At 36.0% G+C, this 72,089-nt stretch overlaps 2 long non-coding RNA genes across 17 annotated transcripts; both read left to right on the plus strand.

Annotated features, from left to right (window-relative positions):
* The first annotated feature begins 12,058 nt into the window (after positions 1-12,058).
* LOC107813625 (uncharacterized) lies at positions 12,059-23,543 on the plus strand. Of its 4 annotated transcripts, none has more exons than XR_012694710.1 (6): positions 12,059-12,278; positions 14,635-14,703; positions 16,781-18,765; positions 19,810-19,937; positions 22,939-23,108; positions 23,191-23,543. It is a non-coding gene; the product is annotated as an uncharacterized LOC107813625 (long non-coding RNA). The 4 variants fall into 4 exon arrangements; XR_012694711.1 differs by having other exon boundaries at positions 12,063-12,298; positions 22,939-23,065; XR_012694709.1 differs by having other exon boundaries at positions 12,160-12,298.
* Positions 23,544-60,606: 37,063 nt separating this feature from the next.
* Positions 60,607-71,875, plus strand: LOC107767123 (uncharacterized). Of its 13 annotated transcripts, none has more exons than XR_001643842.2 (4): positions 60,607-69,721; positions 70,326-70,392; positions 71,063-71,257; positions 71,345-71,467. It is a non-coding gene; the product is annotated as an uncharacterized LOC107767123 (long non-coding RNA). The 13 variants fall into 13 exon arrangements; XR_001643844.2 differs by having other exon boundaries at positions 70,326-70,379; XR_001643841.2 differs by lacking the exon at positions 71,063-71,257 and having other exon boundaries at positions 71,345-71,875.
* Positions 71,876-72,089: the final 214 nt, after the last annotated feature.

The following is a 72,089-nucleotide window of genomic DNA, read 5'->3' on the forward strand; positions in this document are numbered from 1 at the left end:
TAAAGACTGAAATGTATTCCTCTGTTATATGGGCGGGCTCCCAACTTCAACGCTTGAAATGTAAAGACTGAAATGTATTCCTCTGTTATATGGGCGGGCTCCCAACTTCAACGCTTGAAATGTAAAGACTGAAATGTATTCCTCTGTTATATGGGCGGGCTCCCAACTTCAACGCTTGAAATGTAAAGACTGAAATGTATTCCTCTGTTATATGGGCGGGCTCCCAACTTCAATACTTGAAATGTAATACTAAAATGTATTCCTCTGTTATATGGGCGGGCTCCCAACTTCAACGCTTGAAATGTAAAGACTGAAATGTATTCCTCTGTTCTTTGGGCGGGCTCCCAACTTCAATACTTGAAATGTAAATACTGAAATGTATTCCTCTGTTATATGGGCGGGCTCCCAACTTCAACACTCCTTAAAGTATAACATTCTGTTGGCGTTATTCTTTCCTGCCTCCTTAGTCATTTTTCCTCTTACTTGAATCATCTCCCTTCAGAACTTCTTTCCTCAAAATTAGTGTTTCATTCCTCCGAAAATTGCTGGGGATATCACTTTATCCAGACCTGCGTTGTCTTCCTTCCTTCCCCAAGTGGGTACCTGATTTTTGAGAAAATTTTCGCAATGAGAAAATTTTCTGCCCCGGTTTGATGATCTTCTTTATGGCCTGTCTTTCTGCTATCTGTAACATTTCTTTTCCCTGCTTCAAATCAAAGAAAGATTTTGTTAGTTTAAAAAAAACATGGTGAGTGGTCGTGCCACTCCTGCTGGGGATGGTTTTTTCCTTTCTCCCTTCCCTGCTCGGTGTTCCATTACACTATCAGAACTTGCTGGGGATGATACTATTTATTGGGGATGATATTACTGTTGGGGATCACATTCCTGCTGGTGATCACATTCCCGCTGGGGGTGGTTTTCCCTCTCTTCTTTCCTCGCTCCGTGTTGTCCGACTCTTTTGGAACTTGGTCAATGATCGGCCAAGGATGCTCTTGCATCTCGATGATCTGCTGTGGATTTTCATGGAACTTCATCCTCAGTTTTCTCAATTGTTGCTTTTCATTTTTTTATTTTTATTTTTTTTTATCATTATACCCCCTTAACATTTAGACCAACTCATCATTTGGTCTTGCAACAAACGTCTTTTCCGTTTTATTGCCTTATCTTTGGCATGTCCTGCTCGCCTTTTGCTTCGCACCATTTTGGCAATTAGTAGTTGTCGCACCTCCTTTTTACCGCGCCCGCAGGGCGCGTGGGGAGTTTTCTCCAATTTAAGGATAGTCGAAACAGGATTTATTTAATTATTTCAGAGTCGCCACCTGGGAATTTTAAGGCGTCCCAAGTCACCTGTTTTAATCCCTGAATCGAGGAGATTATGACTCTGTTTGTTATTCTGCGAACCAGAAATCCTGAGTAAGAAATTATGTTAATCCGGAAGAAGGTGTTAGGCATTTCCAAATTCCGTGGTTCTAGCACGGTCGCTTAACTGCTTTTATTCTCGGCTTAATTATCTTGATTTTACTAAACACGTTTTTATTGCATGATTTTATTATTGCTTTTATTGTTTACAATTATATAAACGAATTACGCGTACGTATATTCGTATTATATACCTTTTATAATTACCGGGAATCGTGTCACGCGTACGTGTACACAATAAAATTTGACCATATCATTTCCTTTATTACAAATTCATATGTGCGTGATTTAAAACAAAATTATGAACGTCATCACCCTTATATTTAGACAATGAACTGCACGTCTCGGGTTATATGAAACTATTTTGACATCCTCGAAGAAATCCCTTGTATTAAATATTCGCTCGAAATTGCGCGTACGCATAATTCGAATTGCTTTTATCGGTATAATCAGGTTACGCGAACGTATCCCTAATTACACCAAATCTTCTTAATGGTATTATGAATTTTCACAAATTATTTGTTGTATCTACACATTTTATATGAGAATACTGAGAAATTCATATTTAAGGGATGTCTTTGAATTCTTTTAAAAAAAATTCACAATTTATTAAATATAGATAGTCGATTATATTTTTCCGCGTATAAATTGTATTCATCCAGACTATTCAAATTCAAAGTAAAGAATAGGAACATGATTAATACTATTCTTCACAAATACATTATATACATATACCGAAGGATGAATTGCATATGAAACTCATAAAAATGATTTATGAAGGGAAGAAGTATTTTTGAACAATTTTATTTATTTATTTAGTGCAAATTCTATCTCTAATTGCCATTGATATAAAGTGTTGCAATTTGTGCTTGTACATCTCATCTTATTCTCATATATTTACTTTTAATCTAACAGGCCTAATTATTTTATTGATTCTGCTTATGGTTAAATGTAAGATATATATAATCAATCCGATTGGATTCTCAATTTATGAGAACCCTTGTTGCTAACTTTCATATTATAACATTCCTATGCCATTTTAAGAAAGAGAACAAATCTACCTAATTGACTTAATAAGTAATATTGCATACAACATTATTCGCCCTATTTTGACGTTTGCAAACATAGCGGAGGATACTAATGCAACTTCCAACTATTGATGTTAACCATAATCATTATTACACCATATATAAATAAAAATGCAACCAATCATTAACTAGCTTTGAACAAGAACTAATTAACTAACATAATAAACTAATAGTATATTTCCTTGATATTTCCATATCATGCTATACCTAGCTAACAATACCATAAAGTTTAAATAATGGCCAACTTTACGCCAAGTTTCCTATCTTAACTATTCAATCATAACTATACTTTAATGAAAATTTAGAAATTTAACCTTGTTACAACACTTATACAGACTGCAATAAAGGACATTTAGCTTACAGTCATCCTGTCAACATATACTACTTATTTGATCAAGAAACAAAACTGAATTTTTTAGCTAAAGAGCTCAAATGAATAGAAAGTAATATTACAACTCAAACTTTATTTATTGTCATGTTGAAACCCATCACAACATAAGTTTAAAAGATGTGTACCTGGCAATGAAGGAAGAAGGAGTTAAAATTTTAGCAGTAGCAGCAGTAACAAATTCAGCAGAATAGCAGTAGTTCCACAGATTTGAGCAATAATACGACCCGAGGAAACCAGATGCACAGTACAGTATTTTTTAAAGACACTTCAGATTTTAACTGAACAGTGGAATCAAATAAATTTGAACAGATTCAACGAAAGAATAATATTTCAGATTTCAGTTTCTTTTCAGTTTCAAATTCCCATTTTTCTGATTTTCTGTTTCTGCTGTTGTATCTGTGTGTGTGTGTGTGACTGTTCTCTTTTGTTTCTTTTCTGTTTCTTTTTCCTCTTCAGATTTTCATTTTTGATTTTCTGCTTGACTTTCCATATTCAAATCTGACTTTTCACTCTCTTAAAATCTGCTAAATCATATTTTCTTTTGAACTCCTGATTTTCTTCTTAAAATCTGCTAAAATCTGCCTGAAAGCTCTCTTTTTTCCTTGTTTTTCTTTCTGAAAGAGCTCCCTTAAATCAGTCCCAATCCCCCTCTATTTATACAGGGTTGTCCTATACCCTTCTAGTGCTGCCAGGACCCTTTTCTCCTTTTAAAAAATCAGAAAGTTTTCCATTAAACTGCTTTTGAATATTTTAAATCTAAGTGCCCTTATCCTGATTTTCAGCAGCCCATTACCCTTTGTTTCCCATTAGTATCTTAAATTATAGCCAACCAACATTCCACTTTCAGTCCACTTATTCTATCACATTACCCTCACTATTCTGTCCCAAAAAATGTCCCAGATTTCCTACTGTAATTACTGTTATTACTGCCTTAAATTCAGAATCTAACAATACAGATTTTAAAATCTGTTTAAGCAGCTATAACCAATCCTAAAGTTTTGGACTGAATCCTAACTAAGGATGTAACTTTCTAATACAATTACATTTAATCAACACTTGTAAAATCACACTGAATTCAAAACTAACAACATAACAACATATCACTGAAATCATTATAACAATTCAGACTGGACTTAAACATTGAATCAAGATCAAACATACACAGGAGCATTGTCAATATACTGACAATGCCCTGTTCAGAAAACAATATATACACATCATACATTTGAATTTACTGATTTGCAAACAAACATGATTTAATTGACGAGTATTAATCAGTTGACTATTTACAACATTTGTCCATAATCAGTTTAAAACAATAGAAGCAGACTGTTTCAATCAGCATTATCATAAATGAGAATTCATAATATAACTAATCGACGAACTTAATCGAGTCGATTACTTACATTGTGAATAATCACAACCAACAGAAACAATTTACATTTAGAATCAAGTAGACGGGTAGGAGACAGTATAACAGAATGAACTAGAAAAGTATAAAAATTTAAACAAACTAATGAAATGAACATAGAATACATGTAGAATACACATAAGAAACAGAAAATTACCTCTGAACCTTCAAATTCAACCGGACTCAACTCAACTTGGATTTGGACTTTGTTTGAAATCAAACAGACGACTCAACTCAACTTGGATTTGGACTTTGTTTGAAATCAAACAGACCTTAGTCGAAGTATTTTCTACTGAAAATACTTTGACTAAGGTCGATTAAACCTCAATCTTTCGTCTGAAGTGAAAAAGATGCCAAGGTTGGAAAATTTAGGGTTTCAGACTTTGGCTTTTAAATCCGAACACTTCTGGGTAGATTCGAGGGAAACCAAAGATGGCACAAGGGTGAGGGAAGCCTAAAGGTCATTTGGTGTTAATTTGGGAGGAATCTGAGTTTGTTCTTGTTTGGTTCGAATCTTCAAAAGAAGATTCGAGGAGCTCGGAAATGATTCGAGCCAAACAAACTTCAGATCCATAACGAGGCATGCTAGGGGGTACTATGGTGTTATTTTGGAAGCCATTGGAAAGGTTTGAGTTTTCAGACCCACCTTCGATTTAATATTCGAAGAGTTGGGGTCTGATTCGAAGGAAACTAAGGTTAGATCTGTGTAGAGGAAGTGGTGAGGAGTCTAGGGTGTTATTTTGGTGACCGGCGGCGTTGATGCCGCCGGGTTTCAGGCGGTGGGATTCTAGGGCGGCTAGGGTTAGGGGTGTGTTTGGGAAGACGATGAACAGTGAGAGGAGGGGGGGTGTTAAGTTAGGGGCCGGGGTAGGGGTTTGATCCTTAAATAGGGGTGGGGTGGATTGATCTCATCTGTTGGATCAATTAAGATTCACGATTGAGATCAATCCACTTAACCAAACGTTGTCGTTTGGCCTAAGTTCAGGGTCAGCCTGGATCGGGTCATTGGGTCGGGTAAAGGCTATGGGTTAAGGTTAATGGGATCTCAGCCGTTGGTTGGCTTTGATCCAACGGCCTTTGATGAGGGCGACCAAACACTGTCGTTGGCTTGTGTAAATTGGACCGGACAGGCTATTTGGATTGGGCTGTTGGGGGAGGGGTAATTTGATTTGGGCCTGGATTTTAATCCAGGTCCAATTTTTTATTTACAACTTATTTTATTTTATTTTATTTTATTATTTATCATTAAAAAAATCCTAATAAAAATTATAAAACAAATTTTAACCTTGCACAAAAATATTAATTACTTTATAACAACTATTTATCACATAGTCAAAACATTAATCACACAGTAACATATTAAAAAATAGAACGAATGCATATTTTTGTGATTTTATTTAAATTATCTTTCAAATGCATAATTAAATCCTATATGCATGCAACATGTATTTTATTTTAATTTTCATTTTATTATGACAAATTAAACATTTACGGACATAAAACAAATATTTAACACCACACAAATTCAAAAATTACACAGTAAAAGAAATTTATTTTATTTTTTGATTTATTTTGGAGTAGTTTTCGTAATGCAAAAATCACGTGCTCACAGTAGTAAGCTCTAGAAAAAAAATCCTTCTAAAAATAAACTACTGGAGAAAAACACTTTAAACCAAGAAATGAAAAGTGATGACTTCAAAAAGATAAAAGAAAAAGTCTTTCTGAACAAATGTTGGGGAAAGAAAAAGAAAAGAACTTATCTGAATGGTATAATCAATCCCAGTGATCATGTCATGCATTTCCGGATTAACCAACCCAGTCTATTTATATCAATCAATTTTTCTGACGGCCTTACTTTGCTGGGGATGCGCAGAAGCCTAACTCTCGCCGGATGCGGATCATTTTTGCCAATCTTATCTTGCTAGCCCCTTTTATATCCTTGTCGCCTCATAGTGCCCTTCGAGGGGTTTTCACTGATGAGGCTCTCTCATTTCTCTCAACTCTCGTTGCCTTATGGTGCCTGTGAAGGTTTTCACCGACAAGACTCTTCTCACTTTATTTTTCTAAGCTGGAGATTGGAGTGTTACTGATATGACTCTTTGCTAGGGATTCTTTAGGTTATCAATTCGTTGCCGACTTTTCTCTGCTTTCATTTGCCCGACTTGGCACTCCTTGGATTCTGATCGGGAGGTCTTTTTTGGACATCAACATGGGTTTTTGTTTATGGCTAAAAGAAAAGGGGGCATCAAAAGGGTTCAAAATAATTTTGATGGGTAAAAACTATTACAACTCTTGGAATCGAACTTCTTTCCCAACATTACAAACATAACTTCTGCCCCAGTTTCTCGCTTGGGGATTCTTATTTTTTGGTTACACTATGACCGAGCCGTGAGGCGCCTACGTATCCTTCTTTGAGGAATCAAGTCAAACGTAGTTCACATGACTCCTTTGTTTTTGTTATTATTTTCCTTTTTTATTCTTTTTTTTTCATTAACAAGAGAGGGGTATGAAGGAATAAGTAAGGCTCAAAGGGGTAAAGCAAAGGTTAAAAGTGTTTGGATAGAAGAAAGAATTGCCTCCGTCATTTCATTCTCCGATAAATGCCAAGTATAAACAAACAAACAACAATTACAATTAATAGCCATGTCGATGCATCTTCCCTCGACATTTGTCTGACATAAAGCGCAACTGGATAACATCTTGGTCACAATAGACGGCCCTTGCCAATTCGGGACAAATTTGCCATTTTGCTTTGGCTTGATGTGGGAGGATCCGTTTCAACACTTGTTGTCCCTCTTCAAATTTCCTGATATCGTCTGCATCCCATAAATTGATGGCTTCTGTGTCATTTAAGTTGGGCTTGGATTTCTCTTCCAACTAGCTTAGCTCTCTGTTTGTCTCTTCATCATCACTGTATTCCGATTCGTCATCATGATTGACCTTTTGTACAATTAATTTGGAATCAAATTGATTTTTTAGACTAAGTTGAAGATCCGTTGTGCATGCCATGTCATTGGAATCAGCATAAAGAGCATTGTTTAGAAAGAGAAAAAGAAGAAAACAAACTTAAAACAAAATAAGAAGAGAAAAACTTTCACTTTTAAAAAAATACGGGATAAGAGAGTTTCACACTTTTCAAAACAAAACTGGATTACAACTCTGCAATAATCCAAAACAAGAAAGAAAAATCAGAGCCCACTACCAAGACTCCTTTCAGATAAGAAGAGGAGTAGTCGTCCAATTGTTGATTTTTGCTTTCAGCCCTACAAACTATACATCTGCCTTGCTGGACCCTTTCCCCATCACCATGACCGACTTGTCATCTACACACTGCACCCTGCTTTTCCCTGGTTGATTTTCTTTCGAACTATTTTCACCGGCACAGATCATCATTACCGTTTGTGAGGGATTCTTAAGCTCCTTGTGCCCTAGTTCGATCATGTGGGTCTCAATGGTGCGCTAGTAGCGGACTCTAATTAATGTTTAGCGCCTCTGGAACCTGAACCTCGATCCTATTTGTGTCAATAAGCTCTTGCACGGCATTCTTCAACTTCCAACATCTCTCAGTATCGTGTCCGGGAGCCCCCGAACAATATTCACAACTTGCTGAAGGGTCAAGATTTCCAGGAAGGGGATTTGGCAATTTGGGCTCAATAGGATTCAATAGGCCTAACTGCCTCAATTTGTGGAACAGGGTAGTATAGGATTCTCCCAGCGGAGTATATTTCTGCTTCTTCTCATTCTTAAAAACTTGATTCCCACGGAAACCTGACTCTGGAGGATTTCTATAGGCCCTCGGAAGTGGATATATATTTGGTGGAGGTGGGTATGTATTTTGGGGAGCCGGCGCACGCCATTGTACATAAATGAAAAGATTCAACAACAATAACAAGCAAGTTTTATTCAAATTCGAATTAAACTCGAATTAAGCTTAAACAAAACAAATAAACATATTCAAATCACTAAACTTCAAATAATCAATTGATCTTTTTAAATTAGATCCAACAAAATTATAACAAAAATACATTGAATAAAAAAATTAAAAACCAAAACATAACTTCACATTAAATCACTGAATTAAAAACGAACTTTAAACAAAATGAACACGAATTAAATCTATATTAAACAACAAACAACGGATTCAAGCGATTTAAACTAACACTCTTCTACATTAAAATTAAATCCTTTTAAATTAATAAAACAAACTGAAAAATAGTTAATTGAATCTTCAACTTAAATCTAGCAACATTATAATTAAGCTAATCAATTTCTATCAAAAAATAAATAAGAAAAAATGAAACAAACTGAAGAAATAATCAAAGTGAAAATAACGAACAAGAAAAGAATCAAACTTATACTAATTTTAAATCTGAAAATATTAAACAAAAATACGGAAGAAATAAAACTTAGAACAACTAACCGTAATGACCAACGACGAACTCGAACGAACTTAAACGAAACCAACGAAACCTTGACATAAACGGACTTGAAGAAGGAAATCAGCGGACAACAGCAGTCGAGGTGAAGGATGAAGAAGACACAACAACAGTCGAGGTGAAACAGAAACAACAACAGCTGGAGGTAGCTGAAGAAGACGCATCAACGAGATGGGGAAGCCATGGCTAACCGGGAGGCAGTGAAGTAGAAGAAGCAACAGCGACGAGCTTGCAACTCGTCCATGGTCAGCAACGATGGGCTGGAAATTCAGGTGGTCGTCCGACATGGTCATGGTGGACGCGAGGACTGTGGTTGTTTGGGTTTGCTGGAGGGGTCGTTTGAGAAGGCGAAGCAGCAGCGATGGCTTCTTGAGACGCGGCGACGATGTTCGTCGACGATGGCTGGAGCTCGACAGATGGTGGTGCGATGAAGACGACACAGCATGGGCGGTGGGGCAGCCATGGCAGCTGGAGTTATCGTGGTCGATGAGGGTGGTGAAGGGGTGGTCGTGGTGGTTGTCGAGCAGCAGCGGCGTTTGGGTGGCTGCAGTTGTTGGTCGGAGCAGAAGAAGAAGCAGCAATGTAGCGGGGAGGGGGGGGGGGAAGCCATGGGCGCCTGGGTTTGGAAGGAGAAAAAGAAAGAGAGGGGGGCAGGTAGTTTTAGGGTTTCTTATGTTTGGGTTTCAACAAGAAATGAAAAATGGGAGGGGGTTGGGCGGATAGTTTAGTTATGGGGCGGACCGGGTCGACCCATGTTGAAATGGACCGGGTCATGGGGAAGGTTGGGTATTTTTTGGGCCTGTGGTTTGAAATTTGGAGAAGAGGTCCAATTCCGATTTTCTTATATTTTTTGCTTTATTTTCTTCTATTTTCTAATTAATAAAACTAAAATTCTAAATTAAGTTATAAACTAAATTAAATTATCAAAAATACTAAATAATTCCCAATAACTATTATCGCATATTTAAATAGCAATTAACGATAAAATCGCACAATTTAGACGTTAAATGCTAAAATGCAACATACATTATTTTTTATGATTTTCTCATTTTTTTGTAAAACAAACTTAAATACTAAATGAAAATGCGACATATTTTATATTTTTATTAATTTAAACAAATAAACATGCACAGACAAAAATACAAATAATTATACAAAAATACCACAAAAATAAAAAATTGCACACCAAGGAAAAATTATTTTATTTTTGAATTTTTTGGGAGTAATTCTTTCATAAGGCAAAAATCACGTGCTTACACATGTTATTTTTGTTATACACAGATAAAAACTATCTATACCATATATAATTATTATACGAGTCTTCAACATATTCACCTGTCGCATCTTGTGCACTAGCTATTAACATTGTTCCTCTGTGTGATGATTTGAGGAATGTCCCATCAACCACTACAATAGGGTAACAGTATTTCCATCCTATGATTGATGCATTTAGTGCGACAAAAACATGCATGAAGGGCCCGTCCTCTGATTTATGTAATCTTGTGATAGAACCAGGATTTGTCATATTTATCATATACAAGTAACCCGACAGTTTTCTATAAGATTCGCGTGGTATCCCTCTTAGTAGTTCAAGCATCTTTTCTTTTATTCTATAAGCTTTTACATAACTCATATTAATCCCATATTGTCGTTTCATGTCGCTCATGATGTCTGCCGGAGTGTATATTGTTTTTGGATTGGTATATTTGTCACAAATCATTTTTGCGATGGCTGACGAAGTAGCATGACGTTGTGAAAACAGTCTACTCATCTTTAGGCAAGTGTGAACATCATTGAACCATCTAACCTTGAAGACATTTGATTTGTGTAGACTTGAGATCTAAGATTCCATTTGCAACTTTTATCCACGCATGTAAGACAATACCTATTTAAAATATAGTGTTATGATAATGCATTTCTTCAGATTTTTACACTTGTGTCTCAAATAAACAAGCAGTATACATATGCAATCTCACTATACAATAATTACACATTTTTTATACAGATCTATATATAAAAAATTACAGAGAAGTGCAATCTTACTATACAATAATTATACATTTTTTTATACAGATCTATATACAAAAAATTACAGAGAAGTGCAACTCCACTATACATTAATTATACATTTTTTATACAGATCTGTATAAAAGAAATTACAGAGAAGTGCAATCTCATAAGTAGAAATCATAACTTGTTGTAGATGATCTATTCACTATAAATTGACATTTTTTTCGTATTGCGTAGTGTATCTTTGTCCCAATACGACTGACATTCTGCAATTTCTTCATGTTGTGGATTGTTTATTATACAACTTCCCTTCAATATCTCAAGTTTGTCTTCCTTTACATGACTATCCATCATCTCAACAATATTAGTTCCATGTACTTCTTCTACGTTCTGATATTGTAAGCCAACTGAAATTGTTGCGAGTAAGTTGCCACCCAAGTATGAACTTGAATATGAGCATTTAGTACTTAAATACACAGTTTTCAATGTTATGCATAATGGATATTCAGTGATATCCAGTTTTTTCCTTTTCATCTCCATATACAAGCGCACACTCATATCATTGTATATTGGAATTGCTATATAGCCATCCTTCACTGTATATTTTATCTCCATTGCACTCGTAATTGAATCTCTACCCAATTGCTTGTATATCTCATCAACAAAATAATCATAGCTACAGTCCGAATTGATCAACACGCCATTAGCAAGGAAATTAACAAATTTACTCTCACTTACCCATTCACCACTGTGTTGAAGTAAAATCGGAATCAAAGTTGGAACGGTAGTTCCAACATTCACAATCTCCATAGACATTAGTTGATTTTGTATCAATTTCACAATTTAAGAACGAAATCTCAACTCTATTAAGTGAAAATAGTATATGAAATTTAGAGTTGTGTTTGGACATGAATATAATTTTGGGTTATTTTTGAAGTTTTGTGAGTGATTTGAATTGAAAATTTTGAAAAATAACTTTTTGAAGTTTTTTCCAAAATTCTTCAAGTGAAAATTTTATAAACAAATCTGATTTCCAAAAGAAAAATGAACATATTTTTGGAAAAAAGGAAAAAAATCCTTATGTCCAATCGGGCTTAAAAGTTTTGCAAAACAAGCGAAAAAATTCTTATGGCCAAGCGGGGCTTAAACAACAAAAAAAGCTCAAAAGGCCCAAATCTTTCGAGTAATAAGATTGAGTGTAGAAAGACTAAATTGCCCTACTAGCATTCTAGTGAACGGAGGATACAACAGGCTACAACAACGACAACCCACCTTATTTAGGTGTAGAGACCGTTTACAAATAGGAAGGCGGCATCCTTTTCAACAACCCACCTTGCTCTTCGCACACTCCTTTTCAACAACTTCCCACCTTTGCTCTTCCGACACTCCAACTCACATACTCGATTGGAAATGGGGAGCAACCCTATAATCAGGATACAACAGGCTACTGGAGTAAAATTTAAGCTGGGAAAGAGAGTATTTTGGCACTCAACTCTGGACGGAAAGAACGAGGAAGCAGAGAGGTAGTTGGGAGTCTCTAATGGTGGTTGCCCTCTCTCTGTTCCCTATGATTTCCTTTTCCATTTTGCTGTACTAATAAACCACCATTGTTAGAAAATGGTCATAGATTGTCCCTTAAACTTCCCAATTTTACAGTTTAGGGTTTACTATCTAAACCCATAATCTGCTTCTGCTTCTTCACTTCTTTTCCTCCCTTTTCCTATGGCTAGCTTTTAATCTGACGGATGATGAGGCTGTGATGATTAAAGGTGTCTAGAGTTGGATCGGGTAAATGGAGCGACCCGTATCTTGGCTGGGCAACCCGGAAGTCATCTTCGTGGTTGCAACCGGGTCTGCAGCCATGGCGGTTGCATTTTCTCCATTGACTGATTTTTATCACTGGTCTGAGCCTCAAAATTTAAAGTGAGCTTGTTTGGCTTAGCTGAATTTGAAGTAGCTTTCCGAGTGCTGAAAAGCACTATTTAAAAGGTCCATATCTTGGCGGGGCGTCTCGGAAGACATATCTATGGTTGCAACCGAGGTCCGCAGACATGGCGGTTGCATTGTCTCTGCTGATTTAACACAGATCTGAGCCTTAAAATTGAAGGTTATATTTGGCCTTTGCCCTTTCAGAAATGGATGGAGACCGAAATTGTAAAGTTTTTGCAAACGACCATCATAAATCTACCCTCAAAGATAAGGGATCGGGCAGCCCGATGCACTAAGCTCGGGTCTGGACTACAAAGGTCTATTGTATGCAGCCTTATCCTGCATTTCTGCAAGAGCTTCGAACTCGTGACATCTAGGTCATATGACAACAACTTTACCTGTTACGCCCTAATCCCCTCCCTCAAAGATAAGGAATCATTTTTGTAATTTTCTCCTGAAAAGTGTACACTTTTACATACTATTTGATCATTTTCCCGAAAACCTGCTGTATTATATTATGTATTAGATTAGCCCAGAAATGGTGAGAATGAGGCAACAGAGATAGTATGGGATTTTCTTTAAAGGGTGGTTATCCCTCTCTGTTTCCCCTATGATTTACCATTTCTTTTAACAAACCAACAGCCCTTAAAAAAGCAAGAGAGAAAGAGAGATGATTAACACTTTAATTTTTGGGTTTCTTTGCATTTTTGCATTCCCTAACATATACTCAAAACCCAATACCATCAACTATACTAACAACTTGTTTGGATGGTTGTTCCTCATTGTCGTATTGTTTTGTTATCCCAAAACAATGTTTGTTTTGATTGTTTCATTAAAATTGGTTGTATTGTATTGTTAAATCCATTGTTCCTGAACAATGAAAAGTCCCATTTTTTGAAACAATCGATTTGTTGTGGTGGGATTGATTCCTATTTTTCTTTCCAATGATGCCCTAACTTATTACTCCACAATTCTATTTTACCCTTTATCTTTTTTTCTATTTTAACTCCAAATCTCCAACTTATAACCTACTTTATTTTTTTCCAGACCAATGCTAAAGGTGTTTTGCCGCCTTCTGTTTTATTTTTTCTCCTAATTTGCTTTTAACTCAATTCTAATTAGTTGTGCTCCTTTGTTTTGCCTTCTTCTATCTCGCTCCTTTGTTCTGTTTTCTTAAGGTGTTTTGCCTTCTTCTATTTTGTTTTTCAAAATTATTTTTATACATAATTTTTGATAAATTTAATATTTAAACAACCGAGAGTATTTTAGTAAACTTATCAGTTACAGTACAATACAGTCAAACCAAACAACAAAATATTATTTAACACTAACAAACAATACAATCTATCCAAACATTGTATTCATTAAACGGTACGGTAAAATACGATACAACACAACAATACATTATAAAACGATGGGGAACAATGATCCAAACAGAGTGTAAAGATGCAGTGATGATAATTATTTTTACTATATTTGGGCTAAACTAATTGGGGCATAGAGATTACCCGACCCGTATCTTGGCATGGCACTCGGTATGGCTTGTGGTTGAGACTCTTCTCTCTGACATGCAACCGGTGTTTTGCAGTCATGGCGTGGTTGTGGCTTCTATTTTGCCTTATCGTTACACATAAAAGGGACAACTCAGTGCACAAAGCATCCTGCATTCACGCAGGATGCGGGGAAGGGCCGACCCCAATGTGTGTGATGTAGATAGCCTATCCTAATGCAAGCATTAGTTGCTACTTCCACATCTCGAACCCGTGACCTATAGGTTACACAAAGACAACTTTACAGGTTGTCCAAGGCTCCCCTTATCATGACACATCTGGGCCTCAATTTGCTAGAGACAATATTATCTTTTCGATCTGGGAGATATAGAACTCACACCCTTCTGATTACAATTTGTAATGTTTTTGCACTCTTAATGCGTCGCCAATTTTTTTCCAGTGACAGCTCATGAATGAAGCATTAGAGTGAAAATCTGGGATTTTGCACTGTAGTTGCCCTCCTTATCTGGTAAGACCTTGATTAAGCACTTGTTTTTTTTTTTTTATCTTTTTCAAATGCCAGCTACCATTTTCATATTTATTTCCATATAATTTTGAATATGCAAAAGGATGTATCCTTCCGATGTGATAATAGTTGGATTTTGTGATGGTATACTAGTTAGTCTTAAACAGTATTATCAACTTTCTGGAAATGTAACTTATTAATTACCAAGAAAAACCTGTTTAGTCTTGTAATGGGAGGCTAGTGTTGACTGAAGGTATGTTAGAAGAACCCAAAATTTTCATCAAAATAAAGAGAGGAGAGAATGAGGTAAAAGACAGAAGGCAATTTCTATCAGAGGTGGTTACCTAGCTCTACTTTACCAACCTTTATCTAGAACAAGCAAAAAATTAAATTCAGTTTCCTGTGGTTCTGTTTGTGACTTTGTTTATGTTTACTGATCCAAATATTCGTTATTCGTATCTATTGGGTTCTTGTTCTTTGTTGCCTTGGCTTTGAGATTCTTCTTTAGAAGCTATTGGGGAATGCGGCTGCAACAACAACTACAACGACGACGACGCAGTGCAACCCCACTAGTGGGGTCTGGGGAGGGTAGTGTGTACGCAGACCTTACCCTACCCGAGGGGTAGAGAGGCCGTTTCCGATAGACCCTCGGCTCAAGAAGACGAAGAGAGACAATATATCAGTACCATCAATAAAACCATAGAAAGAAATAACAGCATCACAAGAACATAGATGAAAAGCAAAAGAATAACCTATTGGGGAATGCGGCTGATGCCTAGAAAAATGTAATTACAAACTTAGTTATCTTAAATGACATAATAAGAAAAAGCAGAATTATATCATGAAAAGTATCATAAGAAGTGACCTTATCAAAAAAGAAGTATATGATAAGAAATAGTTAATTCTAGAATAACCTGGGAAAGAGAGTATTTTGCCACTCAACTCTAAGACGGAAAGAATGAGGGAGCAGAGAGGCAGTGGGGAGTCTAATGGTGGTTGCCCTCTCTCTGTTTTCTTCCCGTAATTTCCTTTTCCATTTTTCCAAAAAAAACCGTAACAATAAACCAACATTCTTCTTAAGGGGTCGTTTGGTTCTGGGCCTTGATCTGAACTTTCGACAATAATCGGAAGTACATATATATAAGGGGTCGTGTATGTATTCAGCCTATTATTTCCATTATTCTTATTGCTATTGTGATGGATGAGGCTGTGATGATTAAGATTGTCTAGAGTTCGTGTCGGGGCAATGGAGCAGCCCGTATCTTGGCGGGATGACCCGGATATTTTTACAGTGCAACCGAGGTTTGCAGCCATGGCGGTTGCTTTGTCTTCTTTGCCCCGATTTTATCACAGATTTGAACCTCAAAATTAACCCCCCCCCCCCCCCCCCATGTTGCGCGGACTCTCCAAAATGATGTCGTACCCGATAACTTTTCGAGGATCCGACACGCACCCGACGATATTTTTGGAGAGTCCGAGTAACATAGCCCCCCCCCCCCCCCCCCCCAATAAAAATAAAAATATAATAAAATTCCTTTAGTTATGTTCTAATTTGCTTTTCATTTTAGTTTGCTGAATCTTTTGTTTAGAAATTTCTGTAAAGATAGTGATTGAAGTCATTATATTACAATTTACATACGTACGGTGCCTTTTTTCCAGTCACGTAGATGATTACATATTAAACAGTTTTATCTTTTTTAAATAAAGGTGAATAGATTTGTTTCAAGGAAGTTTTTGTTCTAAGTTAAAATTCTCTGATATTTTGGACTAAAATGGTGAAAGGATGGACATTTGTGTTGAAAGATATTCTCACGAACTCTAGACTGAAAGAATGAGGCGGTGGGGAGTCTTTAATGGCGGTTGCCCTCTCTCTGTTTTCTGCCTATGATTTCCTTTTCCGTTTTGCTGTACTAATGAACCACCATTGTTGAAAATGGACATAGGTTGCCCCTTAAACTTGCAACTGTAAAAATCCCAATTTTACAGTGTAGGGTTTACTGTCTGACCCCATAATCTGCTTATGCTTCTTCAGTTCTTTCCTCCTTTTCCTCTTCCTCATGGCAGGCTTTTACTGTGACAGATGATGAAGCTGTGATGATAAAAGGTGTTTAGAGCTGGATCGGGCATTGGAATGACCCGTATCTTGGCGGGGCGACCCGGAAGGCATCTTCATGGTTGCAACCGAGGTATGCAGCCATGGCGGTTGCATTGTCTCTGCTGATCTTATCACAGATCTGAGCCTCAAAATTGAGGGGTTTATTTGGCCCTTTTCCCTTTTAAAAATGGATGGAGACCAAAATTGTTAGATTTTTTATGTATATTAAAGGACCATCATAAACCTCCTCAAAGATGACGGATCATTTTTCTCAAGAGAAGTGTATGCTTTTTACGTACTGTATGGACTATTTGATCATTTTCTGGAAAACCTGCTATATTACCCTCCATTTGAATTGGATTAGCCCAGAAATGGAGAGAATGAGGCAACAGAGTGTATGGGATTTTTTTTACAAGGGTGGTTGCCCGTCTCTGCTTTGCCTATGATTCTCCAACTTTTAAAACAAACCAACAGCCCTTAAAATAGAAAAAGAGAAAGAGAGTTGATAGCACTTCAGTTTTCTGGGTTTCTTTGCATTTTTGCACCCTAAATGCATACTCAAAACCCAATACATACAACTATACTGCAACAACTATGCTACCTTCAGATCTTAAAGAGGCAGTGATGATGATGTTTCTTATATCTGGGCTAACTGATTTGGCTTAGAGATGACCCAATCCGTATCTTGGCGTGGCAAGTCAGTATGGCCTGTGATTGAGAGTTGAGACTCTTCCATCTCACATGCAATTGGTGTTGCAGCCATGGCGTGGTTGGCTTCTCTTTTGCCTTATCATAACAACAAATCTGAGCCTCAATTTGTTGAAGAAAAATATTGGGTGTGTTTGGTATGAAGGAAAATGTTTTCTGAAAAACACTTATTTTGGTGTTTAGGAATAAGCAGAACATATTGCCTAAAGAGCATTTAATGTGACGGATGAAGAGGCTGTGATGATTAAAGGTGTCTAGGGTTGTGTTGGGCATTGGAACGACCCGTATCTTGGCAGGGCAACCCCGAAGGTCTGTTTGATAGAGGTCTGCAGCCATGGCGGTTGCTTTGTTTCTGTTGCCTGATTTTATTCTCAGATCTGAGCCTCAAAATTGAGCAATTACTGCATTTGTTACCCAGTTAAGTTTAACTGGAGTGTTGAAGAAAACTGTTGTGAATTAAAAGTTTAGTTGTAAATCTGGCTATTTTTGAATTTCTCCCTAAATAGTAGTCCAACCTGTATACACTAAGAACTATTTTGATCATTTTCTCGAAAACCTGCTATATTAGTATTGAGACGGCGAGAATGAGGCAACAGAGAGTACGGGATTTTTTACAAGGGTGGTTGCCCCTCTCTGCTTTGCCTATGATTATCCTTTTTTAAACAAACCAACAGCCCTTAAAAAGAAAGAAGAAAGAGAGAGAGTACTATACCACACTACAACTATGCTACTTTCAGATCTTAAAAGAGGCAGTGATGATGATGATTCTTTTCTATTTCTGGGCTAACTAATTCGGGCATGGAGATTACCTGACCCGTATCTTGGCGTGGCAACCCGGCATGGCCTGTGAATGAGACTCTTCTCTCACACATGCAACTGATGTTCAATGTTTTGCAGCCATGGCATGGTTGGCTTCCCTTTTGCCTTCCATGACACAAATCTGAGCCTCAATTTGAAAAAAAGTTATCGTTTTGCATTATCTTCTGGGGGATGAGGCTGTGATGAAATGTCGAAAGGTGTCCAGAGTTGGTCCGGCATTGGAGCAGCCCGTATCCTGGCTGGGCGTCCGGGAGGCATGGTTGCAACCAGGTCCAGATGGTGGTTGCATTTTCTACATTGACTGATTTTATCACAGATCTGAGCATCAAACTTGAAGTAAAAGCATGAGGCTGTGATGAAATGTCGAAAGGTGTCCAGAGTTGGTCCGGCATTGGAGCAGCCCGTATCCTGGCTGGGCGTCCGGGAGGCATGGTTGCAACCAGGTCCGGATGGTGGTTGCATTTTCTACATTGACTGATTTTATCACAGATCTGAGCATCAAACTTGAAGTAAAAGCATGTTTGGCTTAGCTGAATTAAGTAGCTTTTAAGCGCATTTTTTAAGAGGATGTTTGGATTTTGGATGGGCTTAAAAAAAAGCTTGTTTCGGTGTTTGGCTTTGTAGACTTTGTTGTGGTCTACAAAGAAACAGCTGGGCTACTGGTGAATGATTCTGTTTTTCGCACGTGTTATATGGTTTTGTACTGGTTAAAACTCAACATTTCTAATTTGTTTCCTCTGTATATAACAGTCCCTTACAGTAGAACTCTAACCTGGTATACTGGGAACATCATTGACGGAATTCACGTTTTTCATCAAATGATATCTCTTTTTATTTTTCCTGCTGAATTCTTTGTTCAAGGTTTTTAAGCTTATAGCATTACCAACTAACTGCAACCTCCTTATGTTTGTAAATTTTCTGTGTTATTGGGTGTAAAACCCACTTTGATTTAGCTTTATCTTGTGTGTTATTCTGCTTCTTATAGTGTGCATAGTTTGAGGGGTCTCATTTTTTCATGAAAGATGCTTTCTAGTGTTTGTTTGATATGAAAGGGTTTGTGGTGATACTTCTACTTCTTTCTTTTCTGTGCTTAATCAATGTGCACGAAAACTACCTATCCATATTTTGACTTGGCATCCCAATATGGCCTGAGATTGAGAATCTTCTCTCTTGCAAACAAACTTTGTTTTGCAGCCATGGCATGGCTTTCGTTTCTTTGCCTGATGATAACATGATGATAACATAGAACTGATCCTCAATGTTAAGAATATATAATATTAAATAATAAGACATAACCGGATTATATTTAAAATGTCTATGATAAGAAATAACCTTATTAAAAAAGTACTATATGATAACAAATAATCAATTCTTAGGAACGGTAATGTACTCACTTAGTTGTTAGGTGACATTTGAGATTTTGCCTTCATAGCCGCACCTTTCATCTTCTCTGATCCTTTTTTTTCTTTTTTCTATTTTGTTGACAGGTGCTCTGCTCTTATTTCTACACCATAAACAGAAACTGGAATACTCAACTCAAGAACAGAATGGGGCTGCATATGGATGGAAAGTTTCTAAGGGTGTTGCCTTCCATCAGCATGCCTGTGATATCTCTGTATTCTGCTACTGACAAAGCAGCACCCCTTCTTTCATGCTTAGCTAGCGCTCTAATGGTTATTCACTATCTGCCATATTTCTCACACTATGTGCTTCTTCTTTCTTGGTCCATATCTTTTCTTTTTCACAAATCTCAATCACTATGAGCAATATTGCTGTTTCTTATCTGTAGGCCGTGATGATAAAGTTTCTTGACTTCATTGGGTTTGGGTCTGCTGGATTCATATCTGGCGGGGTAAACCAGGATATTGTAAGCAGAGTCTTTTCCTTTCTAGCATGCCATCCTTGTTTGCAGCCATGCGGTGTCCCTTTCTTTCACCTGAATTTATGACAGATCTGAGCCTGCTTATGTACTCATGAGTGTCACTTCTAGATAGATATCTAAAAATAGATGGAAATAACTGTTAGATATGCCTGGAGAAAGAGGACAATGGTGAAAAAAAGTGAAAACTACTTTCCCTTTTGATGAAATAGGAATTGTTAGATTCTTAATGCAGACTTACACGGGCTTTCAGTTAAAAGTTCTCTGGTTGGATTAGCCCAGAAAATGGCGAGAATGAGGCAACAGAGAATATGGGATTTCTTTCAAGGGTGGTTGCCCCTCTCTGCTTTGTCTATGATTCTTCCCCTTCTCAACTAACCAACAGCCCTTAAGAGAAAGAAAGAGAAACATAGCACTTCAGTTTCTGGTTTTCTCGATGACTATTTGTGAAATTTCCCCAATATACAAGTATATCACGATAATTCAACAGCCTTCAGATCTTCAGTCTTTCTGCTCATGGTCCTTTGCATGTTTCTTTCAGTTTAATCTCGCTGTCTCATTGTTAATGGAAACTTGAAACTGTTCCATTATAATGCGTTTTACTACAGAAATGTACTGTGATGATGCTTATGAATCTTTCTATTTTTGGGCTCATTATTGACCATTGAGATGACCCGACCCGTATCTTGGCGTGGCACCCGGTATGGCCAGTGATTGGAAACAACTCTCTCTCTCTCTCTCTCTCTCTCTCTCTCTCTCATGCAACCGGTGTTGCAGCCATGTCGTCGCTGTCTTCTCTCTTGCCTTGTCATTATATGCGTCTGAGCCTCAATTTGCTGAAGAACATCAGTAGGCGTTTGGACAAATATTAAGTTGAAGTTGAGATATTCTTTTAAATGCAGACTTGTGAGGTCTCTTCGGTTAATAGCTCTCATCTGAATGAACTATGTTTATTAGATTAGCCCAGGAATGGCGAGAATGAGGCAGCAGAGAGTATGCGATGTTTTACAGGGTGGTTGCCCCTCTCTGCTTTGCCTATGATCCTCCCTTTTTCAACAAACCAACAACCCGTTAAAAGAAAGAGAGGCATATAATAGCACTTCAGTATTTCGGTTTCTTTGCATTTTGCACCCTTTTAATGTATACTCTCACGACTATACAACAACTACACAGCCTTCAGATCTTTTAAAGAGGCAGTGATGATTTTCAATATCTGGGTAACTAATCCGGGAATGGAGATAACCCGACCCTTATCTTGGCGTGGCAACCCGGTATGGCATGTGATTGAGACTCTTCTCTCTCACACACATGCAACCGGTGTTTTGCAGCCATGGCGTGGTTGGCCTCTCTTTTGTCTTTGACATTACAACACATCTGAGCCTCAATTTGCTAAAGAAATTATTATCTTTTCCATATTGATATGGAAATCCCCCAGACCCCACTTGTTGGTTTGTTGTTGTATATTGATGTGGAAATATTATTACCCACGCCTTTTTGTTAAAAGTTTTAATGCTTTTAGGTTATAAATCCAATTTTTTTATCACTACTTTTTGATATACTTGTATACGGGAGTTTTTTCTCCCTTTTGATTAATACAATTTACCTTGTCAAAAAGAAAAAAACCCAATTTTTTATCAGTAATTGGAATTCACTCTATGATCCTCCATCTAAGCTAATTCCCTTACCCCAGAAATGGCAAGAATGAGGCAACACGGAATTTCTTTCAAGGGTGGTTGACCCTCTCTGCTTTGTCTATGATTCTCCATGTTTAACAAACCAATTTAAAAAAGAAAGAAAGAAAGAGAGCACACTTCAGTTTCTGGGTTTCGTTGCGTTTTTGCACCCTTTATGTGTACGCAAAACCCAAACACACCTCCAGATCATCAGTCTGTCTCATGGCTTTGAAAGCTCGTAAAAGAGGCAGTGATGATAATTTTTTTTGTATCTGGGCTATTTAATTCGGGCATGGAGATTACCCGCTCCATATCTTGGCGTGGCAACCCTGTATGGCCTATGATTGAGACTCTTCTCACTCGTGTAACTGGTGTTTTGCAGCCATGGCATGGCTAGCTTCTGTTTTTCCTTATCATAACACATATAAGCGCAAAGCTGATCTAGGATTTGAACTTTGTGGGTTCGAGTTCAAGATTTTACAACTCATTTGATATACTGTGTTGAAAATCAAGTATTTGTACTTGTTTAGTAAACTTTTTAACACATGTAGAGGGTTTGAGTCAAAGCTACTGTTCAAAGGAACCCATGCCTAAACCTCTCTTTCCGCCCTGACTCAGCCTCAACATGCTTTTTTCCCCCTTCCTGAAATGGCATTGGCCAGTTATTTAAGTTGTTTTCTCTTTCGCAGGCAAATGATGTTTTTGCAGCCATGGCATGGTTAACTTTTCTTTGCCTGATCTTTTCTGCAGATCTGAGCCTCACATTTTTGTGTCAGCTGCATTTTCTTATTCAAATACACATATTGCACCAGATTTTTTTTTAATCTTCAGATGTTGAATAAAAGAATAGGCAATATAGGTGTCAAAATGAGTATATTTCTTTAGAGAGGTTGTTCGTGTTTATTTATTTTTTAAAAATCTTTTCCATGTGATATAGCTTTAATTTAAAAGAATCAATTTTAGTCCTGCAGAGTTGTAACTGTGTTTTTCTCTGTCTTTGATGGCCTTTGTGTGTATCTTCTATGTTGTTATTCTGTGTTCCCTTGACTTTTGAGTTCGAACAGCTTTTGCTTGGAGTACACGTAAATGGGGCTGTGATGATACTTCAAGTACCTTCTTTTCTGGGTTAATCAATTTGCATGGAGACGACCAGACCTGTTGGTTTGGCAACTCAATGTGGTTTGTGTTAAGGTTTCTCTCTCTCATGCAACCTTTGTTTTGCAGCCATGATGTGGTGGGCTTCTCTTTTCCTTGTTCTAAGATAGATTTGAGCCTCAATTTGCTTAAAAACAAACCTTTTCCTTGGTTCAATGCAGGGTTATGATCTAGCATGTGGCCTTCAGGTTATAAAGTTCCAAGAGAAAGCATTTTGTTGTAGTGTTGCACCATGCTGGTGTTGAATTGTCCGTTCGTGTCTGTGTTTTCAATAAGCATCAAAACCATGAGTTTCAAGCAATCATGCCTCAATCTTGAAAACAGACCCGGGTCTCTCTCTGTCTTGAGTACATATCTGACCGCAGCTTTCTTCAATATTTCTAGTTTTGTTTACCTTTTAGTTTTCAGAACTACAGCTAGTGAAAGAAAAATTGAAAAAAGTTAAGCAAAAGATTAAGTCTTTTAAAGTTCATTTCAAAAGTTTTGGGTAGAAATACTCCATTCGTATCTAAAAGATGCTATTTTATTCTATATAGCAATTACCAGAGAATGGAAATGCAGTATTTTGAGTGTTATAGCTGGCCCCCTAAATCCTAAATAGTAAGACAAAAAGGGGAACACCCAAAACTGACCAAAGTTTTTATTTTTGTGACACGAATTGAAAAGGGGATTTTTGTTCTCCTTTTTGACTTTTGACATGAATTTAGTCATAATTAATATACAGGGGGTTTGCCCTTTTTATTCAATCTACTGGATCTTAGATCTCACTAATTAACAGCCACTTCATGAGCGAATTTCAGTTGGAACCTCGTAAACTTAGTGTATGATTGACTCTATCAGTTCTGCAGTAATGAGGTTCCAAAGCCCTACTCGTAACTTCAAGATTATTGAAGCTCCATTTCTTACTGCTGATATTACATGAAAAATGTTGAAAGGGCTTTGGTCTAGTGGCAAGGATACAACACGTGATGTATGAGTTAGCCACAGGTCAGTAAGTTCATTAGAAAGAAAGGAGGAGAGGAAGTTCGGGATTATTAAAAGACCTGGACTGGCTTAGACTTATTATAGGGTTAATACGACCTATGATGGGCAAGCAAGCGAGCTAACTATGCATCGGAAAGCAAGCCTTCGACGTCACTATAGGCCAAGCCCTATACCTCATGGGTTTGAATCTTGCCACAGACAATAACCTGACATATAAGTGGAGAAAGGTAGATAGGTGGGTTCATTATCCATCCAGTTTTGAGCTGTGCGCCACTAGGTCTTGAGGATTTCTCGATCATAAAAAAAATGTTTAATTGATCACATCTTTCTTTAGTTATTTCATCTTTCTTGATTCAGAAATATACATGACCTACTAGCTTGGATCGTAATCCTGTGTTTTCATCTTTTTTGTTATATCTCCTATATGTCCCTAGTTTACTTTTTTTTTTTAAAAAAATGAAAAGGTGCCCAAAGTCTGTTCACTTGCTTAGCAATTTTGAATTTCTTTTTCTAATCATCCTTGTACTATAGCAGAATTTAAACAAATTATTCAATTTGAAAAACAGTGGTGCATATTACGTGTTCCAACTTTTCAAATCCAAATCCTTGAGCCATTGACCATTCACTTGTTTTACTTATTGTGGCAAGTACCCTTTAACTTTTACCTTACATTATGTTTGGATTATTGTTACCCATCGTTTTATAATGGATTGTACTGTACTATATTATATTGTAATGTATTATTTTATGGATACAAAGGTTAGATAAATTATATTATTTGCTGTTGTTAAATAATATTTTTGTTGTTTTGTTTGACTGTATCGTACTATACTGTAACTGATAAGTTTATTAAAATACTCTCAATTGTTTTAAATAAAATTTATCAAGAATGACGTATAAAAATAATTTAAGAAACCTCTTTCTACTAATTTATCACCAATTCTGTCGCTTGGAAATAAGAGCAAAAACTTGAAGAAAAAAATTAATTATCATTAGCAATTTTTTTTTATCTAATATGATGGAAAGAGATAAAGAAACGAATAGAGGTTTGGATGAAAAGAACGACACGAACCAACTCTAGAAAAAATGAACGTAGATAAAGTAGGTCAATAAGTTGAAAATTTGGAGTTAATAAAAAATAAAGGATAAAATAAAATTATGGAGTAATAAATAAGGATATAATTGGAAAAGAAAATACGAAACAATCCTACTGCACCAAATCGGTTGTTTCCAAAAATGGGGCTTTTGGTTGTTCCGAAACAATGGATTTAACCATATAATATAAATAATTTTAAATAAATAATCAAAACAAATATTATTTTGGGATAACAATACAACACGATACAATATATAACAATCATCCAAACAAGCTGTTAGATAGGCTAGTGTAACCTGATGTAGAGACTAGGAATCATTTATTAGGAGATAGTTAAATTGCTTGCAATGTGTGAAATTATTTTAATAATGCATGTGGTGTACCTTTTTGCCAAAGGTAAATCTGAGATATACTTTGATACAATGGTGGTTGAGCAAAAGAAACAAAATGGTGCAAGATTTGGAGGAACGCTGCTACTGCTGCAAAAATTATTAATCAGGTGTGTTATTTGATGAAGTTATTAAAATTTCTTCATTCCCCTCTCTTACCTTTTATGACTATTGGATAGAAGTCTATAATATGGGGTGTTCATAAAAATCCGAAAAATAGAACCAAATCGAAAACCAAATCAAATCGATCAAAAGACCCGATATTTTTTGATTTGGTTTGATTTTGAATTTTAAAAACCGATCAAATTTGATTTGGTTTTGATTTTAATCAGAAAAAAAAACCGAACCAAGCCGACTATAGGAGTAGCTATTTCAAAGTTATTATTACACACATATATATATATATATATATATATGTATATTTTAATACAATTCAAAAATTTAAATTGGCCCTCCGAACACATTCGTATATAATCGAGACAGAGGAAGTAATTAAAAATCTAATAAAATAGTTACTCCCTCCGTTCACTTTTACTTGTCCACTAGTGACCTTGCACACCCATTAAGAAATAATAAATAAAGTGTATAATTTATCATGATATCTATATTAATTGGTGTATAGTCTTAATGATTTTGGAAAATGATTTGGAGTGAGTAATATATGCTAAAGGCAAAACAGAAAAAATAAATTATTTTTATCTTGATATGCAAAATTGACAAGTAAATATAAAATTTATTTTTAAAATACTTGACAATTAAAAGTGGACAAAGGACGCACTTATTAGTATTACTTAGGAGTATTAAATTTTTACTGATAGTATAAAAGAATATTTAAATATAACTTAAATTTATAGATAAATTACCACTTAACCCGTTCTAGACTCTTCCAATCAAGAGTGTATTTATCAACTATTTATAACAAGAGAACACCAAAGGTGAAAGGTGGAAAATCATTTGGTTAAAACCAAAGGATTTCCCAAGCAAAGAAAAGTTAGCCCAGAAAAGGAAAGAAAAAATGAGGCAAAAACAGAGAGTTTGGGATTTTTTTTCAAAGGGTGGTTGACCCTCTCTGTTTAGCCAATGATTTTTCCTCTTCCATTTATATATAACAACCCTTGGACTGATGAACATAGAAAGCATATAATCAATTCTTCAGTTTTTTCATCAACAACAACTCTATTTCTCTGTTTCTGCATTTGTTGGTCATTGTTTCTCCGTTTTGATCCGTAAAATCGAGGCAGTGATGATTATTTATTCGGATTCTGGGCTAACTGGGTCGGGTATGGAGACTATTTGACCCGTATCTTGGCTCGGCAAATCACCGGCCGGCCGACGATTTTGCAGCCATGGCGTCGTCACCTCTCTTTTGCCCGATTTCTCTTTGCAGATCTGAGCCTCTTAAGTCCTTTGGAAATTGACCTAAAACTTTTTCTGCTTACTTTTTGCTTATGATTTCGAGAAATCATTAGTATTTTTTCACTCTGATTGTGGCCGACTGATGTGTTTGATATCCTTAGTAAACAAATTTTACATGAGAAATATTTTTTTTTAAAAATTATTTGTTTGTTTGATTGGTCAGTGAAAAATATTTCTTGTAAAAATAGTAAGTAGTATATATTTTAGTGATTAGTAATGATATTAGAAAATCAGATATTAATTTTTGAGTATTAGATACTAATAATAATATTAATTGTTGTTTAGAGTAAATAATACTCCTATGAACTTAAAAATTAAAATAACCGTCAAGAATAGCCTCCTCTAGTGGTCAAACAACAAAAATATTTTTTTAAATGAAGAAAAACTTTCATTGTGTATACACTCGTCTGCATTCTTTATTGCGTGTAAATGCAAAACCATATTGGCCAAAATGACTACACAAATAAACAAATAGATGGCCTTATGGGAACCTAAGGTAGTTTGGTAGGATGCATTGGAGAAGATGATGCATGCATAAACTTTTGGTATTATTAATCTTTTTTTTGATATATATTTTTAATTTACGTATTACTAATGTAAGTATTAGCTATATAATTTATTTGGTATTATTCTATGTATAATTAATACATAGTAAACTATGGTATTGGCAATACCAATGCTATTAATACATGTATAAACGGATTTTTATTCTCCGAGCTATATATCCCGAACTCGACCCACTGTACTTATATTCCCGTTGTCTCAAATTATCTGTCATGATTTTTAAAATAGTTGTCTCAAATTATTTGTTATTTTAGAAGTTCAAAAGTAAATTAATTTTTTTTTATTTATTTTATTCTTAATATTAATTGTTCTTGAAGACAACAACTATCTTAGTTATGAGTAAATATTAAATAAATAGAGATTATATTTTAAGATATAAATACGGATAAATTATTTTTAAAAAAGAATTATTTAAATTTTTTGTTAAAGGGCGTGTAAAAAAAATCATGAATAATTTGAGACTGTAGGAAAGTAGATACCAAAAAAGTATGTGACCTACGGTTAAACAACTATGACCAAACTGTTTTAGAAAATTATAGTTCTTGCCACATACATTACCAATTATACACATTTTAAAATTAAAATACAAATATAAATAATATATCACGTACCCCAAGTAGGGGTGTCAATGGTTCGATTTGGTTGGTTATTTTGCAAAATTTGTACCATATCAATTTTTCAGTTATTCTATTATATATAACCAAAATTAGACTTTTCGAAACCATCATAGTCATATAGGTTTCTTTTGGTATCGGTATGATTCAGTTAATTTTCGGTATTTTTTTTAAATACCATATAAAAGTCACTAATAGAAATATAATATAATAACATACATACTTTTATATGACTTAACAAGATTCTCTAGACATTTTTACATTTTAAAGGGTGATGAATTAAGAAAATATGAAATATGGCTAGAGTATAGGTCTATCAACAATTTTATAACAGCGTAAAAGAAACTAAGCAAATTAATATAAAAATATAAATTGCACGAGTGGAAAGATATTAACCAAGCTGGGATTCAAAAAGATAAATTTAAATCATACGAAAAGAAACATATTTAATACAGAGTAGTTTGCTACTCATAATCGCTACAATACCTTGTGTCTTGCTAGTGAATATATTGAAAATAATTTAGTTTCAATAGGAATAGCATAATAGGTTTGAGAATTAGGATTTTAAGTTTAATTACTTACTGGCTTGTAACTGTTTTCATAATTCAAGACCAAATTTAATGCTTTATTATTTTTAAACTTAATATATAAATATATTTTTCACAGGTAAATTTATTAGGTAGGATTCAGTATGTTTTCGGTTTATTTTTATAAAATAAAAAATCTACCATAATTATCGGTACGATTATAAATTTATATAAAAATCTACGATTTTATTAAAAAAAAAAATCTAAAAATTTATTCGGTACGATACGATTCGCTCGATGTAGTCGGGTTTTAAATATCCATTTACCCCCCTAACCCCAAGTTTTAAACTTTCAGTTTTTGGTAAATGCATCCTTTCACTACACTATGATTTTGCGTTTAACCTATTTTTTAATCTCAATTTTGTAAAGTAAATATTTATAACATCTTCTAACAAATTGAAATAAATAAAAGGACATGTCAAATAAAAAGAAAATTATCTGAAAAATTACCTTAAAAAGAATATTATGGGAGGTAGAAGAAGTTTTATTGTGTGCCTCACACAACTTACATTAGTCGAGTGAGACTCTTTTTTATCTCATAAATTTATATATCCCAATCTTATATTTTTGGGTCCACAAAAATCCAATCGCATGACACGCAAGATAAAGGTGGAAATTAAGAGACCACGTCTCCACGTGCTGTTCTTTGTTTCGAAGTCTTCCGACAATAACCTTAAAATTTGATCCAAAGTTGCAACTACCAAAGCAATCACTTTAAGGGGTCCTTCGGTGGGGTGTATAAGAATATGATGAATATGGTGTATTAGTAATTGTTGGTATTAGTTATATTTGTATTAGTTATGCTTGTATTAGTTATGTTGGTATTAGTTATGCTGACATATTTCTTATCCATTGTTTGGTTTGATGTATTAAAGCATTGCACAATTTCTAAAAGAATTGCTTGTTTACAAAAATACCCTCAAAACTAGTCCATCACTCAAACTTTTTAAAAGAAACATATGTTGAGAAATATTTTTATATGAAAAAGTTTTAAAAAATTATTTGATTTGTCTACCTATATTGTAAAACATAACTAAATATTTATTTATAAAAAAGAAAATATGCTAAGTATCTATTTATTTACTAGAGATATAATTTTATTTCTCAATATTTGAATTTTGCATTAATATAATAACTAACATATTTTAATCAAGCATAAATTTTGAAGGACAATTTTATCTTTAACTAATCTAATATATGCATTAAAACCCTTTGCATTGCTAATACCATTATTTTCTATGAATTAGTTATGCATAGTATAATACCAAATATGATGTATAACTAATGCTTGCATAACTAATGCATAAGTTCAAAATGTCTACCAAATAAGGTATTATTAATACACAAAGTTAATGCAAATATTATTTTTATCTAATGCATGCTACCAAACGACCCCTAAATAAATTGACACTTAACTCCTTCTAGATTCTTCCAAGCAAGAATGTATTTATAACAACAGAACCCAATCAGGGAAAGATGGAAATTCATTTGGTGAAAACCAAAGGATTTCCCAGCAAAGAAAGTTAGCCCAGAAACGAAATGAGGCAAAAATAGAGAGTTTGGGGTTTTTGTTCAAAGGGTGGTTGCCACTCTCTGTTTAGCCAATGATTTTCCTTTTCCACTTTTAAAAAAATCAACAGCCCTTGAATTAATGGAAATACGTACTACTATACAATCATTTCTTCAGCATCAATCAACAACAACAGCCAGATTTCTGTTTCTGTGATTTTAGTTCCTCTTTTTTGATACAACATTAACAATTGAGGCAGTGATGATATTTTTATCCGGATTCTGGGCTAACTGGATCGGCATAGAGACTATCCGACCCGTATCTTGGCCTGGCAAATCACCGGACGGCCGGCGATGTGAAGGTGTTTTCTTTGCATGCAATCGGTGATTTTGCAGCCATGGCGCGGTCGCCTCTCTTTTGCTCGATCTCTCTTTGCAGATCTGAGCCTCGTAAGTACTGTGAAATAGAAAAATCTAAAACTTATTCTTCTTTGAATTTCAACTAGTTTTTGCTCCTAAGTATTGAATCAAGTTGTACGTCAGTGGGCAAAACAAGAATGGTTGACGCTTTAAATAGTTCTCTTTGACACAGAGCCGGAAAAACGAGAAGTTTTATTTTGCGTCTCATAACATGAGTTTCATTTTTGTCTCGGAACTTTGTGGACCCAATCTTACACTTATGGGTCATAGAAATTTTACAACTGGTCTCATAAGACACAAAATAAAATTTTCCGCAGAAAACCAAAAGCTCAGAGACAGTGAATGAGGGTTGCAGAGAGTAGAGGGAAGCTCAATAAGGGCAGCTGCTCCTCTCTACAATACCTATGATTTCATTTTTGCCAAAAAATGCCCTTCTGCAGTAAACTATGTCCAAACGACCACTCTACTCTATCTCCAAATCCTCTCTCCCATAAAGAGAATCAATAGTAGTAGTAATAATAATAACAATTTTAGTAAAAATCTGAGAATAATAATTGTATGGCCCTCTTTTAATTATAATTTTTTCTTCTGTTCTCTGAGCAAATTGATTAGGGCAGGAGAACAATCGGGACCCGTATCTTGGCGAGGCGACCCAGACGGTAACGACTTGCAACCGGTGTTTGCAGCCATGGCGGTTTCTCCAATCTCTTGCCTTATCTTCAAATATTACAGATCTGAGCCTCAATTGGAAGGTTATTTTCTTAAATGCAGACTTACGAGCTCTTTTCCATTAAATTTTGAAATCGCAGGTGAAAAACCCACGAGAATTTCCCTAAAAATGCAAAAAGGTTAGCTCAGAAAGAAATGAGGCAAAACAGAGAGAATTGGGATTTTCCTTTGAAGGGTGGTTGCCCCTCTCTGATCCGCCATTGATTTTCCTCCATTAAAATAAAAACAGAAAAAATAGCCCTTGTTTATGACGATTTACCCTCAAAATCGGATAACAATTGAATTTGTAAGTGGTTTTAAGGATACGCGGATTAATTTGACACAAAGCTTGGATTAGATTGAACAGGTAATGATAAAAAATGAATTCAAACCACACGAATAGGATAGTTTCAACCTTAATGAAATGTTCACCCTCGATCCGGGCTCACTAAGCATGGAATCAAGTTGTACGTCAGTGGGCAAAATAAGAATTGTTGATGCTTTAAATGGTTCTCTGATGCAAAGCAGAAAACTAAAATCTCAGAGACAAAGAATGAGGGTTGCAGAGAGTAGAGGGAAGCTCAAAGGGTAACTGCTCCTCTCTACAATACCTATGATTTCATTTTTGCCAAAAATGCCCTTCTGCAGTAAACTATGTCCAAACGACCTCTCTACTCTATCTTCAAATCCTCACTCCCAAAAAGAGAATCCGTAGTAGTAATAATAATAATAATTGTGGCAAAAATCTGAGGCTATGATGATATTTTTTCTTCTGTCTCTGAGCAAATTGATTAGGGGAGGAGAAAAATCGGACCCGTATCTTGGCGGGGCGACCTGGACGGTGACGACTTGCAACCGGTGTTTGCAGCCATGGCGGTGTCTCCAATCTCTTGCCTTATCTTCAATATTACAGATATGAGCCTCAATTGGAAAGGTATTTTCTTAAATGCAGACTTATTGGCTCTTTTTCGTTGAATTTTGAAATTCGCAGGTGAAAAAGGCACGAGAATTTCCAATGCAAAATGGTTAGCCCAGAAAGAAATGAGGCGAAACAGAGAGTATTGGGATTTTCAGTTGAAGGGTGGTTGCCCCTCTCTGTTCTGCCAATGATTTTCCTCCTTTTTCAAAAAAAAAACCAACAGCCCTTGTTTATGACAATATCAGACAGCGTTTGGACATAAGAATTGTAAAATTCCGGAAAAAGTAAAAAAAATTCTGAGTGAAATCTGTATTTACTTTGTGTGTGTGTGTGTGTGCACGCGTGCGCTTATTTTACTGATGGAAGTTACATAAAGAGGCAGTATGATGACGTTTCTTGTATTTGGGCTAACTGATTTGGGCATAGAGATGACCCAACCCGTATATAGGCGTGGCAATCCGGTATGGCATGTGATTCAGATTTCTGTCTCTCACTTGCAATTGGTGTTTTGCAGCCATGGCGTAGCTGTCTTCTCGTTGCCTTATCATAACACATTTATGATAAGCCTACTATAGCATGGACCAAGTTGTAAATAAACACACACCAGAGGGCAAAACAAGATTTTAGATGCTTTAAATGGTTCTGTTTGACACAAAGCAGAAAACTAAAACCTCAGAGACAAAGAATGAGAGTTGCAGAGAGTAGAGTGAAGCTCAAGGGCAGCTGTTCCTCTCTACAATTCCTATGATTTCAGTTTTGCCAAAAATGCCCTTCTGGCTTCTGCAGTATACTCTAACCAAACGACCCCTCTACTGTATCTCCGAATCCTTACTCCCAAAAAAGAGAATCAATAGTAGTAATAATAATAATTTTAGCAAAAATATGAGGCTATGATGATGATTTTTTCTTCTGTTTTTGAGCAAATTGATGAGGGCAAGAGAACAATCGACCTGTAACTTGGCGGGGCAACCCGGAAGGTGACGTCTTGCAACCGGTGTTTGCAGCCATGGCAGTGTCTCCAGTCTCTTGTCTTGTCTTCAAGTTCAATTTTACAGATCTGAGCCTCAATTGAAAGGTTATTTTCTTAAGTGCAAACTTAGTTAAATTTTGAAATTCGTAGGTGAAAAACCCTCGAGAGTTTCCCCTAAAAATGCAAAAAGGTTTGCCCAGAAAGAAATGAGGCAAAACATAGAGTATTGGGATTTTTATTAGAAGGGTGATTGCCCCTCTCTATTCCGCCATTGATTTTCCTCCATTTTCAATAAAAAACCAATAGCCCTTGTATGTGACAAAAGCAGAAGCAGACAGGATTTAAGTGGACGTTTAGACATAAAAATTGTGAAATTCCCGAAAAAAGTAATTTTTTCCCAGTGAAATCTGTGTTTACTTTGTGTGTGTGTGTGTTTATGTTGCTGATGGAAGTTACATAATGAGGCAGTGATGATGATGTTTCTTGTATCTGGGCCAACCGATTTGGGCATAGAGATGTTCCAACCCGTATCTTGGCGTGGCAACCTGCTATGGCCTGTGATTGAGATTTTTGTATCTCATTTGCAACTGGTGTTTTGCAGCCATGGCGTAGCTGGCTTCTCTTTGCCTTATCATAACACATCTGAGCCCCATTTGCTGAAAAGAAAAAAAAAAGATACATCTTTTCTATGATTTGGATTAACTAGAAAATAGGAAGGGGAGTCTCGGAGCAACGGTAAAGTTGTCTTCGGGTTCGAGCCGTGAAAGCAGCCACTAATACTTGCATTAGGGTATGTTGTCTATATCACACCCCTGTGTGAACGCCCTGTGTGAACACGGGATGCCTTGTGCACCAGGCTGTCATTAACAGGGAATTGGCAAAAAACTCATTTTGTTTAATTCTGAGGCTGCGGTCTAGGCAGAGAGCTGTAGGGAATTTCATTGGGTGGTTTTGCCCATCTTTGTGATTGTCCGCCGCCAACGATCACTCTCCCTTTGACGCAATGAGGCTATGAAGATTTTATTCTTAATCAGACTTATAAATCTATTGAGCTGGGACAAAATTGTAATCTTGGCGTGGCAGCCAGCTTAGATGGGTCTTTAAGATATTGGAGAAAAATCCATTTCTGTGTGTGTTTTCCTGTTTCCTAAGACTAACTGATGCTTCAGCCATAACGGTCTTTTTCCAAAGCTTTTTGGGTGTTTGTCCGAGAAAAGGAGAAGAATAAGGCAACAGAGAGATTGGGATTTTCTGTAAAAAGGGTGGTTGCCCCTCTCTGTTATGCCTACGATTTCTCCATTGTAAATCAACAGCCCTTTGAATTAACCCCCCCCCCCACCCCCCCACCCCCACAACAAAAAAAAAAACATCATCCAAACAGACCCTTAATATATTGCTCTTCCTCCTCCCTGTGTTGCTGCTACTGAATACTGGTGTATATAAAAAGGTTGTGATGATTGCTTTCCTTTCTGGGCCATGTTCAATTCATGGCATTGAGAAGATATCTGACCCGTATCTTGACAGGGCTACCTGGTACGGCTTTTGTATAGCAAACTGGTGTCTGCAGCTATGGCAGCGTTGCCTTCTCATTTACTTTGACAAAAAATACAGCAAATCTGAGCCTTCACGAAAAGGCCTGTGTAATAGCCCGTTTGGCCGTGCTTCTAAAATCAACTTATTTTGTAATAGGCTGTTTGGCCGTGCTTCTAAAGTCAGCTTATTTTGTAATAGCCTGGTTAGCCGTGCTTTCAAAATCAGCTTATCAGCTCTAAGAAACTACCCCTTATTTTCTGAGACCTCACAAGTATGCAATTATGAGAAGGGAAAAGGTTAGGCCAGAAGAATTAAAGAAATGAGGCAAAAACAGAGAGTTTGGGATTTTCTTGAAAGGGTGGTTGCTCCTCTCTGTCTCACCATTGATTTTCCTCCATTATTTGAAAAAAAAAACCAACAGCCCTTGTTCATGTCTTTATGACAAAAACTGAAGCAGCAGAAATGATTTATGTTATATATACTAACATCTCTGTTTGGAAACAGCCTCTTTACCTGCACAAGCTAGGGTTAAGGGTGCTTACTCACTGTCCTCCCCAAACCCCACTTGTGGGATTATACTCGTTTGTTGTTGTTGTTGCATATTGACTTCTCTGGCTTTCCTCTCTGTCCTTTTATAGTGTTGATGGAAGGTACACAAAGTGTCAGTGATGATGCTGTTTCTATATCTCGGCTAACCGATTTGGGCATGGAGATGTGTCGACCCGTATCTTGGCGTTGCAACCCGGTATGGCCTGTGTGGAGAGTTTTGAATCTTCTCTCACACATGCAACCGGTGTTTTGCAGCCATGGCGTTGTTGGCTTCTCTTTTTCCTTATCATAACACACATTTGAGCTCCATTTGCTTGAAAGTACAAAAACAAAATCTTTTCGATGATTCGTTGTTGGGATATGTTGAACATGCGAGCTTCTGCCACAACTAATATATTGTAAACCCAGTAACTCAAATGGGTTGTGGTAGAAATTCGAACTCGAATAAAGTTGAAATCGGATTCATTTATCTGTATGTCTATGTTACACTAGCAGCCTGTTTGGATGGTTGTTCTCATTGTATTTATTGTTACCTTGAAAAGCTACACACCAAAAAAACGGGGAAGAAATTATAATGCGGCGATAAAGAAGACCTCAATGGCGCCTTTGCTTTAGGCATTACTGGATTCTTAGTATGATCTTATAGCCTGTTTGGCCGAGCTTTTTTTGGCCAAAAGTGTTTTATTTTTTTGCCAAAAGCACTTTTGGCCAAAAATTGAGGTGTTTGGCCAAGCTTTTGGAAGGAAAAAAAGTGCTTTTGAGGAGAAGCAGAAGCAGTTTTGGAGAAGCAGAAAAAAGTAGCTTTTCTCCAAAAGCTCTTTTTTTAGAAGCACTTTTGAGAAAAATACACTTAGATGCAGTTTTTTAAAGCTTGACCAAACACTAATTGCTGCTCAGAAGCGCTTTTCAAACTAATTAGCCAAACACAAACTGCTTCTCACTAAAAGTACTTTTGAGAAAAGCACTTTTGAAAAAAAACACTTCTCAAAATAAGTTGATTTTTGCAGCTTGGCAAACGGGCTAGTCCAGAACTTCCATACTTACATGAAATGTATGAAAGAGTAACATTTTTTGAGAGGCAATTATTGTGCTTGTTTAGTTGGGCTATAAACCATTGGGGCGTAGAGACAATTCGACCCGTATCTTGGCTTGGCAAACGCCGGAATGGGCTGTGAGATTTGAGGCTCCTCTTTCACATGCAATCGGTTGTTTGCAGCCATGGCGTGGCTGGCTTCTCTTTTGTCTTACCAAAACACACATCTGAGACCCATTTGCTTGAAAGGAAAAAAAAAAAATCTTTTCCATGATTCAGTGTTGGGATATGTTGAACCGGCGACTTTCTGCTACAAGTTGCAAATCATCTTGCAGCCTATTGTATCACCATCTTTTTTCAGTATCAGTTGAGCATAGCCTAGAAATATAGAAGAATGAGGCATCAGAGGGACTGGGATTTTCTGTAAAGGGTGGTTGCCCCTCTCTGCTATGCCCATGATTTCTCCTTTTATAACCAAAAGACAACAGCCCTTTCAAATAAACAAAAAGATAGATAAAAAAGAAAAAAGAAAATAGTTCATCCAAACACACCCTAGTATATTGCTCTTCCTCTTCTTTTTGTGCTGCTGCTATTGATGTTGTAAAGGGGCTAAGAAGGTTGCTTTTCTTTCTGGGCTATGTTCAGTCATGGCATTGATAAGATACTCGACCCGTATCATGGCAAGGCGACCCAGTATGTCCTTTGTATAGCAAACTGGTGCTGCAGCCATGGCGTCGCCGCCGTCTCTTTTGCTTTGTTCAAATATTGTAAATCTGAGCCCTCAATGGCCAAACATAGAGAAAGTAAGCTCATAGAATGAAGCATCAATGAGAAATATGATTTATTTATTTATCTATGCATTTGTTCAGTTTTGCTGGTAAGCCCATGATTTCTTGCTGGAAGCAAGTACCGGTGCTTAGTTCTATCTATAAATCTAGTTTCGAGAGATGCATGTTGTTGTTGATCTGATGTTGCTGTTACCTTTTTTTTGTTCTGGCTGCTATGTGGCTGTGTTAACACCCAAACAGCGGGATCATACAAAAATTAATGGTAAAAGTGAAGTTTGAGGCAGTGATGATATGATTCTTGGCAAATGGCATTATTGATTTGCATTGAGATGGTATTAAACTCGTATCTTGGCAGGGCAATCTGTAGGAGATTGCAGCCATGGCGGTTTTGAGAAACTCAATACCTGATCATAGTGAGATATGAGCCTCATTTGTTACTCTCTCTGTTTCATTTTATGTACGATAAAGCTATGATTTTTTTTATTTTTTTTTTGTGGAAGATGAATCAGACATATTTTTCTATTGAGCTGGAAAAAAAACTCTATCTTGGCATGGCCGCTCAGATGGGTCTGTGAGATATTGGGAAAAATTCCATCTTTATGGTTTTTCTTCTATATCCCATAAGGCTAACTGATGCTTGCAGCTAGGGGTGTGCATAATTTGGTATATACCCTTTCTTTTGAGAGCTTTTAACTGAAGACACCTCACCAGTTTGAATTTAAGAAAATAACTGGCCCTTTTAGGGCTGGGAAATGCGAAGGTGAAAAAACCAAAAGAATCTCCCCAGCAACGAAATATTAGCCTAGAAAGAAAAAAAAGAAATGAGGCAAAAACAAGAGAGTTTGGATTTTCCTTGAAAGGTTGGTTGCTCCTCTCTGTTGCGAAATTGATTTTCCTCGTTTATTGAAAAAATGAACAGCCTTGTTTATGAAAAAAGCAGTAAGAGCAAAAAGGATTTTCGTTATATACACTGGCATCTCTGTTTTTACTATATATTTGTGTTTGAGACTGTGTGTGTGTTTCTTATGGTGTTGATGGAAGGTACATAGAGAGGCGGTGATGATGATATTTCTATATCTGGGCTAACGAGTCCAGGCATGGAGATGACACGGCATGTATCTTGGTGTGGCAACCCGGTATGGCCTGTGATTGAGACTTCTGTCTCTCACATGCAACTGGTGTTTTGCAGCCATGGCGTGGTTGGCTTCTCTTTTGCCTTATCATAACACGCATCTGAGTCCCATTTGCTTGGGGAAAAAAAACTTTCCATGATTTGATATTGGGACAAGGTGGGTTGCTATGATTGGTAAGCACCCTCCACTTTCAACCAAGATGTTGTGAGTTCGAGTCACCCCAAGAGCAAGGTGGGGAGTTCTTAGAGGGAAGGATGCCGATGGTCTATTGGAAACAGCCTCTCTACCCCAGGTAGGGATAAGGTCTGCGTACACACTACCCTCCCTAGACCCCACTAGTGGGATTATATTGGGTTGTTGTTGTATCTCGTTAGTTTAAGTCTGAGGCTGCTCTGAAATCAGAGGGCTGTGGGGAGTTTCAATTGGTGGTTTTTCCCCTCTCTGTCATTCTCCGATCACTCAAATGAAAAAAGTTTCCGATTCCAAAACCAGCCTTTTGGTGAAAATTCAAATAACCTCTCTATTTTCCTTTCTTGTTACTCCTGTTTCATTTTATGTGATGCAACGAGGCTATGAAGATTTTGTTCTTCTATGAAAAGTGAACCCAAGACATATATTTCTGTTGAGCTGGAAAAAACTGTAACGTGGCATGGCAGCTCAGATGGGTACATTGGAAAATATTCGATTTTTTGGTGCTTCTTCTGTTCTTGTAAGGCTAACTGATGCTTGCAGCCATGGCGGTTTTACCGAAGCTCTTTTGGTTTCTGTCTGAGGAAAGGCGAATCTGAGCCTATCCCATTACTTGCAGTTTTGTTTTTGCCTTTCTCCTTGGTTTTACACCATTAATCTGAGCTTACCCGAAAGCTTTCACTTATGACTCACTCCTAATTCCTAAAGAAAGAAAGAGAAATATATACAAGAATAAATTTATATTTACAGCTTTCAGGATAGTATAAAAAGAACTGTTATGGAGATGCAATAAAACAAAAGCTCAGGAGAACGAGAATGAGGCTTCAGGGAGTTTAGGATTTTTTGTTGAAAGGGTGGTTGCCTCTCTCTATATTAGCCCATGATTTCTCCATTATTGTAACAATCCCAACAACCCTGTAAAAATTTCATGGTATGGCCAGTTTTCACCTTGCTCTATAAGCTTTATCCAGTTTTTTCAAAGTATTTAATTTGTAGCGAGTTGGTGAGTATGATTAACTGCTTGAAAGAGGCGATGATGATTTTTTGTCCATGTGATCAGGAGGTCACGGGTTCGAGCTGTGGAAATAGACTCTTGCAAAGATGCAGGTAAGGTTGCGTACAATATACCCTTGCAGTCCGGCTCTTCCCCGGACCCCACGCATAGCGGGAGCTTAGTGCACCGGGTTATGCACGGGAGCTTAGTGCACCGCGTTGTCCTTTTCTTCTATTCCCTTCTGAGCTTATTAATTGGGCATTTGAGATGATTCGACTCGTATCTTGGCAGGGCATGCCCCCAGATTTCTGGTGGTTCTTTGCAACCATGGCGTCGTCGGATCTCCTTTTGCTCGAGTTATAACAGAGATCTGAGCCTCAAAACTGTAATCGGATCTATCCAATTGGATCGAAGCAGGGGTGATTTTGCACAAATAGGATGTTTTGAGGCCACCATTTATATTTTGGTACGTAAGTTTTTTTTTGCAAATCTCATTAGTTTAAGTCTGAAGCTGCGGTGAAAGCAGAGAGCTGTTTGGAGTTTCAGTGGGTGGTTTTGCCCCCCTCTGTCATTCTGCGCTGCCAATGATCACTCAAATGAAAAACTTTTCCAGTTACAAAACCACCGTTTTGGTGAAAATACATGACCTTGCTAGTTTCCTTTTCTTGTTGCTCCCTCGGTTTCATTTTATGTGCGATGAGGCTATGAAGATTTTGTTCTTCTGTGGAATATGAATCAGATATCTTTCTATTACAACAGCAACATACCCTCTGGGAATGGTAGTGTGTACGCAGACCTTACCTCTACCTTGTGAAGATAGAGACTGTTTTCGATAGAGTTGTAAAAATCAGAATTTGAGATTATTCGGACCATATCTTGGCAGGGCATGCCCCCAGATTTCTGGTGGTTTATGCAGCCATGGCGTCTTTGGATCTCTTTTTGCATCTGTCGAGTTGAAGTGTCTCAATGACAATTCATGACAAGTTTGAGGGGCTATCTATCTATTCTGCCTATCTGGAATAACTATACAATACAATGGTAACAACCATCCAAACAAGCTGTTATTAGTTTGTTTGGCTTAGAGACAGGTTATGCCAGTCGTGGTGAGTATGATTGACGGCTTGAAAGTGGCAATGATGATTTTGTATATATTTCATTCCATTCTGAGCTTATTAATCAGGCATTTGAGATTAATTATCTGACCCATATTTTGGTGGGGCATGCTTCAGGTTTCCCTTGGTGGTATTTGCAACCATGGCGGTGTCGGACTCTTTTTGCTTGAGTTATAACGCAGATCTGAGCCTCAAAATGGAAACACAAAAATGGTGATAATCTTATTAGTTTAAGTCTAAGGCTGTGGTGAAAGCAGAGAGCTGTGGGGAGTTTCTATGGGTGGTTTTGCCCCTGTATATTTCTGCTGCCAATGATCTCTCAAATGAAAAAATTTCCAATTGCAATACCACCCTTTTGGTGAAATTTCAGTTGACCTCCCTCTTTTCCTTTTCTGGTAACTCCTTCCGCTTAATTTTATGTGCAACGAGGCTATGAAGATCTTGTTCTTCTGTGGAAGATGAATCAGATGTATCTTTCTAATGAGCTGAAAAAATCTGTATTTTGGCGTGGCAGCTCAGATGGATCTTTCAGATATTTGAAAAATTCTATCTTTTTGGTTTTTCTTCTGTGTCTCACAAGCCTAACTGATGCTTGCAGCTATGGCAGTTTTTTCAAAGCTTTTTGGTTTTTGTCTGAGAAAAGGCGAATCTGAGCCTACTACATTGCCTTAATTTTGTTAAAAGAATGAGTTTTTTATACTCGGAAAATGAAGGAGATCGTAAGGGTGGTTGCTCTGTTTCTCTCTGAGTTTATACATATCTTGGCTTGATAAAGTTCAGTCGAATTTGTGAGTTTTATTTTCCCCTACAATAAGCCATCTGCCTTTTGCAGCCATGGCGGCCTTGCCCATTTTCTGATGGTTTTCGGACAAATCTGATCCTCATTTCTGTTAAACTTTGAATTCCTTCTACAATCTTTCTGCTCTTATTATGTTCTTTTTTATTTTTGATGTTTTTAATTCTCTAATATTTTCACCATGACCTTCTCGATATATATGGAAAAATCCCAATTTCAAAAAGAAGTGTCATTTAGTCCTCAAATTTGGTTAATGCCCTCTTTTGGATCTTGAGAACCCAAATTACCGAGGCAGTTGATATTTTTGATGTTTAAAAGACTGAAACATTATTTTTTAGTTAATTCCTAGACCTGGCTCGGAAAACATTATTCTGAAATAATTTCTCTAAATTTATTTCTGAATATTAGTATTTTAACAGGAAATGGTGATGCCAGCAAAACAGTCACAACCACAACCAATCTACAAATTCTCATGTTTTTGGAATTCTAGGTATTGATGTGAATGCAAGGTCTATTTTTGAGTTATTATATTTTGCTAAAGGTGAACTTTTGATACCTTATTCTATTTTGTCCCTTTTTGAGCTTTATATGCTGCTTCACTGATATGAGTGTGCCGAAAAATGTTTTCTTTTGACGAGAATTCTAGGAACGCAAATGCTAACATCTATGTTTGAGTTTCTTTGTTGGTAAATATGTTCCTTTTTGATACTTAGTCCTATTTTCCCCTGTTTCTTGACTTTGTAATGAATGTGAATGCGAATGCTCTGAGATGGGTGTGTCTTAATTTTCTCTCTCTTTGTCTAGAATCATAGGCATTATTGCTAAAGATGAACTTTCCGTCTTTCCAATACTTTAACCCTTATTTTCTCTGTTTTTGTACTCTCCCTAAAGAATCACAATGCTGCCTCTTTGATACGGGTAAGTTGTTTCCTTTTGTCTATAAATTTAGGCATGTGAATACTGATGTCTATGTTTGAGTTACTTTGTTGCTGAGATGTTTTATTGTATTTATATGTTGAGTTCCATAATTTCGCCATCATTACATGTACTTTGAACTATAATATACTCAACTTTGAAAATAATGTAATACTACTGAATCGATTTATGCAGGAGCTCTGCAGTTGCTGTTGTCAGAACCACAAGCCAAAAGCTACATTTTGCTTCTGTTGGTAATTGTTGTGTTAACCCACTATTTTTTTTGAGATTGTATAGCACTTGTTTCCTTTTATGGGGTATGGTACTAGGCAAACTGGAAATTTTAAAAGAATATGGAGAAAGATTGAGAGGGGTGTCACATTTCCGACTTGCATTTCTATTAAACACAATGTTTTCCATTTTTCAGCATTGACCTGTGACGAGTTGGGATTGGCGGAAGGGTGAAGATGTAAGCTATCATGAGGCTCTAATATACACATACAATGATAATATGTCTGTCAACTATTCAACTAGAATGGCAATATAATGGTGAAATGTGATTTATTATTTGTGTACATGGGTTCATTGCATTAGTTCACATGCAATTTGTGATTGACCTAAACAAGAAATCATAAACCTTGCTCTTTTCCTTCAATTAAATTTGTATGTTCTGTGCATAGAGGAATATACTAAATGATGAGTAATTCAAGTAAGCTATGGATTAACATCCAAATGAAGCTTTTTTGTGATAGTTACACTGATAGATGAAATTCCTTTTTAGGTCTATGTTATCGTGACTAGTTGTCTAAAAAAATTGTTTTCCTAAGGTGCATTTTCTGCTTTATATAATCAGAGATCATCCGTCAATTTAACTTCTTGTTCCACCTCTGAGACTGTAACTCGGAGAAGCTGTGTGGGAATAATTCTTAGCTTTCTTCATCAAAAATAATTCTTAGCTTGAAGGTGTCCATGTCAGTCTTAAACTGGTTTCATTTTCCAAAATGCTCGGAATAATTTCTCCAAATTGTATTTCTGAATATTAGTAATTGAACAGGAAATGGATATGACAGGGGAGACGCCAGAACCACAACCAAACAACAAATTCTTTGTTTTTGAATTCCAAGGAATGTGAATGCTGGATGTCTATTTTTGAGTCGCTTTATTGTTAAAGATGCACTCGGTGATACCTTAGCCTATTTTCCTCTGTTTCTGAGCTATCTGTGATTGGTAATGCTGCTTCTTTGATATGGGTGTGCATAAAAATGTTTTCTTTTGACTACAATTCTTGGAATGTGAATGCTAATGGCTATTTTTGAGTTTCTTTGTTGATAAATGTGTTCTTTTGGTACAATCAAAAAATATGTTCCTTTTATACTTAATCCATTTTCCCACTGTTTCTTTAACTCTAATGAATGAGAATGCTCTTGCTCCGAGATAGGTGTGCTATAATGTATTTTTCTCTGTTGAAATGTAGGCATCATACGTTGAAGAGGTACTCCCCGATACTTCAGCCCTTATATTCTCTGTTTCCAAACTGGGTAAAGAATTACAATCCTACGCAGTTCTTTGGCATGGGCGTGCCTAAATATGTTTCCTTTTGTCTAGAAATCTTGCATTTTTAATAACGTCTATTTTTCAGTTGCTTTTTTGGTGAGATGTTCTATTGGACTTAGCCTTTTTCGCGAAGCTGTAATTTGATTACTCAACTTTGAAATAATGTAATATGATTCCATTAATTTATGAAGGAGCTCTGCAGTTGGTGTTGTCAGAAGACAAGCCAAAAGCTAAAATCATGGAACTTTGCAGGAAAGGCGATGCATTTATAAGAGGGTAAGTTCATTTCTTATAATTTATTGCAAAGTTTGCAGTTGGTTGTTTTGTGAATACCCCCTAATTTTTTAGATTTATTCCGTGATGATTGATTTTTCCTTTAAGGGGATGATATTAGGCAAATTGGAAATTTGTACAAGAATGTGGAGAAAGGTTGAGAGGAGTGTTGCAGTCCCAACAGGCATTTCTGTAAACAATACTATTTACCTTTTTTCACCATTCGCCGGTGACAAATTGGTATAGGAGGGTGGTGATATTGAAGATATAAGATATCATGAGGCTCTATAGACACATACAAACAGTCAATTATTCAACTAGAAATAAAGTTGGATAGTTTTCATTGTATACTTTGTGATTGACCTAACAAGAAGTCATACTTCTTGTGCTTCTCCTTCAATTGAATTTGTTTATTCTGTGCATGAGGAATTCATCCTAAATGATGAGTAATTCAAATAAGCTAAGGATTAACATCCAAATGAAGCTTTTTGTCATAGTTACTCTGATAGATTGATGAGATTCCTTTTTAGCTATATGTTATCACTACTAGTCTGTCTAGTCTAAAAGGATTGTTTTCCTAGGTGTATTTTCTGCTTTAGTTAGTCAGGTTCTTGATACTGCTATGTGTTATCTTAAGGTTTCTTTTTTCTTGATGAATTATCTCATAGTTTGTTATGTTGTAGATAACAAGAGATTTAGTACTTATCAAAAGAAAAAAAAGCGTGATGTTACGTGAGCATCGAAGATTGTGGATTAGTTGTCAATAAAGTGGGTGCGAGAAAGAGTGAAAAAAACAGTGGAAGAAAGACAGATTTCCTGGTTCTTCAAAGCGAATGAGGAAGTGGAAAAATGAATAAGTGTGTAGTAAAATGAAGGTTAATTTCACCGACCTCAGCAAAAACAATCCCCAAAGTGTTGACTATACTTGTTTTGGAACCATTTCTTCAATTGCAAAGACTCTAACCTTAAGTCTCGAGTTTGAGCATTGGGAGTGAAAAAAACTTTTGTTAGGAAATGCACATCCCTTTAATGAGCCTTGCGCCGCACGAGTGTGAATTGCTTTTGGTTTCTGCTGTTCACTCTTCCACTTTGTAAAATTTCTGTTACTTCTGATTGTCTTTGAATTACATGAATCAAATTAACATTATATAGTGTATTTGAATATACATGAACCTAAATAGAATAGGGATGCCAATTGAGTGTACACTTTATAAAGATTTCATTGTCGGAGGAAATTGAATCGTCAGTCAAAGACTGACTGCTGAACTGATCTGCTTTTTGTATTTGTTAGAAGAGTTTTAAGTTATATATACCATCAGTATAAGGAATTTTTGTGGTGGCTTCTACACCAGCAGGGTGATGAACATCATTGGTTAGTATATTAGTTACTATACATTTGCAGCAGGTGAGATTATCTCCGTAGCAATCAGTATTATATCTCAAGGGCTTGTTGAACCAAATGATTGAATTTCATAATTCAGATTGTGACATACATTTGATTAGGGGTGGGCATATATCAGTTTGAACCGAAAAAACCGACCGAACCAAAAAAAATTTAATTTCGGTTTCGATTATTCGGTTTTTTCGGTCGGTTTCAAATTAAAATTTTTAAAATTCAGTTTTTCGGTTCGGTTGTCGGTTATTGATTTATATTTTTCGGTTAACCGAAAAACCGAATTATTAGTTCATGGATTCTTTAAAATATATATTCCATACTTATATAGGCTAAGGCCCAATTTTAAGTTCCATAAAAATCAGCCCATCCCAAACCCAATTGCCCATCAGCTCCTTTTCTTTTCACTGTCTCAGACTCTCAGTTCACTCATCACATCAGCTCCTTTTCTTTTCCCATTCTTAGATTAGGGCTTTTCTTTCTCCCTTCTCTTCTCAGTTCTCTCTAGTCTCTATCGGGCATCGGCACTTCGGCAGTTCCTCCCCCCAAATACGCTAGGGCTTCCATTGATACACTGGTGGTTTTCCCAAATACGCTAGGGATCTATCATTGTCGTCAAATTTCTTGTGGCGGTAAGCTTAATTTTTGTTATATTTCGCTCATTTCTTCTTTTTTTGTGTTCTACTCCTCGACCCTCGCCGATCTTCTCTTCTTTCTCTCGTTTCAGTTTATTTTTTATTTTTTTCTGCTAAAAGTTAGTATTTAAAGACTTAAAGATGCATGCAACATATATATTATTGAAAGAAGTCTTGACTCTTGAATGTGATGTCCATTTTCTTGTAATATTTGTTGGTTTCAGTGTTGTTGAGAGGTTCTAACTTGTTATTAAAACAAGAAAAGCTCACTGTTCAGTATTTTTTTTTTTTTAAGCAAGGTCATACTCATTACATTACATGGGTCATAGGGTTACAAAACCCCATCCCATTTATGTTCAGAATCATGAAAACACATACTAATATGTCCATTAACAAAGGGGAGAAGATTCAGAGAGTTGTGCCTCCAGTTTGATGCAACATTGCATCAATTTCATCACCATCTTCCATCTCCAGCTGAAGCAAAGAAGAATTGTTAGAAAATAGAAAAATTTATTACTGAGTAATGAGTACTAAGCAAATGAGCACGCAGGATGAGTGGGTTTGTTCTGTCTTATTGTTTTTTTTTATTCTGAAAAAGTCCTCATTCCCATCCTGGCCTTTGACTTTAAGATTGATGTGAACTTGATCGCCGTTGGGCTTCTTGTCTTCCTCTGCTTGCGACATTTTTCTCTCCCAAAATGCTTCTCTCTCTCTTTGGCAAAGCAATAGAATTATATCACTGCTCAGTATTTTATTGTTATGTTTGTATTCTTTTTTTAGATGGAAGAAAATGGAAGTAGGGTAAGTGAAACCTGCGAAGGTGGGGGTTCAAATGATAGCATACCTAATATTGAAGGTCTTAGTCCAGACAGTCCTGATGAAGCTCCAAAGAAAAGGAAAGCGATGCAACCTAGATCTGATGCTTGGAAACATTTTGAGAAATATGATGATCCTAGTGGAGCTAAAAGAGCAAAATGTAACTACTGTCAAAAAACTTATGTTGCTGCTACGAAAGGTAATGGTACTACATCAATGAATAATCATCTCACTAAGTGTCCCAAAATGCCCCGTAGCATGGAAAATAGTCAAACACAAATCAGTTTTCTACTAGCTTCAAATGGGGCAAATGAAGGGGTGCTTATCACTTGGAAATTTGATCAAGCACTTAGTAGGAGAGTTTTAGCTCAAATGATAATTTTGGATGAAGTGCCATTTAGTTTTGTTGAAAAGGAAGGATTTAAGAAGTTTATGGGAGTCACAATGCCTCAATTTCAAATTCATTCTCGTAGAACATTGACAAGAGATTGTTATGAACTTTATTGTGAACAAAGACATAGTTTGAAGAAGTCCTTCAATGAAGCACGTCCTAAAATCTGTCTTACAACATATACTTGGACTTCTATACAAAGAATAAACTATATGTGTCTTACTGTTCACTTTATTGACAGAGATTGGAAATTGCATAAAAGGATAATAAACTTTTGTCCTATCTCTAGTCATAAGGGTGATGATATGGCATCAGTAATTACTAATTGCTTGCTTGATTGGGGGTTGGAAAATATATTTACTATAACTGTAGATAATGCTAGTTCCAATGATGTCACAGTAAGAGAAGTGTCTAAACAATTGACTACTTGGGGAACTAATATAATGAATGGTAAACACCTGCATGTTAGATGTATGGCTCACATACTTAATCTCATTGTACAAGATGGGTTGAAAGAAATTGGTGTTTCTATCAAGAGAGTTAGACAAGCTGTGAGATACATTAGACAATCTCCCGCTAGGATTAGAAAGTTTAAAGAATGTTGTGAATCTCAAAAGTTAACTTCCAAGAGATCATTATGCTTAGATGTTTCAACTCGATGGAACTCTACATACATGATGTTAGACACAGCACAACAATTTGAGCTTGCCTTTGACAAATATAGTTTCTTTGATATTAGATTGTTGTATCATCTTCGTACCTATGTTTGTGAAGATGGAACTAGTGCAGGTGATCTCACAAGTGCTGACTGGAATAATGTGAGAACAATGGCAAAATTTCTTGAAGCTTTTTATTTGCTTACTTTGAGGGTCTCTGGTTCTATTTATGTCACTTTCAATGTGCATTTTGTTGAAATTTGTGAGCTTGATCTTATTTTGAAAGAGTGGATGGAACATGAAGATACTAGTTTGAAAGAAATGGCAAAAAAATGAAAGAAAAATTTGCCAAGTATTGGGGTGAACCTAAAAAATGAACAAGATGATCTTTATTGCATCAATTTTGGATCCCCGTAACAAGCTTGAATATGTTCCTTTTGCAATTGTGAGGATGTTTGGAGAAAAAGAAGGGAAAAAATTGATTTTAGAGGTGAAAAATTATATGGATTCTTTGTTTGATTATTATGTAAAAAAAATTCAATAGGAACATCATCTGCTTCATCTGGAAACACAACAGCTACTGTCAGTGGTTATGGTAGCTTTTTGAAAAGAGGAACAATGAGAACAAAATTGGAATTTGAGAAATATAAGGAAGTGACCGGAGGTTTAGGTACTAAATCAGAGTTAGAAAGATATCTTGCTGAAGATCTTGAGCCTAAAACAGATGACTTTAAAATCTTAAAGTGGCGGAAAATCATTGAGCCTAGATTTCCCATTCTTGCGGAGATGGCTCGTGATGTATTAGCCATTCCTATTTCAAGTGTTGCATCTGAATGTGCATTCAGCACGGGAGGTCGCATTCTTGACTCGTTCAGGAGTTCGTTGACGCCTAAACTGGTGCAATCTCTCATTTGTCTTCAAGATTGGCTTAGAAATGAACCTATTCCTATTAAAGTTGAGGAAGACTTGGAGTATCTGGAACAACTAGAACTTGGTAATTATTTTGTGTTTTGCCTTTATTATATTACAAATAGTTTACTTAACACTGATGCATGACAAAGTTTTCTTCAATATTTTCCTTAGATTTGGCTAATAGTGCAAAAGATTCAACTATTATTGACATATAGTTGCAACATGTACCATGTGTGGTAAGTTGGTAGCCTTCTGTATATTTGAAGATATAACATTGATATACTTTATTATAAATCAATTGTGTTTTTGACCTATAATTATGTCTTTTGATGCAAAGGTTTGATCATGGCGCCTAGATGGAAGTGATGCTGTAGTAAATAGACTTCACTTGTTTCATGCTACTTAATGTAATTATTTCTCTGGTTTTGAGACTTGAGCAACATGAACATTCTAACTTTTGGATTACTCTTTTGGTTATGTAATATGCTTGTACTAAACAATGGCAGCAAAGTAGCATAGATTCTAAGTTTTTTGTTTTCTCATGGCTGTAAGCAGTGGCAGCAAAGCAGCATAGCTATTTTGGTTTTTTGGTTCTGTAATGTAGTGCTCTTTTGGTTGTAACTACTAACTACTCCCTACTCCCTAGTTTATATTTGTTTTGTATGATTGTGGGATCTTGTATGGACCAAGTAGAGGTGTAATTAGCAACATCCTTTGGTTATGTACTTATGTTTGTTAGCAGCATCAATTGTAAGGTCTCTTTTTATTAGGATGATTTGAGTAACATGGAACTCATACCAGATTTTTGTTACCAAATTTGAGTAACAGGGAACTCATACCAGATTGAGAAATCAATGTTTAAATTGATGTCATAAGTTGCTCCTTTTTCGGTCATCTCATTCCCAGTTCAAAAAAATCCAGGGTTCATGATTAAGAACTTTATATAACTGAACTTTGTTATATATGGGCTTATCCTACATATAGTTTATGATTATGTAAATAAAAAGAACAGATTTATGACTTAACACATTCAAAAAGTCCAAAATTTTGGAAACAACCAACAAGTTAGTCCAATTATTAAGCAGAATAAGCCCAGCCCAATATGATAATGTTCAAACCGAAAACCGACCCAAAATAACCGAACTGAAATTATAAAATCGAACTGAACTGAACTTATTTCAGTTCGGTTTCGGTTATCATATTTACAAAACCAAAAACCAAATAACCGAACGCCCACCCCTACATTTGATAACCTTTTGACATTTGAAATATGACATTGTGATCTTTTATGCATAGTGCACACTAAAGATTAGCTACTTATTTTTTATTGAAGAGTCGAATATAAAATGTTTTTTCGTGCTAAATTTTCCATTGTTATTGTTGTGTTAGATTTTGGACGAGATCAAAATTTGTACATATATAATAAATTCTATAACAAAAATATAGGATTTGAGATTAACTTATTGGATTCGGCCAAACCAGTAAGTTGCCTTCTAGCTCGGGCCCTTTAGAGTATCTTTTGATCTAAAGCCAGAACATTTTCTCTTTTTGCTTTTCCTCCACCTTTCTAAGGGGTCGTTTGGTAGAATGTATTAGAAAAAATAATGCAATCATTAGCTCTATGCATTGCTAGTACCTCGTATTAGTTATACATCATACTTGGTATTATCTTACGCATTAGTAATGCATAGAAAACCATGGCATTAGTAATACCAAGGCTATTAATGCATGCATTAGTATGCATAAAGATAAAATTATCCTTAAAGTCCTTTAAAGCTAGAGAATATGGAGGGCATTTTTGTAAACAATTATTTTTCTTAAAAATTATGCAATGCATTATAATTTTAATATACCACACCAAACAGTAGATAAGAAATAATATATGCACAATTAATGCTTGCATTACTAATACACCTTATTCCGTATTATTTTTGTACATCCTACTAAACCACCCCTAAGTGGTATCAGGTATGTGATGATTGTTGCGCTAATCAATATGGAGTTCCGCAAAAATGAGAATAGAGGCGGATCTAGGGTTTGATCAGTACGACTGCTACTATATTAATGCAAACTAACTAATAGCGAAGTAGATTGACATGGTACATTAGTCGGTTTGATCCGTTTTGAATTAGTTCGGTTCAAACGGTTCAATCCGTTTTGAATGTAGCAAAGAGTAAAGAAAAGGAGCAGAAAGAGAAGAAAGGAAATGTAACAAAGAGAAAGCACATCGAAACCGTTAGTAGTTAGGCTCAATCCTAGTCATGCAGATGGCAAACCCGCCCTTTAGCCATGGCACTTAGAGCGGATTTGCGACTTTAGGTACCACCTTTTACATATATAAAATTTTAGCCGAGCGTATGAGTGGCGTATCACCGTCAATGCTATACATAGATCCGCCCTGACTGAGAATAAACCTTTCTTAGAGCTCGTTTGGCCATGCTGTCAAAATTTGCTTATTTTGAAAAAAAGTTGTTCTTGTTTGGCCAATTCTTTTAAGAAGTACTTTTTGCAACATTAGGTAAACAAATTGTGTTTGGCTTTCTAAAAGTGTTTTTGAGTGTCAAATTACCAAAAAAGATAGTACAAAAGTCTGATAAATCTGTTAAAGAGAAAATTAAACTTAAATATTTATCGTAAGAGACTTTTATTATTATTTTTATTTTAATTTAATTAAAATATAAAATATAAAGTAGACAAACATATTAAAGATTTAAATTAATTTTACATATATAGTTGTACTAAACCATATGATGTTATCTAGTATAATTACTTGTTATTATATGATGATTTGAGCAATTAAAATACATCATTCAGTATAAATTAGAAGTCTATCCATAAATTACTATATATTGATAATCCGTCATGAAATAATAAGTAAAGTCACTCACACATGATAATATTTATTAACAATTTAATCTCTACTTCTATCACACAACGTTTCCATATTAGTAGAAGTCTTGCCTCGCATTTCTAAAGGAATATCAGAAGGCGCATCTCCTTCCTCAATCTCTGCAGTAATATCTTCGTTAGCATAATAGTTGAATTTCTTATCGGCAGAAGAACGTCGTCAGATAAAATCATGTATAGCCATGGTAGTTGTAACTAGATGATTCTGAGTGTCAAACTTAAAAGATGGCATTGAGCGTAAAATAGAAATAATTTTAAATATAAAAAAAAATCATAAAAGAAATAGTTAAATATGTTTAAATTCTAATTCAAAAAGAATAACTAATTATTAACAACACATAATGTGTAATTTTTTAAAAAAAAAATCAAAAAGAAACTAATTACTGCCTAACCTTACTAATTTTGTTCTAAATTTTCAAGTGGCCTATTGTGAGGCTACCACTTGATTTATGTGGATACATTTTCTTCTTCTTTTTTAATAATACATAGATAGATTATGTGATGCAATTGTAAATTTATTACCAACTTGTAGGTCATTTTCACAAATTAGATTTGATAATTGTTTTAAAGATTCGGAAACTAGTGGATATAATAGAAGAAATTATAAATAATAATTTGTAGGAAGAGAATTGATAATCCAAAGAAGGATGCATCTAATTTGCTTTAGTGTGAAAAAAGAAGAAGATAATTTGGAAAGTTACAAAATATTACACAAAGAAAAATTCAAAAACAAGAAAACTCAATAAAGAATTTGGAAAGTTACAATATGATTCATATATATATATATGATATCTTTAATTTTAATAGAATAGTAAAAACTAGAAACAAAAATGAAAAGAAAAAACTTAAATTAGTAAGGGATAATTAGAAAAATATAAATATGTGGTGAAGATAGTTTTGTCTTGAATAAATTAATTCTCTACTTCTGCTTCTTCTTTTTGGAAGAAGCTAAAATTCTCTACTTCTTCCCAAAAGCAGAAAAACTGCTTCTACTACTAGCCAAAAGTACTTCTTTATATTGGCCAAACAATTTAAATTTTTTTAAAAAAGTACTTTTTAGAGGGAAAAAGTACTTTTGACCTCCTAGAAGCTTGGCCAAATATGCTCTTAGAAAACCTTGACGTTTGTCGTCAAAGGTATTTTACTTCTTATGTCCCATGCGGCCAAGTTTTTCTTTTCAAAATTTATTGAAGTTTTTTGAGAAAGTGTTTTTTTTAATCAAGATAGCTTTGAGCAACGGTGCAGGATAAAGGATTTTTTTTTCAAATAAATCTTTTACATGCAAAACATTAGAGAGTTGGACCTTTTGGGGTTGGTAATAACGAAAGCATGTCATTATTCTAAAATAAAGTTACCAAAAGCTTAGTTCAACAATGTCACTATTGGTAAAGCAAAATACTTATTCGTAATCTCCGCTATAACAACAAATAGGAATGAAACAACTATTGTTCCAACTATTGGGAAGATCAAGTCAAGACCTAAACTTTTGTGAACTTTTTGTTTGAAAGGGAAAAAAAGACTATAATTATCGATATGTTATGAATAGTTTGTACATTGGATACTACTTTGGATACTACTTTGGATACTACATTAGATGCTACATTGGATGTCCATGTTGTGAATAATTTAAAGATTAAATTTCTTACTTTATGTCCATCATCTTTACTTTTTATGCCTATAAAAGGCAATGTAATTGCAATGAAAAAATACACCAAAGTGAAAGAAGAAAACACTTCTCCCTTCTTTCTACCTCTTCTTATTTACATTTTACTGCATTACTTTTATTTTATAATACGTTATCAGCACGAAGCTCTAATTTTATTCTTAACTCCCGCTAAGTTGAGCCATATTTTATTAAGGTATGTATCATTATAATCATCTTATTTATGGCAGTACATATCATATGCTCACTGTTTGCAGATTACTTGTGCGCTTGGGCATCTTAAATAGTTTAAGTACATTGCAGTGATTAAATAACTATTTCCTTCCGTGCTCAACTCTCAGAGGACCTCAAAGTCATCAAACTAGCTATGCACTAATGTCATGGACTCCCTGGATCAAAACATATCTTTAAGGCATTTTGAAGAACTGTGAGAAATGAATTGACAAGCAATAATTTTTTAATTACTTTATATTTATTGGAACATATAAATAATGTTAGTCACGTTCAATTCTATTAATACATATATATATCAATAATATAAAGTGAAATGAAACAAGTATGTAATTTCTACTTTATGGCAAGAATAAAATGAAATAGTAGATTGTTAACATGATATAGCTCTATTTTCATTTCTTTTACCTTAATCGTTTTGTTTTCATTAATTATTTATTATTATAATTATTTCTCTAACTTATTCATCTTTTATGATAGTTTTCACTATGTCAAATTTATCAAAACTTGAATTTGTGGCACTTGACATCACCGGAAAGAATTATTTATCATGGGTTCTTGATGTTGAAATTCACCTTAACGCTAAAGGTCTTGGAAATACTATTATACAAGAAAATAAAGCATCAAATCAGGATAAAGCGAAGGCCATGATTTTCCTTCGTCATCATCTACATGAAGGGTTAAAAACTGAATATTTAACCGTAAAAAATCCACTTGAATTATAGATTAATTTGAAAGATCGATATGACCACCTAAAACTTACGGTATTACCGAAAGCTCGGTATGAGTGGATACATTTAAGGTTGCAAGATTTTAAAACCGTAAGTGAGCATAATTCTGCTATCTTTAAAGTAAGTTCTCTATTAAAATTATGTGGAGACATTATCACATATGAGGACTAATTGGAAAAAACATTTTCTACTTTTCGCGCTTCAAATGTGGTGTTATAACAACAATACCGTGAAAAAGGTTTTAAGAAATATTCTGAGTTAATCACATGCCTACTTGTGGCTGAGCAGAATAATACTCTATTAATGAAAAATCATGAAGCTCGTCCTACCGGGTCAGCTCCATTTCCGGAAGTGAATGCTGTAGCAACATATGATAAGTTTGAAAGAAAACAAAATAATTACCGTGGTCGTGGACATGGACGTAAACGTGGACGTGGCAGGGGGCGAAACAATTATCGTCATTATGGTGGAAATAAATTGAAGAACAATAAGGGTTCTCAAATTAATCATTCAAAAGGTAAAGCTAGTATGTGTCACTGATGTGGTATGAGAGGTCATTGGGCACGTATTTGTCGTACGCCAGAATATTTTGTCAAACTTTATCAAGTCTCCCTCAAGAAAAAGGAAAATAATGTGGAGGCACACTTGACCTTTCAAAATAATGATGATGAAGCGGGTCTCTCAAATAAATATGATTCTAAGGCACATCTTGCATATAAAGATGATGATTTTGAAGGCCTAACAAATATTACTCATTTAGAAGTTGAAGATTTCTTTGAGGATATTGACTGAAGAACTAATCATCTTACTGGGGAATGAAACTATAAAAGTTGTTATTTTTATGTTTGCAACTAGTTTATTTTTCTTGAGTGTATTTTTCTAATGCATCAGATGTTGCTAGTTTCTACATTCCTAATGTATTTCTTAATGTTTTTTTTCCGCTTGTCTTTCATATTTCTTATGATGTATTTTTTTTTTATGAAGAATATGAAAATTCCCAGTCTTCAGTTGGACTCAAGATTAATAAAGATGATATATGTCTTCTGGATAGTGCTACAACACACACTATTTTAAAAGATAAGAGATATTTCTCTTATTTGGTAATGAAAGAAGCGAATTTTAATACAATATCCAGTTGTACAAGATTAATTGAAGGTTCTAGAAGAGCCAATTTATTACTACCAGGAGGAACAAATTTGGCTATTGATGAAGCACTATATTGTAGTAAATCTCAAAGAAACTTATTAAGTTTCAAATATATTCGCCAAAATGGCTATCATATTGAGACTACAAATGATGAAAAGATTGAATATCTTTATATTACTACAATAATATCCGGTAAGAAATATGTGTTTGAAATGTTACCTACTCTTTCCTCCGGCTTATACTACACAAGTATTAGCAGGATTGAAACACATGTCATAGTAAACGAGAAGTTTACAAATCAAGATAATTTTATTATTTGACATGACCGGTTGGGCCATCCTGGTTCTAATATGATGCGTAAAATAATTGAAAATTCACATGGACATGCAATGAAGAATCAGAAGATTCTTCAATTTAAGGAAGTCTCTTGTGCTGCGTGTTTTTAAGGAAAATTAATTATTAGACCATCAACTATTAAAGTTAGGATGGAATCCCCTACATTTCTGGAACGTATACAGAGTGATATATGTGGGCCCATTCACCCTCCATGTGGACCATTCAAATATTATATGGTTTTGGTAGATGCATCTACAAGATGGTCATATGTGTGCTTACTATCAACTCGTAATATGGCATTTACGAGATTGTTGGCTCAAATAATAAAGCTAAGAGCACAATTTTCAGATTATGCAATTAAGACAATTTGTCTTGATAATGCTGGTGAGTTTACATCCCAAGCCTTTAATGATTATTGTATTTCAACTGGGATAACAATTGAGCATCCGGTTGCTCATGTTCATACACAAAATGGTCTAGCAGAATCATTGATCAAACGCCTCCAATTAATTACTAGACCAATGCTTATGAGAACAAGTTATCATAAAGTCTCCCCATTGCAATTGGCTTTTGGTCAGGAGCCAAACATTTTCCATCTTAGGATATTTGGTTGTGCGATATATGTCCCAATTGCTCCACCACAATGCACAAAGATGGGTCCTCAAAGAAGGTTGGGGATATATGCTGGATATGAATCTCCTTCTATTATAAAATATATAGAGCCGATGACTGGAAATTTATTTACGGCAAGATTTTCTGATTGCCATTTTGATGAATCAGTATATCCAACATTAGGGGGAGAAAATAAGCAGCTGAAAAAAAAGATAGATTGGAATGCATTATGACTGTCTCATTTAGATCCTCGAACAAATCAATGTGAACAAGAGGTTCAAAAGATTATTCATTTACAAAATATTACAAATCAATTTTCAGATGCATTCACTGACCTACCAAGGGTGACTAAGTCACATATTCTAGCTGCTAATGCTCCAATTCGAGTTGATATCCCAGCAGGACAATTAATTAAAGCAAATGAGTCTAAGCTATGCTTGAAACGTGGTAGACCAATCGGTTCTAAAGATAAAAATCCTCGAAGAAGAAAAGGAGCAAGTGATCAAAGTGAACATAACACAGAGGTAGTGGCTTAAGAAGAACCCTAAGACGTAACAAATGATAAGACCTTAGGAGAGGTCCAGGTACCTAAAATAATAAAAATGAAGAGATATCAATAAGTTATGTCTTAACCAAGAAAAGATGGAACCGAAATAATATTGTTATTGATAACATTTTTGCTTATAATGTTGCTGTTGAAATAATGCAACAAGATGATGATCTTGAACTAAAATCTGTCAATGAATGTAGACAGGGAAATGATTGGCCAAAATGGAAAGACGCTATCCAGGCAGAGTTAACTTCACTTGGAAAACGTGAAGTCTTCGGACCCATAGTTTGAACAACTGAAGGCATAAAGCCAGTAGGGTATAAATGGGTTTTCGTGCGAAAACGAAATGATAAAAATAAAGTCATTAGATATAAAGTGTGACTTGTGGCACAAGGGTTTTCCCAAATGCCTGAAATTGATTATATGAAGACATATTCTCTTGTAGTGGATGCTATCACCTTCAGGTATCTCATAAATATGGCAGTGCAAGAAAAACTTGATATGCATCTAATGGATGTTGTTAGAGCCTATTTGTATGGATCATTAGACAACAAAATTTTTATGAAAGTACCTGAGGGATTTAAAATGCCAGAAGCATATAAAAGTTTTTGAGAAACTTGTTCAATAAAGCTTCAAAAATCTTTATACGGATTGAAACAATCAGCTCGTATGTGGTACAATTGCCTAAGTGAATATCTATTGAAAGAAGGATACAAGAATGATCCAATTTGTCCTTGTGTCTTTATAAAAAGGTCTGGATCTGAATTTGTTATAATCGCCGTGTATGTTGATGATTTAAATATCATTGGAACTCCTGGGGAGCTTCTAAAAACAGTAGACTGTTTGAAGAAAGAATTTGAAATGAAAGATCTTGGAAAGACAAAATTTTGTCTTGGTCTACAAATTGAGTATATGAAAGATGTAATATTTGTCCATCAATCAACATACACCGAAAAGATTTTAAAGCGATTCTATATGGATAAAGCACATCCATTGAGTACCCCAATGGTGTTGAAATCACTTGATATAAAGAAAGATCCATTCCGACCTCATGAAAATGATGAAGAACATTTTGGTGCCGAAGTACCATATCTTAGTGCAATTGGGGCATTAATGTATCTTGCCAATAATTCCCGACCAGATATAGCTTTCTCAGTAAGCTTATTGGCAAGATTTAGTACTTCGCCAACACAAAGACACTGGAATGGTATTAAACATATATTCAGATACCTCCAAGGGACCATTGATATGAGTTTATTTTATTCAAATGAATCCAAGCCATCATTGATTAGTTATGCAAATGTAGGATATTTGTCTGATCCACACAAAGGTCGATCTCAGACAGACTATTTATTTACAAGTGGAGGTACAGCCATATCATGGCGTTCGACAAAACAAACTATGGTTGCTACTTCTTCAAATCATGCAGAGATAATAGCCATTCACGAAGCAAGTCGAGAATGTGTTTGGTTAAGATCTATAACTCAACACATTCAGCAAACATGTGGTCTTTCTTCGAAAGAGAATATTCCAACAATATTGTATGAAGACAATGCTGCATACATAGCTCAATTGAAAGGAGGATATATCAAAGGAGATAGAACAAAACACATTTCATCGAAATTCTTTTTCACTCATGATATTCAGAAGAATGGTGAAATAGATGTACAACAAGTTCGTTCAAGCGATAATTTGGTTGATCTGTTCACTAAGGCGTTACCAACCTCAATATTTGAAAAGTTGATATATAAGATTGGAATGCGTCGTCTTCGAGACATTAAGTGATTTTTCATCAGGGGGAGTAACTACACGCTGCATTCTTTTCCTTAACAAAGGTTTTGTCCCACTGGATTTTCCTGGTAAGGTTTTTAATGAGGCAGCAAGCAATACATATTATAAATAACTATGTAAATCCCAATATTTTTTTTTGTAAGTTTTTAATGAGGCACATTATCTTACATGGACATCCAAGGGGGAGTGTTATGAATAGTTTGTGCATTGGATACTACATTGGATGCCCATGTTGTGAATAACTTAAAGATTAAATTTCCTATTTTATGTCCATCATCTTTACTTTTTATGACTATAAAAGGCCATGTAATTGCAATGGAAAAATACACCAAAGTGAAAGAAGAAAACACTTCTCCCTTCTTTCTACCTCTTCTTATTTACATTTTACTGCATTACTTTTATTTTATAATACGATACAATTTTTTCCTTTTTGAAAATTCACTTCTAGAATTATAATTTTGATAGATTTTATTTTATGATAATCGTGGTATCGGGGTCAGCTTGCATTCATCTCGCTTAATTTGTATTAACTAACTTTGTCCACCAAAATTTAAACAAAAAATAAATCACTTAGCATTTTTTTTAATCTCTGCTAAGATTTAAACATAAAATTTCATGATTTTCAAGGTATTTCATTGATCATTAGCCACACAGTTATGTCATCTTGATAAATTTGAATACTTGTTTTCTCCTTTAACCTCTATTCTTTCCCATATTAGCTTGAATATATTAATTTAACCGTTTCAATACTCTAGTACTTCATACAAATAAGAATTTTACAAGTATGTATTCCTAAAAACTAGGGGTGTACACAGGAAACCGAAAAACCACATCAACCCAATAATTCGAGTTAAACCGAGAAAAAAAAATCCGACTATGATTTGGTTTGATTTGGTTTAGTGTTAGAAAAAAAATCCGACCATAATTGGTTTGATTTGGTTTGGTTTTAACTAAAAAAAGCCAAACCGAAACCAAACCAACCCGACATTACATGTATACAAGTTTTAAAATATTTTATACATAAAAATAAGTATTGTAATGTAATTTATAAATATTTTTTTAACCTTTTTCATAATTCTCTCTTTTAATGTATTATTTCAAACTTTAATTTAGAACTTTTGAATGGTCAAATATGATTTATAGCTCATACAACTTAGTGACTCAAATAAATTCCAAAGCAAAATCAAATCAATAAAAATGTTAACAAAAAAAATTTAATTCAATACTAGGAATGACAATAGTATTGGATATTTTTTTTTTAGTTTTTCATTACTTTAGATAGTGAAAATACATAACTTACTTTTAATATTATTTAGTACTTACTACTTATTAGTCGTACTTATTTTAACATGATTTAGTAATTTTACATTATATTTATTTTTATTGTGGCTTATTAATTAGCAATATTTATTTTATGTGATTTGTTGACTATTTTAGTATAATCATGACTCATTTCACATTATTTTTATTATTTTATTGGGTACCATCTTATATAGTTTTATCCTACTAGGACCTAAGAAATATTAGCGCACAAAATATAAATTTTATGCTATAAAGATTTTGTCGAAAAAACCCCCGAAAACCCCGAAAAAATCGAGATTGAAAAACTCGACTTTTGTTGGTTTGGTTGGTTTATAGATTTAACAATCCGAGACAATTGATTTGGTTTGATTATTGAAAAACTCGAACCAACCCGATCCATATACCCTGCTAAAACTCTATATCCATTGACCAATATGCCCTTGATTCCACGTCCCCCAAAAGTTTTGCCCTATTTATGCTGACGCTTCAACCAGAAAATAGCTTTGAGCATAGCCTTAGAAATGAAGAAGAATGAGGCAACAGAGAGATTGGGATTTTCTATGAAAAGGGTGGTTGCCCCTCTCTGTTATACCTGTGATTTCTCCATTAAAAATCAACAGCCCTTTCAATTAAACCAAAAAAACAAACAAAAAAAATCATCCAAACACACCCCTAATATATATTCCTTTTCCTCCTCTGCTTTGTGCTGCTGCTACTGAATACTGATGTTGTAACGGGGCTGTGATGATTGCTTTTTCCATTTCTGGCTATGTTCAATTCATGGCATTGAGAAAATATCCGACCCGTATCTTGGCGGGGCAACCCGGTATGGCTCTTGTATAGCTAACTGGTGTTTGCAGCCATGGCGGCGTCGCCTTCTCTTTTGCTTTGACAAAAAATACAGCAAATCTGAGCCCTCACGAACAGGTCCGTGTAATAGCCTGTTTGGCTAAAATCAGCTTATTAGATTGAAGAAACTAACCCTTATTTTTTGAGACCTCACAAGTCTGCAATTATGAAAAGGGTAAAGGTTAGCCCAGAAGAATTTAAAGAAATGAGGCAAAAATAGAGAGTTTGGGATTTTCTTTGTTAGGGTGGTTGCCCCTCTCTGTTTCACCATTGATTTTCCTCCATTATTAAAAAAAAAAGAGAAAAAAAGTACCAACAGCCCTTTTTATGTCTTTATGACAAAAGCAGAAGCAACAGAAATGATTTAAGTTATATATGCTAGCATTTCTGTTCGAGCCTTGACTTAACTGGTAAAGTTAGATGCCATGTGATCAAGAGTTTACGGTTCGAGATCTTGCAGAAATAGTGTAAGGCTACGTAGGATAGACCCTTGTGGTCCGGCCCTTTCCGGACCCGCGCATAGCGCTAGCTTACTGCACCGGGTGCCCTTTAGTAGTTGTTGTTGTATACTAACATTTCTGTTTTTCCTATGTGTGCTATTTTACCGTGTTGATGGAAGGTACATAAAGAGGCAGTGATGATGATGTTTCTATATCCCGGCTAACCGATTTGGGCATTGAGATGAGCCGACCCGTATCTTGGTGTGGCAACCCGGTATGGCCTGTGATTGAGAGTTTTGAATCTTCTCTCACACATGCAACCGGTGTTTCGCAGCCATGGCGTTGTTGGTTTCTCTTTTGCCTTATCATAACACACATCTGAACCCCATTTGCTTGAAAGTACAAAAAATAGAATCTTTTCCATGATTCGATGTTGGGATATGTCGAACCTGTGGCCTTCTGCCACAACTATTAGATTGCAAACCCAGGAACTCAAAATGGGTTGTAGAAATAAAGTTCAAATCCTGAATCTGCTCTATTTTCATCTTTTAAGATTCGGAAAAATAGAACATGCTCTACCCCTTCCTTCGATTGCTTTCATTTTTGGCCTGATCAGGCTTCATCTTCTTATTGGGATAGCCATTTAGCTTGGTTTCTTGGGACTAGCCTTGAATACTAGCCATTTTATCATCGCATCAAGAGGGCTCCAACCCTCTATAATCGAGTGATGGTGGAATGACCAATCCAGTTGGATATGCATTTATCTGTCTGTACACTAACACCCTGTTTGGATGGTTGTTCTCATTGTATTGTATTGTTACCTTGAAAAGCTACACAAAAAAATTATGGAGAAGAAATTAAAATGAGGTGATAAAAAAGACCTCAATGGTCCCTTAAGTTCAAGGGAAGGTCTATAACGGGGCTGTGGTGATTGATTTTTTCCCGAGCTTCATGGAATCAGGAGTTGATAGGCCGTATCTTGGCGCGGCAGCCCGATAATGGGATTTGTAGCAATGGCGGTGCATGAGATGGAGTACAGATCTGAGCCTCAAAATCTTTGTTATTATCATCTCTACTTTGCCAGAAGGAAGAATGAGGCAAACAGGGGTAAGAGGGAGTTCTAGGAGGGTGGTTGCCCCCTCTGTTTTGTCCTATGATTTCTTCTTTAATAAAACCAACAGCCCTCTTTCCTCAAAGAAAACCAAGAAAGCATACATCTGGCGCCTTTGCGATAGGCATTACTGGATTCTTAGTATGAGCTTAGTCCAAAACTTCCACACTTACATGAAATGAATGAAAGAGTCAACATTCTGAAAGAGGCAGTTATTGTACTTGTTTATTTGTGCTATAAATCATTAGGGCATAGAGACAATTTGACCCTTTTCTTGGCTTGGCATGGGCTGTGATTTGAGGCTACTCTTTCACATGCAATCGATTGTTTGCAGCCATGGTGTAGCTGGCTTCTCTTTGTCTTACCAAAACACACATCTGAGCCCCATTTGCTTTTCAGAAAATAAACAGAGTCTTTTCCATGATCCAATGTTGGGGTATGTCAAACCGACAATTTTCTGCTACAAGTTGCAAAGCATCTTGCAGTCCTAATGTATCACCATCTTGTTTCAGTATCAGTTGAGCATAGCCTAGAAATATAGAAGAATGAGGCATCAGAGAGACTGGGATTTTCTGTAAAGGGTGGTTGCCCCTCTCCACTATGCCCATGATTTTTCCATTTATAACCAAAAACAACAGCCCTTTCAAATAAACAAGAAAAAAGAAAAAAATGAAATCCTTAATCTAAACACACACTATTATGTTGCTCTTCCTCTTCCTCTTCCTCTTCTTTTTGTGCTGCTGCTACTGATGTTGTAAAGGCGCTATGAAGATTGCTTTACTTTCTGGGCTATGTTCAGTCATGGCATTGAGAAGATACCTGACCCGTATCTTGGCAATGCGACCCAGTATGTCTGTCGTATAGCAAGCTGGTCTGCAGCCATGGCGACATCGCCTTCTCTATTACTTTGATCAAAACAGTAAATCTGAGCCCTCAATGGCCAAACAGAGAGAGTCATAGAATGAGACATCAGTGAGAAATATGATTTATTTATTTATTCATTCGTTCAGTTTTGCTGGTAAGCTCATGATTTCTTGCTGGAAGCAATTAACAGTGCTTAGTTCTTTCTGTAAATCTAGCTTCGAGAGATGCATGTTGTTGTTGATCTGCTGTTGTTGTTGCTGTTTCTGTTGCTGCTACCATTCTTTTGTTCTCGCTGCTATGTGGCTGCATTAACACCCAAACAACGAGGATCATACTAAAGATAAAGGTAAAAGTGAACATTTTGAGGCAGTGATGATATGACTCTTGCCAATGGCGTTATTGATTTGCATTGAGATGTCCTTAAACTCGTATCTTGGCAGGGCAATCTGGAGGAGATTGCAGCCATGGCAGTTTTGAGAAACTCAATGCCTGATCATAGTGAGACATGAGCCTCATATGAAAATAGCAAAGATCTCATTAGTTTAAGTCTGAGGCTGTTGTGAAAGCAGAGGGCTGTGGGGAGTTTCAATTAGTGGTTTTGCCCCTTTCTGTCATTCTCTGATGCTGATGATCACTCGAGTGAAAATATTTTCCGATTCCAAAACCAGCCTTTTGGTAAAAATACATATAACCTCTCTATTTTCCTTTCTTGTCACTCCTGTTTCATTTTATGTGATGCAATGATGCAATGAAGATTTTGTTCTTCTGTGAAAGATGAATCAAGACATATATTTCTATTGGGCTGGGAAAAAACTGTAACTTGGCATGGCAGCTCAGATGAGTCTGTGAGATATTGGAAAATGTTCCATTTCTTTGGTGCTTCTTCCGTGTCTCTTAAGGCTAACTGATGCTTGCAGCCATGGTGGTTTTACCAAAGCATTTTTGGTTTTTGTCCGAGGAAAGGCGAATCTGAGCATTTTTACTTTTGAGTGTTTTCGCTCTTCTCCTTGGTTTTACCCCATTAATCTGAGCTGACCCCGGAAGCTTTCACTAATGACTCACTCCTAATTCCTAAAGAAAGAAAGCGAAATATGTACAAGAATTTTTGGTTTTCGCTCTTCTCCTTGGTTTTGCCTCATTAATCTGAGGTTACCCGAAAGCTTTCACTAATGACTCACTCCTAATTCCTAATGAAAGAAAGATAGTATATACAAGAAATGATTTATATTTACAGCTGTCAGGGTAGTAGAAAGAACTGTTATGGAGATGTAACAAAACAAAAGCTCAGGAGAACGAGAATGAGGCTTCAGAGAGTTTAGGATTTTCTGTTGAAAGGGTGGTTGCCTCTCTTTGTATTAGCCCATGATTTCTCCATTACTGTAACAATCCCAACAACCCTGTAAAAATTTCATGGAATGGCCAGTTTTCACCTTGCTATTTAAGGTATATCCAGTTTTTTCAAAGTATTTAACTTGTAGCCAGTGTTGGTTAGTATGATTGACTGCTTGAAAGAGGCGATGATGATTTTTTGTCAATATTCTATTCCCTTCTGAGCTTATCAATTGGGCATTTGAGATGATTTTGACGCGTATCTTGGCAGGGCTTGCCCCCAGATTTCTGGTGGTTTTTTGCAGCCATGGCGCCGTCGGATCTCCTTTTGCTTGACTTATAACACAGATCTGAGCCTCAAAACCATAATCAGATCTACCCGGTTGGACCAAAGCAGGGGTGATTTGCACAAATAGGAATCTGAGGTCACTATTTATATTTTGTTGCGCAAGTTTTTTGCAAATCTCATTAGTTTAGTTTAAGTCTGAGGCTGCGGTGAAAGCAGAGAGCTGTGGGGGTTTTCAATGGGTGGTTTTGCCCCTCTGTCATTCTGCGCTGCCAATGATCGCTCCAATGAAAAACTTTTACAACTACGAAACCACCTTTTTGGTGAAAATACATATGACCTTGCTAGTTTCCTTTTCTTGTTACTCTCTCGGTTTTATTTTATGTGCGATGAGGCTATGAAGATTTTGTTTTTCTGTGGAATATGAATTAGATATCTTTCTATTACAACAACAACAATATACCCAGTGAAATCCCACAAGTGGAGACTGGGAAGGGTAGTGTGTGTGCAGACCTTAACCCTACTCTTGTGAAGATAGAGATGTTGTTTCCGATAGAGTTGTAAAAATTAGAATTTGAGATTATCCGGACCGTATCTTGGCGGAGCATGCCCCCAGATTTCTGTTGGTTTATGCAGCCATGGCGTCTTTGGATCTCTTTTTGCATCTGTCGAGTTGAAGTGTCTCAATGACAATTCATGACAAGTTTGAGGGGCTATCTATGTATTCTGCCTATCTGAAATAACAATAAGTATACAATACAAGATGTTATTAGTCTATTTGGTTTAGAGACAAAGAATGAGGGTTGCAGAGAGTAGAGGGAAGCTCAAAGGCAGTTGCTCCTCTCTACAATACCTGTGATTTCATTTTTGCCAAAAAAGGCCCTAATGCGGTAAACTGTATCCAAACGACCCCTCTACTCTATCTCCAAATCCTCACTCCCAAAAAGCGAATCAATAATAATAATATTAATTGTAGCAAAAATATGAGTCTGTGATGATATTTTTTCTTCTGTCTCTGAACAAATCGATTAGGGAAGAGAACAATTGGACCCGTATCTTGGCGGGGCGACCGGGACGGTGACGACTTGCAACCGGTATTTGCAGCCATGGTGGTGTCTCCAATCTCTTGCCCTAGCTTTAATATTACAGATCTGAGCCTCAATTGGAAGGTTATTTTCTTAAGTGCAAACTTACAGGCTCTTTTCCGTTGAATGTTGAAATTCTCAGGTGAAAAATCCATGAGAATTTCCCCTAAATATGCAAAAAGATTAGCCCAGAAAGAAATGAGGCAAAACAGAGAGTATTGGGATTTTCATTTGAAGGGTGGTTGCCCCTCTCTGTTCCGCCGTTGATTTTCCTCCATTTAAAAAGACAACAGCCCTTGTTTATGACAAAAGAAGAAGCAGACAATGTTTGGACATAAGAATTTTAAAATTCCTGAAAAAAGTAACTTTTTTCCAGTGAAATCTGTGTTTACTTTTGTGTGTGTGTGTGTGTTTATGTTGCTGATGGAAGTTACATAAGAGGCAGTGATGATGATGTTTCTTGTATCTGGGCTAACTTATTTGGGTATAGAGATGAATGGACCCGTATCTTGGCGTGCCAACCCGGTGTGGCCTGTGATTGAGATTTCTGTCTCACTTGCAACTGGTGTTTTGCAGCCATGGCATAGCTGGCTTCTCTTTGCCTTGTCATAACATATCCGAGCCTCATTTGCAAGAAAAGAAAAAAAGATAATCTTTTCTATGATTTGGATTAACAGGAAAATAGGAACGGGAGTCTTGGAGTAACATATCTGTGCCCCATTTGCAAGAAAAGAAAAAAAAGATAATCTTTTCTTTGATTTGGATTAACAGGAAATAGGAAGGAGAGTCTTGGAGTAACTTGTAAGTTCTCCTCGTGTGACCTATCGGTCACGAGTTCGAGCTGTGAAAGCTTTCATAGCTATTGATGCTTGCATTAGGGTATCTGTCTACATCATACTCCTTGAGTGTGGCGACTCCCTGGACCCTCGTGAACGTGGGTTGTCTTGTGCACCAGGCTGCCCTTGGATTAACAGGAAAATAACAAAAAAACTCATTTGTTAGTTCGAGGCTGCGGTCAAGGCAGAGAGCTGTAGGAAGTTTCATTGGGTGGTTTTGCCCCTCGGTAATTGTCCGCCGCCGATGATCGCTCAAATGCCTGTTTTTAAAACCACCCTTTTGGTGAAAATACTTATTACTCCCTCCCTTCCAATTTATGTGATGCAATGAGGCTATGAAGGAATAGGAGCCTTGGCGTGGCCGGTAAAGTTGCTGGCATGTGACCAGGAGATCACGGGTTCAAACCGTTTAAAAAATGCAGGGTAAGACTGCGTACAATAGACCCTTGTGGTCTGGTCCATCACCGGACCGGCGGACCCCGCGCATAGTGGGAGCTTAGTGCACCGATCTACCCTGAATGAGGCTATGAAGATTTTATTCTTCTGTGGAAGATGAATCGGACTTACAAATCTATTGAGCTGGGAAAAATTTGTAATCTTGGCATGGCAGCTCAGATGGGTCTTTGAGATATTGCAGAAGAATCCATTTTTGTGTGTTTTTTTCCCTTTCTCATAAGACTAACTGATGCTTGCAGCCATGACGGTCTTTGTTCCAATCTTTTTGGGTTTGTGTCTGGGAAAAGGAGAAGAATGAGGCAACAGAGAGATTGGGATTTTCTGTAAAAGGATGGTTGCTTCTCTCTGTTATTCCCTACGATTTCTCCATTGTAAATCAACAGTCCTTTGAATTAAACCCAAAAGAAAAAAAATTCATCATCCAATCAGACCCTTATTATATTGCTCTTCCTCTTCCTCTTTCTCCTCTCTGTGTTGCTGCTACTGAATACTGATGTATATATAGGGGCTGTGATTTTTGCTTTTCGTTTCTGGGCTATGTTCAATTCATGGCATTGAGAAAATATCCGACCCGTATCTTGGCAGGGCGACCCAGTACGGCTTTTGTCTAGCAAACTGGTGTCTGCAGCTATGGCAGTGTCGCCTTCTCATTTGCTTTGACCAAAAATACAGCAAACCTGAGCCCTCAGGAAAAGGCCCATGTAATAGCCTGTTTGGCCTTGCTTCCAAAATCAGCTTTAAGAAACTAACCCTTAATTTTTGAGACCTCACAAGTATGCAATTATGAGAAGGGAAAAGGTTAGCCCAGAAGAATTAAAGAAATGAGGCAAAAACAGAGAGTTTGGGGTTTTCTTTGAAAGGGTGGTTGCCCCTCTCTGTTTCGCCATTGATTTTTCCTCCATTATTTTTTTTTTTTAAAAAAAGAACCAACAGCCCTTGTTTATGTCTTTATGACAAAAGCAGAAGCAGCAGAAATGATTTAATTATATATACTGACATCTCTGTTTGGAAACAGCCTCTTTGCCCTACAAGGTAGAGTAAGGCTGTGTACTCGCTGTCCTCCCCAGACCCACTCGTGAGATTATACTGGTTTATTGTTGTTGTTGTTGTTGTTGCATACTGACATCTCTGTCTTTTCTCTGTGTTCTTTTACGGTATTGATGGAAGGTCATAAAGTGGCAGTGATAATGTCTCGGCTAACCGATTTGGGCATTGAGATGAGCCAACCCGTATCTTGGCGTGGCAACCCGGGATGGCCTGCCTGGAGAGTTTTGAATCTTCTCACACATGCAACTGTTGTTTTGCAGCAATGGGATTGTTGGTTTCTCTTTTGCCTTATCATAACACACATCTGAGTCGCATTTGCTTGAAAGTACCAAAACAGAATCTTTTCCATGATTCATTGTTTGGATATATCGAACCTGCGAGCTTCTGCCACAACTAAAAATTAGAATTTGAGATTATCCGGACCGTATCTTGGCAGGGCATGCCCCCAGATTTCTGGTGGTTTATGCAGCCATGTTGTCATCGGATCTCTTTTTGCATCTGTCTAGTTGAAGTGTCTCAATGACAATTCATGACAAGTTTAAGGGGCTATCTATGTATTCTGCCTATCTGAAATAATAATACAATACAATGGTAACAACCATCCAAACAAGCTGTTATTAGTCTATTTGGTTTAGAGACAAGTTATGCCAGTCGTGGTGAGTATGATCGACGGCTTGAAAGTGGCGATGATGATTTTGTGATTATTTCATTCCATTCTGAGCTTATTAATCAGGCATTTGAGATTATCTGACCCGTACTTTGGCAGGGCATTCTTCAGGTTTCCCTTGGTGGTATTTGCAGCCATGGCGGCGTCGGACTCTTTTTGCCTGAGTTATAACACAGATCTGATCTTCAAAAAGGAAACACGAAAATGGTGGTAATCTCATTAGTTGAAGTCTGAGGCTGTGGTGAAAGCAGAGAGCTGTGGGGAGTTTCTATGGGTGGTTTTGCCCGTCTTTTTCTGCTGCAGATCTCTCAAATGAAAAATTTCCAATTGCAAAACCACCCTTTTGGTGAAATTTCAGTTGACCTCCCTCTTTTCCTTTTCTAGTAACTCCCTCCGCTTCATTTTATGTGCAATGAGGCTATGAAGATCTTGTTCTTCTTTGGAAGATGAATCCGATATATCTTTCTAATGAGCTGAAAAAATCTGTATCACGGCGTGGCAGCTCAGATGGGTCTTTGAGATATTTGAAACAATTCCATCTTTTTGGCTTTTCTTCTATCTCTCTCAAGAGTAACTGATGCTTGCAGCTAGATGTGAACTCTAAGGTCTATATTTGAGTTACTATATTTTTCTAAAGATGAACTATTTGATACCTTATTCTATTTTGTCCTTTTTTAACTCTTTGTAATGAATTTCTATGTTGCTTCATCGATATGAGTGCGAAAAATGTTTTCTTTTGACGAGAATTCTAGGAATGCAAATGATAACGTCTATTTTTGAATTTCTTTGTTGATAAATATGTTCCTTTTTGATACTTAGTCCTAGTTTTCCCTGTTTTTTAACTTTGTAATGAATGCGAATGTGAATGCTCTGAGATGGGTGTGTCTTAATGTTTTTCTCTTTGTCTAGAATCATAGGCATCATTGCTAAAGATATACTTTCCGATACTTTAACCTTATTTTCTCTGTTTTTGAACTCTCCATAAAGAATCACAATGTTGCCTCTTTGATATGGTTAATTTGTTTCCTTCTGTCTAGAAATTTGGGCCTGTCAATACTGACGTCTATGTTTGAGTTAACTTTGTTGCTGAGATTTTTTATTGGATTTAACCTTGTTGAATTCCATAATTTCGTCATCATTGCCTGTACTTTGAACTGTAATATACTGAACTTTGAAAATAATGTAATACTACTGAATCAATTTATGCAGGAACTCTGCAGTTGCTGCTCTCAGAATACAAGTCAAAAGCTAAATTTTGCATCTGTTAGTAACTTTTGTAAGCCACTATTTTATTTTTTTTGAGATCGTATACCACTTGTTTCCTTTTATGGGTTATGACATTAAGCAAACTTGAATTTTGTACAAGAATATGGAGAAAGATTGAAAGGGGTGTCGCATTCCCGACTTGCATTTCTATTAAAAGACAATGTTTTTCATTTTTCACTGTTGGCCTATGACGAGTTCGAGTTGTTACTGGAGGAGGGGTAAAGATGTAAGCTATCATGAGGCTCTAACATACACATACAAATATAATCTATCTGTCAACTATTCAACTAAAATAGCAATATAATGGGGAAATGTGATTTATTGTTTGTGTACATGGGTTCATTGCAGAAGTTCACATGCACTTTGTGATTGACCAAGAGGGAAGTCGTAAACATTGCTCTTTTCCTTCAATTAATTTTGTTTATTCTGTGCATAAGAATATCCTAAATGATGAGTAATTCAAGTAAGCTATGGATTAACATCCAAATGAAGCTTTTTGTCATAGTGACTGATGGATTAGATTCTTTTTTAGCTTTTTGTTAACACGACTACTTGTCTAAAAAAAATTGTTTTCCTAGGTGTATTTTCTGCTTTATTTAATCAGGTTCTTGATGCTGCTTCGTGTTATCCTCGGGTTTCTTTTTTCTTGATGAATTGTCTCATAGTTTGTTATGTTGTAGATAACAAGAGATATAATGCTTATCAAAAGAAAAGAAAACAAGAGATCTTACATGAACATCGAAGGGCGTGGCCTAGTTATAAATAAAGTGGGTATAAACCTTAGAGACTAGGGTAAACCCCAGCTGAAACAGAAAAAATGACGCCAAATGATTTCTTCTTATATTTTTAAGCCTTGGTGGATTAGAGTTTCCCAGGTACTATTGGTGAGAAATACCTGTCTTTTCTAAGCTATTTGTTGCTGATAGTTTATGCTCAGTCTAACATGCTTCTTCTGTAATTAGGTTGTTTTCCCCTTTTTTAACCGTCTATGTGATTGGGTTCAAGCTTTCCCCAGCCCCTTCTCATCAATGGACTCCTGATGTATACGAAGGAGTGCGGTTCGTTCGAGAAATTCCTACCTCTCTATCTATCTCTGAGATGTTTGAAAACTCCATGGACATGCAGAAGAGCTTTTACAAATAATATCTCGTGGATTTATTGGTGTTGCACTTTTTTTCTTGGCGGGAACCCAATTTTTTGCTTGTTTTCAAGATTGCTAAGAGAGTTGCAATTTTCTTCACACTTTTCCATACCTTATGGCAGTCTGGTACATAAGACATCCCATGTTCACGCAAGGTCTGGGTAAGGGTTGCACCCCAAGAAGTGGCTATAGATATTGCTCATATTTATATTATTTTCTTGAAGGGGCAAGAAATTTCTCGGTTGTTTTTATAAATATGCTTTGGTCTAGTGTAAGAGCACGATCTACCATGTGAGGTTAGGCACACTTCATAATTCTGCCTCAATGATAGTAATATTTTTAAATATTTGAATCGAAGTGTGAAACTGGGGCAATTGGTTTTGTGGTCCATTACAAACTTGCATTTAGTTTTATGATCCCATTTTTTTTATTTTTTTTTATTTTATATATGGGAGATTTTCTTTTACACATGGGAGATCTATCTTTTATAAGTAGGAGATGTAAAAAAGAACAACAACAACGACTCAGTATAATCCCACAAGTGGGGTCTGGGGAGGGTAATATGT

This window comes from Nicotiana tabacum, chromosome 9 (genome assembly GCF_000715075.1).
Source record: "Nicotiana tabacum cultivar K326 chromosome 9, ASM71507v2, whole genome shotgun sequence".
NCBI classification, from domain to species: domain Eukaryota; kingdom Viridiplantae; phylum Streptophyta; class Magnoliopsida; order Solanales; family Solanaceae; genus Nicotiana; species Nicotiana tabacum.